This window comes from Diabrotica virgifera, chromosome 4, assembly GCF_917563875.1.
Source record: "Diabrotica virgifera virgifera chromosome 4, PGI_DIABVI_V3a".
Lineage (NCBI taxonomy): Eukaryota > Metazoa > Arthropoda > Insecta > Coleoptera > Chrysomelidae > Diabrotica > Diabrotica virgifera.
In genome coordinates this window covers 16,066,850-16,138,938 of record NC_065446.1, presented here as the reverse complement: position 1 = coordinate 16,138,938, position 72,089 = coordinate 16,066,850, and the positions used below count along the sequence as shown (strand labels likewise).

At 31.9% G+C, this 72,089-nt stretch overlaps 1 protein-coding gene across 1 annotated transcript; it reads right to left on the bottom strand.

Moving 5' to 3' along the window:
- Positions 1-54,953: 54,953 nt before the first annotated feature.
- Positions 54,954-64,425, bottom strand: LOC114339733 (histone H2A-like). Its single transcript, XM_050648968.1, has 2 exons — positions 63,980-64,425; positions 54,954-55,000 (listed from the first exon to the last, which is right to left on the bottom strand). The coding sequence occupies exons 1-2, from the start codon at positions 64,374-64,376 to the stop codon at positions 54,954-54,956; spliced, it is 444 nt and encodes a 147-aa protein (XP_050504925.1). The 5' UTR covers positions 64,377-64,425.
- Between the last annotated feature and the right edge of the window lie 7,664 nt (positions 64,426-72,089).

The window sequence follows — 72,089 nt, the reverse complement described above, 5'->3', positions numbered from 1 at the left end:
ACTAAAAATAAACAAGAAAAAACTAAATTTATGATTGTCTCAAAAACAGAACATGGAAATGAAAGGTTAATGATAGAGCAAACCCAAATAGAAAAAGTTAAGACATACAAATATCTGGGAACCTGGGTTGATGACAAAAATGACCAAAGCAAAGAAATTAAAGTCCGAATTGAAACTGCAAGGCAAGCATTTATAAAAATGAAGACACTGCTTACAAACAAAGACCTTCAGTTGCCTCTCAGATTGAGGGCTCTAAGATGCTATATATTTTCTATATTGCTATACGGAATGGAAGCTTGGACATTGAAGAGACAACACATAAGAAGAATAGAAGCGTTCGAAATGTGGTGTTACAGAAGAATATTGAAAATTCAGTGGGTTCAAAGGATTACCAATGTTGAAGTGCTACGACGTTTAAATAAGGAGTTAGAAATTATGAAAAGTATAAAAACTAGAAAACTGGAATATTTGGGTCACATTACCAGAGGAGAAAAATATGAGTTGCTGAGAATTATTATGCAAGGAAGGATCCAAGGAAGAAGAGGCATAGGAAGAAGACGCATCTCCTGGCTGAGGAACCTTAGAGAATGGTTTAACTGTAGTTCATTACAACTATTCAGAGCAGCAGCAAACAAAGTGACCATAGCCATTATGATATCCAACCTCCGATAGGAGAGGGAACTTTAAGAAGAAGAAGAAGGAAAAAGTAATACGATAATAATTATAGACATACATTTGTATCTGACTGAAAATGAGACTAAAAGTAGCTTGATGAAACTATGTCCTCCAGAGACCTGACATCAAATTGGTTCTAAATGAACTGATCGTAAAATGTGGGGGGAGTTGGAGGGTATGATAAATCTGACAAAGTATGTTGTGATATTGGACCATGAAAGATGTGTAGTATATTGTTATGATAGGAGAGTTATCTAATCGATAAGCTATGAGATAAGACTAAGAAGAAGAGGTTGGCTGGAAAGAGAATCAATTATGAGAGATGTGGTGGTATATGTGGTGGTAGGAGCTAAAATTTTTTTTGGAAAAGTAAAGCTGGTGTGAAATAATGAGAATGTGGGAGGATAAAGTACGAATGAATTATTGAAGAGTTAAAGTAAGATGCTGCTTATCGACAATTGGGAGTGAAATAGATGTAGGTGGTAGTCATGAATGATGAAGCAAAGAAAAGAGAAAATTGTATCAGATGTGGTTTATGAAAAAAGTTGACGGTGTAGGGGTTGAAAATCTCGGTTAAATGACACAAGGCCATTGACACAATTAAGACTTATTTTCTTCTCTTTAACTATTTCTTAGAAAATATTTTATTTTCCTATTTGAATACTTAGTTAATGGATTATTTCAAAGATAAATTTTTTCGTCTTTTTTCGAACAACTTTAACTCCAATATATGTAAATTTAATACTGTTTTTATCTTAAATATTAAAATAATCTTTAAACGTTGTGGCTGAAGTAATAATACAACTAGGTTATATTGACAGTTCTTAATGTCATTTTGGGTTGCTCTTGAATTCAGTTGTAAGTTGGCCATTAAAATGCAATATGTGAGGTTTTCTCCAAAAAAATTCCAACCACGTGGGAAGAGTCCTGTGTTTCCCTGGGCAACATCCATAAAATCGTTTACATTTAAAGGGTTTTTACCCGATACATTTTGGTGGCTCAGGAATGCAATTTTTGTAAGTAACACCTCTTGATTTTAAAACCTCTGTCAATTTTTAACTTTCCTCTCAATTAATTAGGCTATACTTAATTTTAGGGCTTTTAGAACACTGATGATGAATTTCAAAATCCGAAAACGTTTTGTATTATTGTGACCCTTATTTAGGGTATTTTAAAATATACATTTTACAAAAAACCTGGTATTTTTGTGATTTATGGTATACAGCCAGCTGCAAGAAGTTTATTTTCCTCGTGAATTTCACTATTTTTCTATTTTTGAGTTACCAATAAACAAGTTTTTTGTAATTCTGTTTATAATAATATATAAATAGTCTGGGCTGATTATCGGAGAATAGGCCATTTTTGAGAAAAGTTATTTACCAGCAATTTTAATGCTGGAATCGAAGCTTATGATTCTATATATTAATAATATAGGTATGCAAAGTCCGCAGATAATGTGCTACTTTGTTTATAAACAAAATTGGGCCCGAAAATCGTGTTTTTTTCAATTATTGGTCTATAACTCCAAAGATTTTAACTTTACAACAAAAACACTTAAATAAAAATTCACCGCAATTAAATTCTGCATAGAGATATGTTTTTTCCGATGTGCTCCGACGAAAATTTTCCTCGAAAAATCCGGGTTTTCCCAAAAAAACCTTTATTTTTTAAGTAAAGTTTTAGATAAGTAATTATCTACCAATAATTAAATAATTTGGTGAATTACAAGGCTTCTTGATTTGGATTATAGTTCCAGAAGCTGATGAAAATTAAACGAATATTTTAGCAACAATTTAATTGGTTATTAATAATTTACGATCGCAATAATAACCAAAATAATTATGATACACTGATCAAACTTTGAAATCTTATAAAGATGAGATGCCTATTTAACATTTTGTCGACAAAATATAAATTTTTATTTTTTTTGCATAATCTTTAAATGTTAAAATAAATAGTTATAAACAAATTAACGTTTATCAGAAATTTTTTATTATATTCTAATTTTAAAACATAGTTAAAATGCGTATTTCAAATATCTTGAAAATAAATGTTTTAAAACTTTTTTACAACCATTTGCAAAAAGTTATGAAACAGAAAATAGACATACAATTACTGCGTTGTTTATAATTTTTTTTAAATTCTTTAAAAGCGTATAAGTGAGTTTAAAGTACAAGCTAATTACTTACAAAAAATATCAATTATAAGTTTAATGGTTATATTTTAATTATCACCGGAGGGACCGCAGACGTTCGGATACAATTAGCGTCTTTTTGCAAAGACAATGACGTCGTCTTTGCAAAGTAACAAGACACTTACTCAACACACACACTACACGTTACACCTCAGTTAGTGATAAGTTATACAATCACGTGGCTAAAGGTTCTAGTTCTAAACCAAGGCCAGAATCAGAGAAAAAAAATATATTAATTAAAGATTATAAATATTTTTTTTTCTAATTTACACGCGCGAAAGTAGACTAATACAGTACCGTAGCTATGTATTATGTATTTACCCGTACACATACACAACTCGCGCGAGTTTAAAGCGTGTCAGTCGCTTCGAGTGAACATCTCCGACTTTGTATCAAGCCTACTTTCGCGCTAAAAATTACAAAAAGAAGTATTTTTAATCTTTGATTAAAATCGAACCATTGAACTAATATTTGATATTCTTTGTGAGCAATTAGATTCTACCACAGACTCACTTTTAAGCTTTGAAACAATTAAAACAAATTATAAACAACGGAGCAATCGTATATTTATTTTGCTGTTTCATAACTTTTTTGCAAATAATTGGAAAATTTTTTTGAAGCATTCATTTTCAAGACCTTTGAAATACGCATTTTAAGTATTTTTAAAATTAGAATATAATAAGGAATTTCTGAGAAATGTTAATTTGTTTGTAACTATTTTTTTTAAACATTTAAAGATTATGCAAAAAAATAAAAAAATTATATTTTGTCGACAAAATATTAAATAGACATCACATGTTTATAATCTTTCAAAGTTTGATCAATGCCTTATGATTATTTTGGTTTTTATTGCTACAGTAAATTGTTAATTAACAATTGAATTGTTGCTAAAATGTTCGTTTAATTTTCACCGCCTTCTGTAGTTATAATCTATATCAAGGAAGCTTTTATTTCACCAAGTTATTTAATTATTGAAAAATAATTACTTGCCCAAAAAATTTATTTGAAAATTCGATATTTTGTTGGAACAAACCCACATCTTCCGAGGTAAATTTTCTTCGGAACACATCGGGAAAAACATTCTTCTATGTAGAATTAAATTGGGGTGAATTTTTATTGGAGTGTTTTTGGTGTAGAGTTAAAATCTTCGGAGTTATAGACCAATAATTGAAAAAAACACGATTTGTCGGCGCCATTTTGTTTATAAAAAAAGTAGCACACTATCTGTGGACTTTACATATCTATATTATTAATATATAGGATCATACTATTCGTTTTCAGCAATAAAATTGCTGGTAAATAACCTTTATTTGTACTTTACAAATTAGACCAGGGTATTATAACTATTTTTTTTTAATTTAAAGATTATGCAAAAAACGAAAAAATTATATTTTGTCTATAAAATATTAAATAAGCATCTCATCTTTATAATCTTTATAAGTTTGATCAATGTATCATGATTATTTTGGTTATTAGTGCGATCGTAAATTGCTAATTAACAATTGAATTGTTGCTAAAATATTCGTTTCATTTTCACCGGCTGCTGGAATTACAATCTACACCAGAAGAGCTTTGATGTCACTAAGTTATTTAATTATTGATTAATAATTACTTACCTAAAACTTTATTTGAAAATTAGAGTTTTTGTAGGGAAAACCCGCATTTTCCGAGGAAAATTTTCGTCGGAGCAAATCAGGAAAAACATATCTTTATGCAGAATTTAATTGCGGTGAATTTTTATTTGAGTGTTTTTGTTGTAAAGTTAAAATCTTCGGAGTTATAGGGCACTAATTGCAAAAAAATACGATTTGTCGGCGCCATTTTGTTTATAAAAAAAGTAGCACACTATCTGCGGACTTTGCATACCTATATTATTAATATATAGGATCTTATAAGTCGATTCCAGCAATAAAATTGCTGGTAAATAACTTTTCCATGAATTTTGCTAATTAGCCCAGAGTAAAAGGATTTTTTAAGAACCTCCACCATTTTTTTTAATATTATGCAGGCGTTCATAAATTATTTTCTTGAAAAAATGTTTGTTTTATTTGGAGCAGTATTCTATTTTTTATCAGTGTGAAGAATCATTCCTAAGTTGATGTAAAAAAATACAGTGATAGAAGGCAAAATATTGAAAACAATAGGCAACGGTATAACAGTTGTAGGTAAGATTAAGATCGGAACCGTTGTTAAAAGCCATTTGACGAGGAATATTACAGTTCTTTTTCAAAGTTTGATGGAAATAATGGAATAGTTTCTAGTCTATGGATATAACTATGGAAAGCTGCATATTTATGTGACATAGGGTGATTAGAGGATAAATGTTTGGCATGATCAGTCTGTGTTGGTTTCCTACAGATACTGAAATTGAAATGGTCGTCTAATATGGTAATGGTGAGTTCAAGAAAGTTAATTGATTGAGAAGATTCTAGTTCCATGGTGAACTTGATGTTTGGGTGGATTTGATTGACTTTAGAAAGCAATAGATCAACTCAATTAGAATTCCCGGAAATCAAAAATAAACAATTGTCCACATATCGAAACCAATGGAGTATTTCCGGATTTTTCATGATATGAGAGGATTCTATATGATCCATGAAAATATCAGCTGAGGGAGGGGATAAACAGCTACCTATGGCTAGGCCATCAGGTTGTCTGTAAAATTTATTATTAAAAACGAAGAAGTCTTGAGATAGACAAAATTGTAGTAATTGGATGATGGAATTAGTAGTAGACGTAGTAATAGAGTTGGCTCTTAGAAGAGAATGTACCAGACTTATAGATTCCTGTTTAGGGACAGAAGTGAAAAGGTTGCTAACATCAAGTGAAAGCATAGTAATATTGGGACCCAGATTTATTTGTTGGAGATTGTTGACTAGATGACTGGTCTTTTTGACTGAGAAGCGAGGGGTGAAATTCGTCAAGTTGTTAATGAAATTTAATATAAATTTTGATATTATAGAGACTGGTGTGTTTATGAAGCTAACAAATGGACGGATGGGGTTGCCCTCTTTATGTATCTTACGTATCTACATGGATCGTAGTGGTGTGTACAGATTACAATGTTCTGATTGCGACGCTACATATATAGGTAGAACCTGTAGATCCCTATCTTCTCACTCCTTAGAGCACACCAAAAGAGAGAACACTTCCACTTTTTCACAACTTCTCGTACAAAACAAACATACCCTTAATATCCCAGAAGATGTTTCAATATTACATAATATTTCACAAAAAAACTTCCTAAAATTGGACCTGTATGAAGAGTTAGAAATAGTTAAAAAGAAGCAAAGAAGTCCTAATTGTGTCAATCGCCATGTGACATTTAACCAAGATTTCCAACCCCTTCACCGTCAACTGTTTTCATAAACCACATTTGATACAATTTTATCTTTTCTTTGCTTTCAGACTTTTCATACCCTCGAAATAAAACTAGCACTTTCGATAGCGAATAATTAGAAAACTGTTAATTTTATCAAAGAAATGTATAGAATATTTTCTGCTTAAATTTAATTTTTTTATCAACTTTTGCGGTCAAAATATAATAAAAAATTTCCACCGAGAAGGGGTGGCAACCACCCAGGGCCGGCCCGTCGGGGTAGGCAAGGTAGGCGCCGCCTACCCTCTTCAAATGTAGTACAATAATATAAATTATTAATATAAATTACTTATTTCAAAATTGTAATTTATAAATTTTGACACAATATCTACAATAAAATAGCAAAAATTATCCAAATTATTTTTAAAAATATCCAAAAAATTTTCTCCGTAGTTATAATTATTGTACGCTCCTTGTAGTATCAGTAGTACTGTATAGATTCTATATTCTCCTTGGTCAGGTACTCGGGAACGTAGCCTGAAATAGAACGACGCCAACACCGAATTGACGTGCGATCTCTCTCTGTTTACGCGAGCAGGCCTGCTGCAGGTCTGCTCGTAGCGACCGTATTCTACGATTTTGAACGGGCGGATAGGCACAGAGTTTTATAGCCGGACCTACAAAATTTTATCAGTTGCTTCTCTTGTGTCTTGTGAAACTGTTTTAAAATAATTGTTTTTTGATTTTGGCTGTTATTAGTAGGTTAGGTATTGAATAAAACTAGGTAGGACAATTTAAATTTGTTTATGAAAACTGAATAATGTGTTATTAGATTATATAGATAATTAAAAATTTAAAGCGAGGTTAATTGTTAACTTATCAATTTATTCGAATAGTAAATTATTATTTGATACATAAATAAAATAAGTAATATATGACGTTGTTGAAACGTAGGTGTGTTAGTTTTATTTTTGGAAAAACTTTAGTCATCGAATATGAATATTTTAAACGATTTAATATGCAGATTGATCGAGACGCCTTTTTCAAGGCGCCAAAATCAAGAAAGATTAGTAATTATTTCAATGGGCCGGCCTTTACAAAATTTAACAATTTTATCCACAGATAAGACAAAAGACAATCAACAATTTTCGAGATCGTTTAAAACAATATGGTATGAAAATCATAAATGGCTAAGCGGAAGTTATTTTAAAAATTCACTTTTCTGTTGGCCTTGTCTGTTGCTCTCAAATTTGAAGCAAAATGTTTGGGTGAGTCAGGGATATTCAGATTTAAAAAATTTATCAGCTAGTGTAAAAAAACATGAATCTTCGAAAGAACATTTAAACAATTGCTTAGATTTAAAACGGTTAGAAAAAAACAAACAAACTACTGACAGTGCTTTCGCTGGACATATTTCTCTATCTAATAAGATATATAAGGAAGAAGTTGAAAAAGATTGAAGAAGTTGAAGAAATTGATGTTACAATTCTTTTAGCAAAACAAGAACTTACATTTCGCGGTCGTGATGAGAGCCATAATTCTCCAAACATGGGTAATTTTAAAGAAATTTTTAATTTAGTAGTTAAACGTGATCAGGAAATCCAGGATCATGTTAAAAAATAGAAGGGGTGTCCACGGGTTTGTCAAAAACAATACAAAATGATTTAATAGATTGTCTTACCGATTACGTAAAAAATGAAATTTCAACAGAAATTAATGAAAGTCAATTTTTTTCTATACTAGCTGACGATGCTACTGATATAACCGAAAAATCACAGTGTACTTTAACAATCCGTTTTGTTAACAAAGTTGGTCAGGTAACAGAAAGATTTTTAGGGTTTTTTGATGTTAGCGATAATAGATCTGCAGACGCTCTATATAGTTTAATTTCAAACGTGCTTGAGCCATATGATTACAAAAATAAATTAATTGCTCAATTTTACGATGGTGCAAGTGTAATGGCTGGCTCTTTAAACGGATTACAATCAAAAATTAAAGTAGATGCTTCAAACGCAATTTTTACACATTGTTGCGCTCATAGATTACATTTAGTATTGCAAGACGGCTCAAAATGTATTACAAACTGTAGGATATTTTTTGTCGCCTACCCGAAGTATATGTGTAGCCTACCCGCATACTGAGGTCACGAGCCGCCACTGCAACCACCCCCATGGTAAAAGCGCCTTTCACGATCATATAGATTTTAATCCTTGGACTATCCACTACTTATTCTCAAATTTTCAAGCAAATCGATCTATTCTGTAAAAATTGCGAGGTGAAAAGCTTCGGTTCCTCGACTATTAAATGTATTAACGGATTTAAACTAAAGTTTTTTAACATCATCTAAAGAATATACATCTACCCATATTCCCTGCTTTTAAAACTCTTTTCTCGATTTAATGTTCCTTTTTTAGCGTTTGAACCTACTTAACATTCCAGTCCCTCTGGCAAAGCAAACTTCTGGATCTAACGTTAGAATACATTAAGATATTTTTAACGATAATACAGGTAGCTAGGTTTAAAATTACCGTAATCCCCTTGTTCTGAAACTATTTTCCCTATAGAGTTGGAATCGGAAAGAAGCAGCTTCGTCACAAGTAGCAGCCGTATTATTCCTGCGAAGAAAATTATCTTTCTTCGGGCAAAAGTAATACATATTCATCACTCATGCAATTGTACAAAACAAACGATGTCCTGCGTCGGCGTTACGTACTACTGGGAAAGAGATGGGATTACAATGTATAAATCGCTAATTGGGACCTGTTATATTACAGCTCAATAGTTATTTTATCGTGATGGTAAAGTGTGTACGTAATTTAATATTACTAAAAAGCATGCAGTGTGTCGCAAATGTAATTAATTCATTAAAAATATAAAACACTATATCTCGTTGAGTTTATTGGAAAATTATGAAAGTGGTAAATTTTAAACGCGCGAAGTGTTCATATTTGATAAAATTAGAGTTTTGTTAATCAGAAGCCAAATGAATCATACAGGGTGAGTTATAACTAGAGTTTGCATTAAAAAGCAAAAAGAGTAGATATGAAATATGCACAAAAACGCATAAAATTAAAAAACACTATAAAATAAAAACAACATTTATTTTTTTCTTCATCCGGCATCAGTTACTATATCAGATTTCCTCTCACGGTTTCAGAATATTGCACACAACTTTTTCCTTGGTAAATTACACATCCTGTAGTTCCTCCTAGTCTCCTAATTATCCTTCCTCTACAACAGTGATTCCCAAAGTGGTCCAGGTGGACCCCCAGGGGTCCACGAGGGACTCAACGGGGTCTACGTTGGCGTGAAATAAAAATGGGGATTCACAAGTTGTAAGTGGGGTTCCACGAAAATTTTATAGTGATTTGGTATTTATTTTAAACAAATTTCCATAGTTTTCGTAAAATATCAAGGGAAATCGATGGAAAAAATAATGTTTTATTAGTAGAGACACAAAAATGTCATTATAACGCATTATAATAAGTTATTTTGATTAAAAATTTTATTTTTGTGTAGAAAACCTTAAAATGCCGTTTTTCATACTTTGCTCTATTGCCAAAAAAACATGTCCTTCGATTTGATTGAAAATTTGCCCACAGATAGCCAAAACACAGGACTTTTAACTGGTTAAAATTTTTCTTATAGTTTTACAATATAAAAAAACGTGTGGAATAGTATCAGAGTCAAAAATATAGGCGAATTTAAGTACAATTAACTGGGTAAATATCGACCGTACGAAAAAAATGGTTAAAAAAATTGTAATATTTATTGTAAACACGATTTATTTTGAACAATTTCAGTTCCTTAAATTTTTGTCGAAAAGTTGAAAATGGCGGAGGTATTGAACAAAAACCACTCAGGTCTTATACTCGCGCCTTTACCGCATACATACTACCTGAAATATAGATTTTAGAAAAAAAAATGAAAGAGATTAAAATTGTATAAAATTGAATTCTGTTAATTTTTGTATAGGTACATTTTTATTATAAAACTAATAATAAACGAGATAATTCAATAATTATGCTCCAATTGTCACTATTTCCCTCCATAACTCGGGAAATATCGACGGCACAAAAAATTTATAATAAAAGAAATTACTTATAGGAAATCATATTTTCAACAATTTCAGTCCTTGCGCTTGTTGTCGGAAAGTTAAAAATGGCGGAGATATTGAGCAAAAACGGTTCTCCTTTAAAATCAAGATGGCGGTTAAGGCAACGCCAGAATTCATTCGCGATTTTAAATTTACACTACTATTGACCCCCTAAAGCTTAGAAAAATAGAAATTTGCTTGGGTAGCTCGACATAAAAGATCAAATGCTAACTCGACTGGACTATATAATTTTTACTCTGATATTAGTGCATGTAACTTTTCTTGTATTGTAAAACTATACAAATTCTTTTAACAACTTAAGGTCCTGTGTTTTGACTATCTCTGCGCAAATTTTCAGCTAAATAGAAGAACACGTATTTTGGGAATGGAAGTAAATGTTAAAAACAGTATTCTACAGGTTTTCTACCCTAAAATTTGATCAAAAACATGTTTTAAATAAAGAAACTTGTTATAATGCCTAATAATCACATTTTTAAGTCCCTTCTATTAAAACATTATTTTTTCCATTGATACTTTACGATAAAAAATGCAGAGTTTAAATAAATTCCAAATCACTGTAAAATCGCTTGGAATGATATTTTGAGAAAAAAAAAGAAGAAAAAGACTGTTAGACCTTCATTAATGTCTTATTTTTTCCACCCATGTTCTTCCCACCCCCAGGCAATTTTCTAGACCCGCCACTGACGTGCACAGCTACAAAATACCACTTCTGCTGGGGGTCCACCGAAACCAGTAAATTTTTTAAAGTGGTCTACGAGAAAAAGTAGTTTGGGAACCACTGCTCTACAATCTAATAAACTCATCTCCTCAATTGGTGGTTCAGTTGACTTAGTATTATTGTCCGATTGTTAAGTCGGTGCTCTTCACGCGAAATATTCTCTCATCGCTCGACCAATAAAGTATCATCGTACAAAGCAATATTTTATTTTGTATTTGGAATATGAATAGTGCGAAGAGAATTTTATAACTTGCCCTGTTGGAGGAGGTACAGAAGAAGAATACAGGTACTCGTATAAATTCGAAATTTATTTTAAAATATTAAATCAAACGCATTAACCCTTGCAGGACCAAGCTTTTAGTAGAAACAGGAGGGTCAATAAATGTCCACACATAAATTAATCAAAAACGTGCTTCTTTATTTAAACTAATTTAAAAATAACACTTTTGTATTATTCCTAGACGTCCATGGAACAACTAAAAGATATAAATTTATAATTTACCCGGAGTCTTCGGCTTCAGTGGAATTTGCATCATCGTAAGATACAGAAACATTTTTGACTTCTTGCTGTGCTTACCGCATACATACTTGCATTTTTAACAAACTATGGGTGTTTTTGTCCACTTAATGGCCTTTTTTCTATTAGATTTTGCTAATTTGACACATGAAGGATATCGTCCCTTTCCATTTTGAGATGGTGTTGAAGGTATTCAAGGGGATTATTAATAGTCCACTGTCGAGTTTTTATAAAATATGAGGAAATGAATTAAATTATAGAAATGCCAGTAATGCCATCTTATAATATAGGGCAGTAGTACGCCGATAGTTACTAATTATTTGAGATTTTTAGGAACAAAGGTATTTAGAAAATCGGATGTAATGCAATGTTGTGGATACTTTTTAACCCTCCTTGGTCCTTCTAGGGCTAACAGTCACGTTGTGTATAAAGCTAATAATTATAAAGTGGAAGAACGTCATGTTTTTAAAGGAATTGGCTTTATCGTTGATGAAACCACATCTACTAAGTCTTTTGACAATCCCGAACTTACCTTTGAGCCTTCGAAATTATACGAGTATAGCAAGAATTGTCAAAATATTGTTACCAAGCTTCTCGCAACCTGATCCCTCAGATATTCAGTTTTGTAGATTTTGCCCTCGCCGCAAAAATAGAAGAATTTTAATGTGTCCAGAGCATTCTTCTTATAATGGAAGTACATTGCCACAAATTACGAAGATACGGAGATTGATTAAAATGCTAGGTTTAATTCGGATCATTTAATTGTTGTACCGTTCTTATCATTAATTGACAAAAAAAAAGTTTAAAATCCATTTTGAAAATTTTATTTCGTAAGAAAAGGCAAAACGCGCGACCACTCACGTGAGAACCAACCTAGCGACCAATGCCGGGAAAAACATTATTTTAAACGTTACTAAAGTAAAATTAACTTAGAAACTAAAATTACTCTTTAAATAAGCACAACTGTTTTTGTGTCATCTTATTGATTTAAGACTGTTTGACAATCCTTAATTGCCATGCTAAATCATTAGAGTAGGTAACAAACATGGTTTTAAATTTTGAAATTTATTATCCCACTTATATATCTGCGCAGACGATACTATAGGGGCTAGTAGCCATACCAATCAGTGTCAGTGGGTAACCAACTGCGCACGCGTAGAACTCTATCAAAACTTCGCGTATGTAGCAATCCCTACAGTATCGTCTGCGTATGTGTACGCTTCCGTAATATATACTCCGCCGATCTAATTCTTCCTGAAGATCTGAGGCGTATTTGCCTACACCTATAGTACTCTCTGTGCAGGTGTACATTTCAATGATATTATCTACTGCGCATATCTACAAACTCTGATAGCTTACAGTACTTCCCGTACAAGTTCACACGCTACTGTAACTAATACACTTGGGCGCAAACCACTGAAAAATTCTATGAATGCATCGGTCCCTTCCGTGACTTCTGTGCAGATTGATAATATTTTGAAAGCTTCTGCGCATATCTAGTTTCTCACAAAATTAGTATTTGTAGAAGGCACATTATTTCGAAGTTTGTGATTTTGAAAAATGAACTAAAAATTTACTAGGTGTCTGCATTTTAAAGTTTCTAACTGAATAGGTTGAGAAGTAATGAGCTATTTGTCTCGAGTCGGTCATTCAGAATAACGTCACTATTTTTTAATGTATTTATTTCCATATATTCTAATAAAGATAGCTTAAATCCTTTATTTTGAATATAAAGAATTTGAAACTGTTCAATAAAAGAATGATTATGATCTAGAAGGTGAAGTGCGTACATAGATTCTGATTTTCTGTTGTTGAAAGCCCTTTTGTGTTTTGCTATCCATTTGTCACAATGTATCCATTTGTAACATTCTGCCAGTTTAAACAATGTAAATTTTTGTTTGTGCACAGTCTCCACATGCATAAAACAGTAAACGCCACTCTGTAATTGCTTTTTCTTTTGGCTCTTTATTGTTCTTAATATATTTGTCTAAGTTGTTGTTAGTTATGAAAACCGGTGTTATTCCTTTCTTTTTATGTATGACGGATAAAATCCCTAGTTACTTATAAAAATGAATAAGATAACAAATTAACAATCATATACATTGAGGGCCTAATTGTTACAGAAACAATTGTTATAAATAAGTAATAAAAGAATAATAAATATGAAGTAAAAGACAGACTGTAACAAAAAGAGGATGTGATGTGGCAGAACAGATATAGCTTCAAAGGGTAGTTACTTAGTTATGGAAGTTTCCTCAAACTAGGCTAGCTGGAAATTGAAAAGACCAAACAGTAGGGCTCAGGGGATGATCAGGCCGTATTTGCACGCCAGAAATAAGACGGTACCTAATGAAGTACTGGAGTGTTAGAAACTAAATTAAAATAAGGAAAGAAATGAAAAGGAACTACTGACCGAGAAGATATTACTGAGAATGTATAAGGGCGCCAGGGAAAAATTGAATATATTCTTCTCCACGTGACCTATATTGCTGTACCTAACTAATACCATTAAAATGGTAGGATAATAAAACATATAAGTATGTACAACCAACAAATTTAACGAAAAAAAACCTATAACCCCTATATACAATTTTATACAAACTAGCTAACCACCGGACGTACTAGGCTAGTACGCTCCTGTCTATTACACAGATATTACAGTATAAGAAGGAAATGTATTGAATTTATTATACCAAGGCAGTTAATTGATCTAAATATATATGTACAAAAACTTATTATTAAGGAGTATTACAACATTGGTTGACAATCCCGCATCTGATCGGAATGACAAACCGGACAATACTTATGCAATAAATATTATTAAAGAGGTAATGTAATAACCCTAGATAGTGTGCACATTATCTTACCAGATAGGTTATGATCTCTGGACTATTTTAAATACAAGATAAAATAATGAAAATAACATAAAATTTGTTGAAAAGAAAAATATTGAATATGATAAAGTGAATTGATTTTAGAAAAATGAATTTATATGATTATTAAGGTTATTTATGTTATTAAAGAATGTTAAAGTTGAAAAGAATTATGTAAAAAATTGAAGATGTAAATTTTAATAATAAAAACCTGTCGTTTCTACAAAAAGTAGGCCTGTGGCTTCTCCAAACTCCGGTGAAGTTGGTGCGGGAGAGCCAAGTAAGGTATCTTCCGGTTTTCCCTACCTTAGGGGAGTACTTCTCACCAGCCAGAAGGTCCGACGATGAGGTGCGACAAGGAGGTACTTCCTAGCACCGGGAAAACTATCTATCTCCACAAAACAAAAAAACTAAAATCCATCCAATGCCAAAAGAACCCAAAATGATTGTCTATTCCATATCCAAAAAAATGACTTAATCTTGGTCTCCACCAGTGGCTAAAAACAAAAACTTGATCAGCTGATTGCCTTGACCACAAAAGAAACAGGGCCTCTGCAAAAAGTTGTACCACCTTATCAGAACTTGACAGAGAAAAAATCTAAGAAAAAAATGAAGTTTGATGTACTTGCTTGAAATGTCATTGACCTTGATTATCCTTGACTGGAAAGAGCCTTTTTAAAGGAATATAAGGAAGTATTTGAACAAGTAAATATGAATCTGGTAATCAAGATTACTTTAAGGAGTTATATAAAGGAGAGAATGAGAATGGTCATTGATTCCAAACTGATTTTGAACTGGAAGTATATAGTTAGAAAGAATTCTTTTCTCTGTAGAAAAATAAGTGCGATGGTATTGAAATATTGCAAATCTGATTATTGAAGAATAGCAATTCATTTAAAGATAATATATTAAGGTATTGAAAATGAATAACAGGGTTATTTTTTTTTATTTAAGGAAAAACATCATTTCTTTAATACATACCCATTACTCTTCAAAAAAAAGTATTGGAAAACAAAAACTCTTCTTTCTCAAAACACTTAAAAACCAAGAACAAAACAACTCCTTCTCATGTAAACTTATATTCTATTCAAACATTTCAACTAAAATTTTATATTCTTTGTAATGGCCACTGGTGTGATGGTTGTGCTTTCAACAACAGCCGAGATTGAAGTGACGAATAGCCCCTTCTGCAATAACAATCACGTCAGCCGGAAGCCGTATCGACACACAAACCAACTTCTAGGTTCCGAATTCCCCAAAAGTTACCAATTTTGTCGTCGATCAACTGCAACTTTCAATACAATTGTCTGTAAAGTTGATTGCATACCTAGTTCCTACTGGAATAAATATTTTAGTAACGATGGTAATAACTAATCGTTACAAGACGTGCTCGCAACCATTTTTGTTTATCAAGTCACATTTTATCGTATCACTGCTAATACAATAATTTAGTTACATTTCTGACCTTTCCAACCGTTTCTTCCATTGTACGACCACTGCTCCTGAAATTGGAACATCAAGGAGCATTGACCTTAACAATTGGGTTACTATTGCACAACCAGAGTTAACACCAATCTCAAATATTAACTCCTTTTGATCCAAACTTTGTCAGCCTTACACTCACCAACACATAAATAAATAGAAATTGTAAAGGTAAATTAGGTAATTATCTCAGGTTTTAGGGTTTATTATAGTGAAAATCACGATAATCGAACAAATTATGTATTTTCGTCTTTACGGTACAAACTCTGAATGCTAACTAAACTAAAACATAATCTGAAAATAGGGTCTTTGGGTCTTTCTTAACATCTGCAAAAACATTAAAGATAAAACACACCACTCCAAGGACACATATTAAGTCATTAGCCCCACACAAGTATCGGTTCCCGGAAAGGCATATGTGCCGCTGGTTCTTTACCGACCGACGTATTCATTACATAGACGGCGCCCAAGGGGCTGATTTTTTACAGTCTCCCCCCTTGGCCTCGGACTCGTTAGAGGAGGGGCCAACAGAAGATGCAGTTTTCTTCCTGGTGCGTCCTCGTCTTCGCCTTGGTACTACAGGCGTTGGAGCTTCCTTCACGATTATCGGAGGTAACCGTTCCGATATCACTGCAGTTTTTCCCAGATCAACTTCCACGACTTTCACTTGCTGATACTCCGATCACAAGTCATATAACGGATACGAGCCACTAGTTACAGCGTTTAAACATTGGTAGTCTACGCAAAGTCTTGTACCGGCATCCTTTTTCGGCACTAAGACAACCGGCGCGGCCAAAGCACTTCCGTATTCTTCGACGATGTCTACCTCCAAGGGTCTATCCAACTCGGTCCCAAGCACTTCTCTCTTGGCAGGTGACACCTGGTAAAATGGTAGTGAATTTGGTGCGTTATTTCCCGTATTAGCATAGCCGGCAGGCTTTCGCCCCATTCTGAAGGTATTCGTCCATCTTCTTTCGTTGGGCCGAGCTTGTTTATAATCTAGAGCTATATCTACGGAAGAGAAATCTATTGCGGATGCTTCCATATGACTACACTCTGGGCAGTTAGTTCTAATAAATACTGGATTACCACAACCGATAACTGGGTGTTTATTTAGGCTATTGTGCGGCGAATTCGAAATAATTGCTCCGATGGTAGCACTGTCCGTACGCGAAAACTCGCAATTTCTTTCGAAGTTGTAGGTCGATCGATGGGGTGTCGATCACGTAATTGTCTACACTCATCCTCAGAATGACCGGGAACACTACAATAGCTACATCGCGGCCGTTTTCGTACGATTCTCGATTGTGGGTGGCTTCGTTCTTGTTAGAACAAGGTCTCTCGAATACATCTTCAACTTTTCGTGCTGCCGTAAGCAGCTCCGTAAAAGTGGAAACGGAATCCCTTGAAATCTTTTCTCGAATCCCCTTGTTTTTTAAACCATACACCATTAAATGAGATCCACTTTTAATCTATTTCAAAAACAAAATAACAAACATACAGTCGGAAAAATGAAAGAATACCCATGAACGATCTCATCAATCACTGATTTTGTATTTGCTGTCTTTTTCTATAACAAACGTTTGTTATTTATAGAAAAAGAAAGCAAATACAAAATAAGTGATTGATGTGATCGTTCATGGGTATTTTTTCATTTTTCCGACTGTAGATTTGTTGGCTGTCTCTCGTCACTTATCTCACTACCGTCAAGAACTTTTCCATATGCTTGTTAACCTATACAACATTTTCCGTCTATCCCATCATACCCCCATTAGCATAATTTGAGCAATAAATCATGTTATTGAAGAGTAGAAGGAGCCCCTTGTAGCGGAATCATTTAGTTACTTGTAACTGTTGACCTGATAACGTTCTGCATATTGTAGAGAGCGAAACCGGTCATCGGAGAAAAACAATAAATGATTGCGAGTCCTTCTGTCTTTTACTTCATTCATTCAAAATGAACTCACATATGCAACCCATTCAACATTTGAATAATGAATATATCTAAATTTTGTAAAACAATAATTTAACTAATATAGTTATGAAAGTAGAGTACCAATTTTTTTTAATTCTTAGTCAACCAAATAATATGTTGTGGTATGTTGCAAAATTCTCGCAATACAGTATGTATCGTTTTCAATGAAACATTAGACAATTAAGTGGCCATATACCGGCGATACTCATCTCTAAACATGCGAAAATCACAGAGGTAGGAGAAGCATCGTGTTGCTAGGCAACCGGAAGTCGTCTCCATAACGACGCCCACCAAAAAACATTCGCAACAAAGGAGCGGGATTAATAGCCTCACAGATAATGTTCTGCCGGTGTTTCAAATGGCAAAATAAGTGTGTGTTGTTTGTGCAACGGCAGTAGCTCTTTTCGGGACATACGATGTGTTCCGAACACACCATCTCTTTGGCTTAATAGCCGACAGGAGAGTTTCGAGCACCTGCGCGTACTTTCACTTCCGATTGAGACTAAAGTAGATATTTATCTTAGCATGTAGTGTCATTGTATCCACTATCCAATTTTGTTAAATTGTTTGTGTTTTGCTCATTGTACATAACTTTTGTAAGCTCTTCAGTGAAGTGCTTATATATACGAATTCGAGGGTCCCTGTTAGTATTAACAGGATATACGAAATTAAAACTATAAAATACAATAATTCCTTTTGTCTTTTTCGACGTGTATTAAGGCCTGCTTTATTTTATTTAAGTTATATTATCATATTTTAATTTACATAATATGATAAATTTTTGGATTTCAAGTATTAACAGTGCCGAATTAAGAATCTTGAGGCCCCTAGGCAACCAAAGCTATGAGGCCCCTTAAGAAAAAGTTACCTTTTTTATGGTTTGAGATTTTTGGTATCTCTAATAATTTTTAAGTTATTTTGAAAAAAGCATTTTTTCAAAATTAAAAATTCTACTCTAAAACCAATTTGTTTAAAAAATAAGCACTTTGAATATATGAAACTTACAGATCTGATCATATAAACAGAGGCGGTTGCCACCCCTTTTCAAGGAGTGAGAATTATTTTATTAAAAATAACCTCATATATGGACAGAGGGATAAATTTTTAGCAAAAAATACGTTATATCAAGTCATCAAAATAAATCAATGCTTTTTGAGTTACTAAAGATCAAAGATTTTAATTGTTAACTTTATATAACAAATGTTATTTTTAATAACATAATTTTCAACGCCCAGGGTAAAATTTTACTTTCGTTTCTTGGCGTATCCTCTATCCTCTAACTTCTCTCCAATTTGAATATCAAATAAGAGTATCAAATAAAACTAATAATTCTTAATATATAATTTGTCTTATTTTAGTTTTAAGATGGTTTGTTCTCAGTTTACTTTAAAACTAATCAGTTTTATGAAGAACTTCCGGACTGTTTGGTTTCATTAGATTCTAGTTTGTGACCTTTTAGTTTTATTGCAGTTTTAAATATTCTCCTAATATGACTAATAAACCTATTATTAAAACTACTTGATCTCAAGACTATTATATCAGTAAATCATATGCCTTAAAACTATCTCTTTTAGTTTTCTTTAAAGTTGCTTTCTTAAAAGCAATTATTAGGCTATATTAAAACCGAACGCTCTTAACTGAATCAATTTGGTAATCGTAAAGACTAACCTATGCTTCTTGTTAGAAACAATAAAACTAAATTCATCCCCTCTTCTTTCATGTTCGAATTGGTCGGCCATTTGTTTAGAGCGAAACAGTGGCGTAGTGCGTTGTAAAAAGTGCAAGTACAGTTAGTATGGAAGAAATAAGTCGAATGTACTTAAAATATTAACGAAGTGGTCATTACGGCTTATTTTTCAAAGAATACAACACACAAAACACTACGACGCCTCGATTTTAAGGTTATAGTCACGTTAAAACCGAGTGGCATTATTGACAGCAGCATTAAAACTAAACGGTTTTAATTCCAAGGCAACCTTGCTTTTATGTAGGATATATGCTCTTGGAGAGGTATAAAATAAAATCATTTGATCTTAACAATTCTCTGTCGAGAGGCTAAATAGTTCTATTTGGTTTTCGGCCATATTTCCACACAATTATATTTATACTTAACTTAATGTTCTAATTTCAAGACTGATTTGTCAACTACTGTTATTGTCTTTGTTCTAGGATAAGTTGTATTTGTCAATTTCAAAATGTTCTAGCTCTCAATTGTTGAATGAGAGCAAGTAAGTTTATTCTTTATTATTGTTTGTTATGTATTTACCAATTTTGTATCTACTAGATCTTATTTTTCTAATTTGTGTGACATTTTAATTGTAAAAAATTTTAATTGTATCATGTACTAATGGACTTCGGTCCGTAAATGAATAATAAATAAATAAATAAATAAATATTGCTTTCTGAAGATGCTGAAAGCCATGAGAGATTACAATATAAAGCTTATATAGAAATTATAAATAAGCGACTTAAAGACATAAATCCGATTTATTTTAACATTAAAACATTAAAATTGTAGATAAAATTATTTTTTTTTTCATATTTATATTATTCGGATATAAACTTTTTTATTATTATTATTATTTTTTAATCGCCAAAAGTCAGAAATTTTAGGGCGCTTGAGTTATTTAGACCTATTTTTGTTAACACTATCAATAAAGTTGGGTGCGCAAGTGTTTTTCTACCTTGACGGTCCGAAATAACCAAGTACTTTTTATTATTTTATGGTTACAAATACGTATCTACGTATCATATCACATGTAAAAATTTGTTGGCCTATATAGAGTATATGGGTTTAAAGAATCATTTAATATGGTAAATTCTCTTTAAAAGTCTCCATTTAAGAAACCTTTTTAAGTTTGCTCTAAAACTGCCTGCATTTAAAGTGTCTTTTACCATGGTTTTAAAAGCACCTTTACAGCAGCTTTAAAACCAGCTGCTTAAGAAAACAAAGTTTTAAGAAGGTTTTATTTTTGGTTTTATTGACCTCTTTTAGCGCTGTCGGCCCTTTTGTGCTGAAAGCGGTTTTATTGCAACCTTAAGGTTTACTTAAAAACCAATTGGTTTTAATTTTAGTTTTAATCTACAGTTTTAAAGCATCCTTAAAAGACTTAATAAACTCGTTCGGTTCTACTTGGGTACCTTGTGAATGCAACAATTTCTACGTGGGAGGAACCGCAAGACCACTTAGCGTCAGGATTAACGAACATGAAACATTTATCAAATACAGGTATTTTATCAAATCGCAGATATTCAAACATGCCTGTGACAACGAACACAGATCACAGTAGAAAGATGCATCAATACCAATTAATGAAACAGAAATGAAAAATTGAAAAATTAAAGAAGCAGGTCTCATCTTATTAAATGAAGAAAAATGTTTAGCAAATACATCAGCTTAAAGAACAAGTGGACAACAAGAACATACCAACTTTTCATTCACAGTCATTTGTTTCAAGCTTCTGTCATGTGTCACGTAATATTAATATATCTACGTCATACGTCAGACGCAAATGCGAAGAAGATCTCGCAGATACCCAATTTTGTTTTAGAAATGCTATAGGAAACAGGGAGGCAATTTTTGCGCTTAACATCCTATTACAAAAATGCCGTGACCAAAGAAAAGGTGTATTTGCATGTTTTGTGGACTTCGAAAAGACATTGGTAAAGTAAAGCATGTAAAATTAATGCAAATACCAAAAATATCGGAATAGATGACAAGGATATTCGCGTCATTAAAAATTTGTACTGGAATCAAACTGCTATCGTAAAAATTGGAGATAAGTACACCGATGAAATCTCCATACAACAAGGAGTCAGACAAGGTTGCATTTTGTCTCCAACATTGTTCAATGATTACTCGGAGCAGTTATTTAAAACGGCACTTGAGAGACAGCCATATGGAACAAAAATCAACGGGGAACTACTTAATGTGATTAGATATGCAGACGACACAGTAATACTGTCAGATAATATTGAAGGTCTCCAAATTCTGCTTGATCGTATTCACGAGGTAGCAGAGGAAATGGGCATTAAAATAAACTCAAACAAAACCAAATTTTTAGTGCTTAGTCGTGACCCACATCCCGATGCAAAGCTTCAATTAAACGGAGTCCAAGTTGAGAAAGTTCACAAAATGACATATTTGGGAACTGTGATAACGGACCAACTAGATCCAGACATAAAAATATATAGTCCGTTCTTTAACGGTAAAATATTGCAAAACCTCTAAATTTTAAAGAACCGCTTGGATTGACATACACATAGCTAACAAGTCAAAGAAAAAAAGTGATATTGTGCCGATATGTGCTTTTGCCTTGGGGGTGGTTTTCACCCCCTCTTGAAGGTGAAAAAATATTCGTCCAAAGAAAGTCAGGAAATGGGTAAACTGGCTAATTTTAAGTAACTTTTGTTCTATGGAGTTTTTTCACTAAGTCAATACTTTTCGAGTTATTTGGCAGTGAATATGTTCATTTTTTCAACAAAATAACCACGCTTTTAGACGGTTTTTCTCAAATAACTCAAATAGTAAGTATTTTGTCGAAAAAACATCCTGAGCAAAAATATATCCTATAAAAATTTTAAAAAGATGGTGTATATATAGTGTGACCAACTCCAATTCAGTCGAATTCGGGACAAGGCTAAAAAAATATACCTAAAATCCGGGACTTTTCAATGAAAATCGGGCTATTTTTTTTTAATATATCTACAACTTTAATATCATCATTTTATTGATTATTTAACACGTTCGGTGCCCATCTTGAGCAAACGCCACTTGGCTGGTACCACGTGCTTAATAGCTCGTCGTGGGCACTAAACGAGTTAACATTTTTATGTTGACAAATTTTTTTTTGATGGGATGGGTTGTAATGATGATTACATTTTTGTTAGTTTTTGATATTTCGACTTCCACTCCGGAAATCGTTCTCAAAAAAGGACAAAATTAACTGATGTTGGATTTCCATGTAAATAGAACCTTAGATTAATATAAAAATATAATCGTCTTTTCAGAAGATGATAATTAAAATACAGAAACGGGACGGACAAGTCCAGAGTTTGAGTTTTCGTAGAACTATAATACCACGATATAAAATGTGGACGTTTTGGATGTGGACACGCTAGAAATTGTGGACTTTTTTTTCGTTCCACCAATTCAATTTGATGTGAATTCTTAGAAGAATAACGTATTCAAAATTTCAAAATAGAATTTTACCAAAACGTTGAAAATTCGGATGGCCCGGATGCCTTGTCCGGGACGCCGGGACACGACTTCGTAATTCGGGCCATGTCCCGGATTTTTCGGGCTAGTTGGTCACACTATGTATATATCACGTATCTACACCTAGTAGAAGCAGAGTTATAGCTAATGAAAAATAGGTTCATATTCGTCAAATTCCAAATGGAATATTTTAACGTGAAATAACCAAAAATTAAGCACATTTCGGGGAACAACTCATTACAACTTATTTAAAGTGTTTAAAAAAAGCTTCATTTTTGTTTTATAAAAAAAATTTCTAGCATCAAAATTAAACAAGTTACGCTCAAAATAAAGTTAGTCCCTTTTGGTTTTGGTAAAAAAATCGAGTAAATCACCCCCTAATTAGTATCTTAAATGAACTTAATCGTTAGGACTTCACAAGTTTCTTGACTCGCGTATATATTGTTTATATGATCTGTAAGTTTCATCGGTTCAAAGTCCTTATTATTGAAAGGGCTGTAGTTAAAAGGGGTTGAACGAGTCACTGATCACGAATGTATGCAAATTTAGAAACACCAAATCTTGATCAATTTTTGTCTAACAGAAAAACAAAAAAATACATGATATTCAAAAAAGAAAATCTGACTTTTTTTGTTTTTCGAGATTTTTGGTATCTCTAACAATTTTTAAGTTATTTTGAAAAAAAGCATATTTTGGAAAATTTAAATTTTTAAAAATTTTACTTTGAAACCAAATTTTTTCAAAAATAAGCACTTTGAATTTATGAAACTTACAGATCATATAAACACAACATAAGTAAAATAATTTGTGGAGCGGCAACGATTAATTTCATTTAAGTTGCTAATTAGGGGGTGGTCTTCCCGATTTTTTTTGCAAAATCAAAAGGGACCAACATTATTTTGAGCGTAACTTGCTTAAATTTAATGCTAGAAACTTTTTGTAAAAACAGAAATAAAGCTTTTTTAAACACTTTAAAAAAGTTATAATGGTTTTTTCCCAAAAAGTGCTTAATTTTTTGGATATTTCACGTCGAAATATTCTATTTGAAATTTGGTGAATATGAATCTATCTCTCATTGGCTATAACTCTGGTTCTACGAGATCCAGAGACCTAACGCGTACACCATTTTTTTATTTTTTTATAGGCTATATTTTTGCTACGAACGTTTTTTTCGACAAAATACTTACTTTTTGAGTTATTTGCGAAAAACCGTCTAAAAATGTGGTTATTTTGTTGAAAAATGAACATATTCACTCGCAAATAACTCGAAAAGTGTTGACTTGACGAAAAAGCTCTATAGAACAAAAGTTACTTAAAATTAGTAAGTTTATCCATTTCCGGACTTATTTTGGACATATATTTTTTCACCCCCAACAGGGGGTGAAAGTCACCCCCAGGGCAAAAGCACACATCGGCACAATATCACTTTTTTTCTTTGACATGTAAGCTATACGTATGCCAAATTTCATGTCAATCCAAGCGGTTCTTTAAAATTTAGAGCAAAAACCGTGAAAGAATGGACTAATAACGTAGAATAGCAATGACTAAAACTACTTTTATGAAAATGAAGTCATTCCTTTGCAATAATCATCTCAGTTTAGAACTAAGACAAACAAGGGTTAAGTGCTATGTTTGGCCCGTACTTTTGTATAGTGCAGAAGTGTGGACGCTAAAAGTATCGATCATGAACAGAATTGAAGAATTGGAAATGTGGATTCGTAGACGGATGCTGAAGATACCCTGGACAGCAAAAAAAACTAATGAAGAAGTACTAAGGAAGGTCAACAAAGATAGAGAACTGCTAAAGACTGTTAAACATCGAAAAATGTCTTATCTGGGACACATAGTGAGGGGAAGTCGATATAAAATATTACAACTGATCCCTAAAGGCAAAATAGAGAGCCGTAGAGATGTAGGAAGAAAACAGGTTTCTTAGTTAGAAAACATTCGTGAATGGACTCAGATATCAAATGCAGGACAATTATTTCATATTGCAGAAGAGCGAGAAGCCTTCGCAATGGTGATCGTCAACAACGAATAATTCTGATATGGCACGTGAAGAAGAAGACCTCATACGTTATTGGTATATACCAATGATACAAACCAAAGACCTATGACGGAGATATATTAATATCATGTGACACATGGCAGAAGCTAGAAACCAATAATGGCAATCGACGAAAAGCCCCATAGAGGATGGGAAAATGTCAAACACAAGCCTTTATTATACATTATACATATGCAACACACAATGCACAAAAACCTTTGTTCCAACAATTGATAATTTATGAATATCCACAAACATAGAATTACATATATCGTTAATTGGGAAGAATAGTATGATAAGTCAAAATAGTTCATTTTTAGTTTATATCAACAAACTGCTCAGAATCAGAATAAATGGATCTATTATGGAGAAAAGTATTATAAGTGCAGTTTAAACGACAAGCACTAGAGAGCTCTGTGACCAACTATGGCATCTCCCACTTCCACACAACCGCTCTGGAGAAGACACGGGTAACTCAGTTGTCTACAGTTCGTGTTAAGTTAAGGTCATTTTTATTTAATCAATACTATTATAAGTCAAAATATTAACACTGCTTGGGTCTTATTAGTGAATATTTTTGGAGCAAGAGAATTATATTTCAAAATATCATACTCGTCTTTAACAGGTAAGCATTTATTTTTATTATAATTTTGGTCAGTATAATGATTACAAATAATATGATACTTTTGAATAAAATAAGTACACCTGTGGGCATTTTATCTTTATTTCATGTTGAGTTAACATAGTTTTGAATATAGGTAATTTTGCCCTAAGTATAACGTGATATTTTTATTCAATATCGTCTTCAACATAATTTAACTCAAATCCAAGAAATTATCTCGTTTTATTATTCTATTCCTTAAAATACTTTTTTTCTTACTAGATACTTAAACTAGGATTTTCGTTTCTTTTAAAACTCTTTGCAGCACGAGATTTGATAGATTTATTCAATTGCACGTGTTAAATGACTTCACTTTTCAAGAAACAACAAACTGATGAACATTCGAGTGTAAGCTGATATCTAAAGTGTGGGAATTTCACCAATTAAAGATAACATTACTTAATAATAGGAACAGAGGCAATAAGTACCTAATACAAACCTCTTGCGTAGGTTTAACTTGATAACAATAGATTAGTAAGTGGTTCAAATTTCCATCCAGTGTACACAAAAGAGTTAATAAATATGTGCGTTGATTGCACAATTTTTTATGGACCTAATAACTATATGTATTTTGTTCTAGAAAATGAGTGCGAATCGAAGTCGTATTCTACTAGACCTCGCTAGGTAAATTTGTGAAAAAGATGAAAGTAATACCAGACATTAAAGTACGGGTTTGTATTCTCATCAGCCATTTGTGTCTAATGAAAGTGAAAACCATAATATTCCCATATTCAATGATTCTGTCACCAGCAAGTTACAAGAAACTACTTTTACAAATGAAAGTTCTAAAATTGCTTCTCCTTTAGCTGAAAAATAATACGGACAATATTTTTATATGACTGTTGATTTTGAAAACAAAGAAAACCAAAAAAGTCCAACTATCGACGAAAGTGAAAACCATAATATTCCCATAGTCAATGATTCTGTCACCAACAAATTACAATGTACTACTGTTATAAATGAAAGTTCTAAAATTGCTTCTCCTTTAGCTGAAAAAAAAAATGTACAATATTTTCATATGGCTGTTGATTTTGAAAACAAAGAAAACCAAAAAAGTCCAACTATCGACGAAACCACAGGTACTGAAGATGAAATAGAACCAACGTTTGTCAATAATGACGTTACAATTGGTAGGGAGCGTGAAAAGGACAGTAGCAGCTCTTCGTCTTCCATATCAACCAGTTCTTCTGGTATTTCAGTCTTTGATAACACCTCGGGCAACCCAAATTATTCTTCCAGTAGCTGTTCATCATCCTCTGATGATTCTTCAAAGCAAACGACGACTTCCATCAGCACGTGACGTTACTCTAAAACAAGCTTACAAGAAGAAAGTGGGAATAAGTGAAAAAAAGAAAGCTGGTCTGCTCTCTTTTCTTAAAAAGAAAAAAAAATGTAGCGGTTATGCCACAATACTATAGGGATTTTTACGCTAACTTGTAGAAACTTTCATTTTTTTTTAATGGGGGCCCTAATTTTTTATTTGTTTATATTGGTATTGTACTATAACTGCGATTTTTTTCATTCATTGTTGTTTAAACTCTAATAAAACATTTAAACTGTTCCGTTTTATTGTCCCTAATAACCTTATAATTGTGAAATAGTACAAAATTTTTATAGAGAAAAGTATTATAACTCAAAATGGGGATGAAAAATATGAGTTGGGGTGGTATATGGATTGGATGTAAAACCCATATTGTCAGTTAATACTGTAAGTTTTAATTATTCTGATAAAAAGGATATTTAATATTGTATTGCTTAAGTAATCCGATCTCGTAACCCATCTCAATCTTTAATTGTCTTTTCTGTAAACCTAATGTTTTTGAAATATCATACTATTCTTCCCAACCAACGATATACACATATGAACACACATATACACATATCACACAAACACACAAAATAATCAGAATTTGATGTATCAAATGGTATAAAACATACACCCTTACATCTCTTCAGCCAAAGCTGGCTGTTACCTATAACAACTTAGGTAATCGGACCTCAGTGTATTGACTTTGATGTGACATAACCTCAAACAACATCTAGCGGTTGTACATAAACTTTTAACACATTTTCATTAATCTTTTGAGAATTATTTCCATATCTAAGATGGAATCATCATCTATCAAATTGTATTCATTTTATACTAGGTATGTCCAAAAATATGAATTTCGCTCAAGGGTAAAATAGTTTTATATTTTACAATATCAAAAATTTTTATTACAAAAAGTTGTTTAAAATTCAAAACTATGTTTTAATCTGCAACATAATTTTATTAAAATAATTATGATAACTAGGGAGCGGATTTTATGCTAAATGCATATTGCATGCATATTTCGCATTTTTGAGAAGTTTACTAAATTTTGCATATTTAAACATTTAAGTCCAAAAAAAATTTAAAATTTTTTAATTCAACACAAAATATTTCCCCGCACAGGCTGTCGTATGTATATATGAAGGGCTTAATGTGAAACAATGACAAGCCACACATGATTTCAAGACAAGTTAGTTTTATTCTTGGTTAAAGTAATAGTATAAGAAGCCACTAAAAAATTATCTCAGCCCTTCGTTAATACATGGCCCGATAAATATATGGTCACACTATTGCAAATGTCTAGCTTGTCTCTAGTATCTACTCGACACAATGACAAACCACATCAAAATGGAGAATATGGGCGGAAGCAATTCGGATAATTATTGAGTTCTGATGATTCTAGCAAGAAAAATAGTAAAGTTGACTTGACATTCGATGACAGTGACCGTAACCCTAACTATGTACAATCTAGAAGTGACTCAAGTAATGAAAATACAGCGATATGTAATTTTTTCCTAAATGTGGCTTGTCACATTATTACCATTAAAGATTAATGTAGTGGCTTATGACGTGGATTGTTATATTATTGCATTTGGTTGTAGGATAATGAACAAGGTCCGTCAATAAAAAGGACAAAACCAAACACACCCGACAAAAATTCCAACAAGTTGATGGAGACAAAGAAATAAACACTGTTTAACACGTATAGGGTTGAAACCACCATGAACTCAGTCAATAATAGAAAATTTTGAATCTACATATTATCTAAAATTTGGGTATTTATTATTAATGGAATAATGTAACATGCCTCATATTTTTTTTTAAATAAATGCTGTTTTCTCTCGAGTTTCAAGTAAAATCCATCGAAATATCTAAACTAAAACAATAAAAGTTGTTACTGGATTTTTTAATATTATTTTTAACATTCAAAGTCAAATATCTCATTTTTACCTTTTTGAGGCTTGTCATTGTTTCACATTAAGCCCTTCATATATATTCATTCGAGAACTACCTGAAGAGAGACGGCTCATTCACTGCCTTTCATTTTTTCTTAGAAAATACCCGATCTTTACACAAAGTACTTACTAGTGCTTATCGTACGCCGTTATAAAATGATTGTGGGTTGTAGTGATGAAGGATGGTTTACCCGGAAATTCGAATTTTATTTACTTTTATTATATTTAGTAGGTACCTATAATTCTGGTAATTCTTTTAAATCCTCTATTGTTAAGACAATTTACAACTTTAACCATAGTTTTACGATTTTCTAACGGAAATTAACAAGTTATTTTAAATACTCCTTAATTACTTCTATTGATGTTGAAAGGAGTTTTTCAAGTTATAAAAATATTTTATCTGATCAAAGAATATATTTCCTCGTAAAGAATTTGGAAAAACACATTGTGGTGAATTATAATCGAAGATAATTTATAGTGATATTGTTGTTTTATTTTAAATAGGTAACTATTGGTAGCAGTTTTTGTAAAAACTGTGAATAAATTGCATATATAAAAAAAATATTTTATTTGAAAGATAATAAATAAGATTGCCACCCCCCTATAAAAGAACCCCCTTGAATAGAATAGAACAAATAGAACAGAAAATTTGTGGTTTCTTGAAATGCGCATTTTTTGAATTTTTGTGCATATTTTGCGCATATTTCGTAATTTTTTACCGACGATATACGCGCATGTTTCATCAAAATTGATCGCATATAAATCCGCTAAGACGCAATCATAAATAGAAACTTTTATGCGAGGTATGTAAAAAATATGAATTTCGCTCAAGAATAAAGTACCTTTGCAGTTCACAATATTTCAATTAGAAGGACGTAATTGCATATTCAAACATAGTTTTTAATTTAGAACAAATTTTTATAATAGCAATTTTCGATATTGTGAAATATAAAGGTAATTTATTTAGCGAAATTCATACCTCGTATAAAATTAATAAAATTTGAGATCTGATGGTCGCGTCTTAGATTTTATACCATGCAGAGCATTTTATGAAGAATAACTTCTTTTCGTAAAATTGATAATAAAAAGTTTTCAATAGGTTCCAGTTACGCAGACATACTGTATAAGAGCTCAAACTTTTTTTAACATCTAGTATTTTTTAAGCTTGTTATTAAATGTATTTTATGTAAGTTGTACAGAAAAAAAGTTTTGATGACTTTGTATAAACATTTTTTCTAATATTTTTCGGTTTTTGTATTATATATTTTTATCTTTCTTAATTTTCTTAACAAGAAGTTGTTTATTTAATTTTTAAAGTAAAATAATTTAGTGCATTTTACATTTTACATCTTAAGCTTAAAAAACACCTATAAAATTGTAATATAGCCCTTTAAACTGTAAGTAATATCCTCTTAAAAGTGATCGTAATTCTGTAAAACTACGAAGTTTTACAATCATTTTTTGAGACGTCGGCGTCGTATCATTTGAATTAAATCTTTTAGATTTTTTTTGAATGAAACATCGTTTAGTAAGAAAAGTAAGTTAAACAAATTTGAGAATTTTATAAATAATTTTTAAACAAAATTCATCTACGCCTCACTTTCCGCCCACACCGTACTTATGCCCATTTTTTTCTTTTTATTATAACTGTAAGATAGCTTTAATGCTCTTCTTTCATTTCCAATTTGTAAAATTTAATTTGACGAATTAGTTAAAAAATTATATTAAATTAACTAAACCGGGCGCTGCTCCGAACGCTGCTATGCTATACACTGTGCCAATGTTCGTGAGAGATAAGTAGGAGCTAAATAAAAAATGATGGAAGATATAGATTTAATTTTAGTAAAATCTTAAGGATTTTTGTGTAAAATTTTCTGAATTTTTCAATGGTCAAATCAGTTTTGCTCTAAAATTTATTTGCACAGGAGATTTTTTTTTCTTCAATTTTTGTTATTAATGCTATACAGCCAGCTACAGGAAATTTTTCCTTATGGATTCTAAAGTTTATATTTTCGTAGGTATTAAAAAAAACCACTAATTTCGCCGTTCATTTGTTTAATATAAAATTAAGCACCCACGTTTGGAGTAGAACTTTTTGATATGTTGTTTATTAAACATTTCTTAATAAAATTACAAAAAGTTTTATCTTGTTTGATTTTTTTCGTAAGTAAAAACTTCGTTGACTACCCTATATTAAACAAGCCGTAGCTTCAGAATTTTTAAATCAAAATAAAATTATGAAATTAATACCTATATATTTTTTATTTATTTCATACTCCGATTTTATTTAAGCGTAGAATAAATACAGTTTTAATTTCCATTTTTCCAAACTACATAAAACATACACTGCATGTTTTTTTACTGTATTATTTTTAATCCCATTTACTACTCACTCGCCATTCCCAAAGCTTTTAACTAAAAAGTATTGACAAAACAAAAACCTACACATACTACATGTGAAGAGGAATTATCAAAAAAATATATACCTAAATGTACATCCTGTTTGGAAGTATTTTAAAAAAAATTATCAATTTTAAAATAGTACAAAAAACAATACTAAGTAGTATAATAAATAAATATTTTTCTACGAATAAAAATCTAAATAAATAATATTATTTATGATTAATTTTTTAAATCCGACCAAAATAGCAATCAGAAACCAGGAACAAGTTATTTATAAAAAGATTGTTAAGGAGTGTTACTGTAGAGAGAACAATTATTATTAACTTTTAAGACGAAGTAATAGTATTGTTTTCACCAATTTTTCTGTCCGTCTTATAACCCAAGGATGGTACTAAAGGGGAGAAATTTTACCTAGGGTTTTAGAAAAGCGACCATAAGTACTGTTTTAAAGTCACCGGAATAGTACAAGTGATATATTATTCGACGCACCTTCGCAAGACGAGAACAAATATACAGTGAGGACGTTAGAGTTGGAATAAATTCATTATCTCGAGAATGGGTGTGTTCGGAGAGAAATCCTGACACAGGTCGATTTTTATTTCTAAATTACGACTTTTTAACATATACATCATACTAGTGACGTCATCCATCTGGGCGTGATGACGTAATCGATGATTTATTTAAATGAGAGTAGGGGTTGTGTGATAGCTCATTTGAAAGATTATTCAACTCTTCATTCAGTAATATAAAGAATAACTTAACTGTTTATACAGGGTGGCCAAAAAATATTTTTTTGATTAAATTAATTGACACAAAAAGAAGAATGTAAGGAATTTATTTAATTCAAAATACAGTTTACTGCTGTCAGAAAAAAGGTAAAAATGTTTATTTCACAAATAAACATTGCTTTTCGCTTAAATTCAATGTTCAAACTGCTAAGAGACAGGTGGGTGGCAGCTTTATACTGAATTTAAACAAAAACAATATTTATTTGGTAAATAAACATTTCTCTCTTGTTTTTGGCAGCACTAAAATGTATTTTGAATTAAATGAATTACATACATTCTTCTTTTTGTCTCAATTAATTTAATTCAAAATTAGTTTTTTTGGACACGCTGTAGAAATAATTATGTTAACAAACTAAGTTATCAATCGAAGCAGCGCAGAAAACGACAATAAATATCGCCTCCGTACCACCAGATTGGCAACAGGTGGAATACTTTCTTTGGTTACACCTCCTGAGACTTTCAAAATTTATAAGTCATACAGGGTGCCGAGGAAATTAAGATGAGAGAATTTTAAATAATTCACAAATCATCTACTCAGCGTGGCAAAGCTCCAACAAGAAAGATTCCTTAATACTCAAACAAAAGAGTAAACGAATTAAAAACAAATTATTTAAAATTCTCTCATCTTAATTTCCTCGGCACCCTGTATGACTTATAAATTTTGAAAGTCTCAGGAGGTGTAACCAAAGAAAGTATTCCACCTGTTGTCAATCTGGTGGTACGGAGGCGATATTTATTGTCGTTTTCTGCGCTACCTCGATTGATAACTTAGTTTGTTTTTGGGTAGATGGCCCTAGTTCATCCGTGACATTTCTTTCTTTGCAATTCGGGAAGGCCCAGGCTATGGTAAGTGGTTAAAGCGGAGAGAAGAGGATATGGGTTTACTGATGAGGGGAAAAAGATCTCCGAAACCGGTATAGACTCTTCCTGCACTCTCTGCTTTAACCAGAGTATTATGCAGCTGCTGCATTTTCGTTTTGCAAAGAAATTGAGAATGTTTATACATTTCTAATTCGTTTACTCTTTTTTTTTGAGTATTAAGGAATCTTTCTTGTTGGAGCTTTGCCACGCTGAGTAGATGAGTTGTGAATTATTTAAAATTCTCTCATCTTAATTTCCTCGGCACCCTGTATGACTTATAAATTTTGAAAGTCTCAGGAGGTCTAACCAAAGAAAGTATTCCACCTGTTGTCAATCTGGTGGTACGGAGGCGATATTTATTGTCGTTTTCTGCGCTACTTCGATTGATAACTTAGTTTGTTTTTCGGTAGGTGGCCCTAGTTCATCCGTGACATTTCTTTCTTTGCAATTCGGGAAGGCCCAGGCTATGGTAAGTGGTTAAAGAGGAGAGAAGAGGATATTATGAGTTTACTGATGAGGGGAAAAAGATCTCCCAAACCGGTATAGACTCTCCCTGCACTCTCCCTGCACTCTCCGCTTTAACCAGAGTATTATGCAGCTGCTGCATTTTCGTTTTGCAAAGAAATTGAGAATGTTTATACATTTTTAATTATGTTAACGTTTATATTAATGAATAGATAATTAAATAGCCTTTCAAATGAGCTGCCACACAACCCCTACTCTCACTTAAAAAAATCATGTCATCACGCCCAGATGGATGACGTCACTAGTATGATATATAATATGCCGGAAGGTCATAATTTAAAAATAAAAATCGACCTGTCTCAGGATTTCTCTCCAAATTCGCCCATTCTCGAGATACGGAATTTATTCCAACTCAAACGTCCTCACTGTATACTTCCGGTTTCATGACTGTCTGTCCGTCCGTCCGCAAATAGAACTCCTTTGTTATAAATACAAATAGTGGCAAATGAGGTGTCGAATGAAAACTTATAACCCAAGGATGGTATTAAAGATGAGAAATTTGACATCGGACTTCCGATTTTAGAGTTGCTACCGTAGTACTGTTTTAAAGTCACCGAAATAGTTTAAGCGGTATATCATTCGACGTGCCTTAGCAAGATGAAAAAAAAAATGTAAAATTTTGTTTTTATATCATTTCTGGTTAAAAAGTTCTAATCAGAAGTGTCATATTATGTCTCAGAAGATGTATCAGAAGTCGCAGAAATAGTACATGTAACACATCAATCGAAGCACATTGAAAAGTCGAGTTTGAATCTTTAGTTCCGGTTTTGAAGTAATTTCTGTTTAAACAATGATGACCCAAAGTTTAGTAAAAATGACTCAAAATTAGTAAAATCGTATAGGTATCAATAGACAAAAAGTTACACGAAAAGTTCAAATATTGACTTCCACTTTACTTTCGATTTCTTTGGGTGAAAAACTAGGACTTAGAAAGTCCAATTAGTTGTATTATTCAACGAACATGTAATGATGGCTATTGCTCACGATGATGAAGTTTTGCGACAAAAGCGGAAGGCGAGTTTCGTAATTCATTAGAGCGAGTAATAGTCATGACATGCGAGTAGAATACTATTTTTTTTCTACGATCTTTTTTATTTTAATTAGTTAAAAAATATAATTATTAATTACTCGAGATTAAAATAATAATTTAAAAAATAAATTTTGTTTACTAATAGTACAGGACTGAATAATTGGTTGCCTACCATTAGCAAATGCTGTCTTATGTATTGTAAAAATACAACAAGAAATAGTCAATTGAAGTTATACATATTTGTTTCCGAAATATTCTAAGCATTTTGTACCTACTTCGCACAAATGCAATAAATAGTAAATGGATATTGTCGGTAGAGGTATTATAATATAATGTTGTGTGTGTCTGTGTGTGTGTAAGATCCTGACATCAGACAAAATCTATTTGCCACAATTAAATGTTTTCATGTTGTCTATTTCTTTAAAGTATACCTCTATTTTTGCATTATTTTTAAAATTAATGATTCCAATGTACATTTTATATTCAATTATATATAATAAAATAATATAATTATACAATATGTTATAAAATATTCAACACAATATATACCTTTATAAAATAAACACAATTTAATTATATAAGTTATAAATTCCAATAAACACAGCAAATACGCTAATGTCACTGTCATTGATAATGATAAATGTCAAAATTCATAATAAACAAGGTATAAAAGTAAGAAATAACATTTTTATAACAATATATTATATTGACCCATTGTTACAGTTAAAAATCCTTTAACAAATTTTCGGAGTTAATTATTGATATAAATTACAATAATTATTGTATTTAATAAACAATTTTAAGTAACGACAAGTTTAAGTACGACCAATATTAAAAGTGGCATGCCTCACTTCAACCTAACTTCAGCCCGTGAGTAATGACCCGTTAGTTATGATCTATTACTCATGGGTAAAGTAATGGATGTTATTATCTATTCAAAAATAGTGAACAATAAGCATGTTATTAAACGGTCGTAGAAAAAATATCTTACTATATTTACAAAATTTGTTTAATGTTATTATTTAGTGTTATATTACTCCATACTGAAGTAAAAACTTCTTTTGTATATTGGTATAAAAAGTTTTATTAAAAAACATAAAAGTCCTCCAAAAGGATTTGCAAAACGTTTTCAATCTGAATCAGATCATCCTCAGTGCCTAGAACGAAGTATTTCCACGTTAAAATGAATGCAAAAGGTTTAAAATTGTGACTAGGTTAAAGAAAAATGTGGCAATACTTACGTTCTGCTTCACAATAGAAACTAGCAACTTATTTAAAAAGGTTACATCGATATAAATGGTTTACATAACAATTAAGTGATATTTGTAGCGACTCCAAGTCGATGTTACAAGATGAAATGTGCTAGGAGTGCTCAAAGGGCAACATGGTTCCCTGCTCGTTAAGAACTCGTGGTTCTTGCCAGTTCAATGGACACAGACCAACTAAAGTGAAGGAGATGACAATCCAATTATCAGACCGAAGTGACATGACAAGACAGGTAGTCAATTTTTGGTTATGAATTTCAAATTGTTATTGTTGTTTAAAAAATTTTTGGATTATATATTAGTAACTGTATAAAATTGAAATTTAAATTAAAATATTTAGATTTTATTGTAAAAGTATATAAGGAAACTCTCTACTCTCTGTTACAGAAGTTTCCTTATATACTTTTACAATAAAATCTAAATATTTTAATTTAAATTTCAATTTTATACAGTTACTAATATATAATCCAAAAATTTTTTAAACAACAATAACAATTTGAAATTCATAACCAAAAATTGACTACCTGTCTTGTCATGTCACTTCGGTCTGATAATTGGATTGTCATCTCCTTCACTTTAGTTGGTCTGTGTCCATTGAACTGGCAAGAACCACGAGTTCTTAACGAGCAGGGAACCATGTTGCCCTTTGAGCACTCCTAGCACATTTCATCTTGTAACATCGACTTGGAGTCGCTACAAATATCACTTAATTGTTATGTAAACCATTTATATCGATGTTACCTTTTTAAATAAGTTGCTAGTTTCTATTGTGAAGCAGAACGTAAGTATTGCCACATTTTTCTTTAACCTAGTCACAATTTTAAACCTTTTGCATTCATTTTAACGTGGAAATACTTCGTTCTAGGCACTGAGGATGATCTGATTCAGATTGAAAACGTTTTGCAAATCCTTTTGGAGGACTTTTATGTTTTTTAATAAAACTTTTTATACCAATATACAAAAGAAGTTTTTACTTCAGTATGGTTTTTTAACTATGGTATACAGCCAGCTACGGGGACTTTCCCATTGATTTTGTTATATTACTGTTAAATTAAAAGAATAATAATTACACTTTACACATTTTTGTAATACTATATTGTGTACACTGTACAAAAATATAAAATGTAAGATAAAAGCCTCGCAATATAGAAAATACTTGACGCTACAGCCTAAAGATATCTTATCTCTAATAATTTCTACCCAACGTAGCTTTCGTTGTCTCATAAAAACCAATGAAGATTATCTATCTTAAGTACTTAAGTTATATTTTCGGTTATATTCTAAACCTCGGTAGTTTAACCCTGCTTTTTATCTTAATATCTTCAGCGATGCTCCCCACTGAATTATGTAATAACAACTGTAATAATTAAGAAAATTTCAGTTAAGCCGTGTATCATACGGTGCCAGCTATCAAGAAATGTCACCAGGAGGTCCCCTCTTCGTAGAGGCAAGATCCACGTTCTGGCATTGTCTCTAAAGGAGATCGTCCTGCGAGTTATGGCATTCACTGTCCGGACATTAATTTACGGGGTCGAATATCCGACCACGGGTTTGTTTTGCTTGCTTGAAGTGTCGTTGTTCTTTGTTCTTGCAGTCCCGGATTCAGCATAGTCAATGTAAGTGTTTTATATTGACTATTGACATATCATAAAACATATAACATTTTTAAAATACATTCAGTAAAAATCGAAATTAAATATTTTAATATACTATTGTGTTTTCAATTTATCAATCAAAGGCAAAATGAAAATTAAATTAAATTTTTTTTAAATAACGCGGGCACATAAATTTGATACACCCTGTATATTGATCTGTAAATATTTATTAGAACTTAGTTTGGATGTAAGTGGATTACCATGGATGTAACCATTAAAGACTTTTGTGAATAATTAAATTGAAAAGGACGATGTATTTAGATTTAAAATGGAAAAGGATTGTTTATTACGGGAACTATAGAATCCACAGGTAGAAGTAATTATCATTTTCTAGAAAATTGGTTTAAAAAGAAAGTTTGGAATTTTAATATCTTTGTTTCACCCCGAGTAAATGTTGTAGAGTTTCCCCGAAAGTAATGAAGATGGTCGGAATAATTTTGAAAGAATGACTGTTTGTTTATAGAATGGAAAAGAGAAATGCTTCTGATTCTTGGCAATTTGGAAGGGGAAAAGTGGTTTGAATGACTGAGTGAGTTTGAAAAGGAAGGCATTATGTTATTGGCATCGCTGAGGAGCAGTTCGACGTTTTCGTGGATAGATAGTTAGCAAGTACCAGTGGCTTTTTGATAGTGGAGGATAGTGCTGAAAAGTGGAACGAGAGACAGATCAAATTGAGACGAAATACCTATTTGATTCTGTATTATTGTGAGAAGGAGAGCAGAGAATTTTTGGAGTTTGTGTGAATCGAGTACTGGTCAAAAGAGGCTTTTGGCTCATTGGAGAATTGGTGCTGGTATGCTGATAGTTTTGAAGCTGGAGAACGGAGAGGGTTTTGATGAGTAGCTTTTAACATAGTCCACGAGGGAGAGCTGTTTTGGGTCACGAGAAGACATCAGAGTGAGTGAAGCAAAAGGTCAGTCAACTTATGTGAAAGATATTGTTATGTTCGGAAACTAAAATTTTGAGTAAAAAGCGTAGGAATTAAAATTCCAATATTTCAGAAAGTAAATAGGGAGTATAGCTAATCTTGCGAATACATAATTTGGTTTTGTTTATTTTGTTGTACCAAAGTCATCGGGAACAAACCGATAAAATGTTTTTTTTTAACTAGAATAAATTTAAATGGTAGAGATTTCATTCGGACATCTGTGTCCACAGGTTTTAGATTTGATAGATTTTTAGAGTATCGATTTTGATAAATAAAAGACAATTCTGTATGTTTATTTTATATTTTGCTTTATTTCTTTTCCCTATTTTATCCCGATTAGGATCAACTAAGAGATACTGAAACCACGAGAGTAGATAATTATAACGTAAGATAATTTTGACATTTTTTAATATTATAAAAAGGCACCCTGAGATTTTTTATTCATTTTTTATGTATGATTTGCGACAATTAAATAATTAATCAAATAAATAATAATTAATATAAAATTAATAAGAAGCAGATTATAACAATACATATCCCAGAGAAAAATCGTACTGAGTTCCAAGAATATACGGCCTTCCTAAAATCTATAAACCCAATGACTCCCAAGACCAATCAATACATTCAAAAAAACATTTTTTTCTGTTTTGTCACAGCAGTAGAATATATTTTGAATTAAATAAATTACATACATTCTTCCTTTTGTACCTATTAATTAAAATAAAAAAAAATTTTCTTGGACACCCTGTATAAATAATGTTATGATTACATTACTGAATAGAGAATTGAATAACCTTTCAAATGAGCTAGCACACAATTCCTATTCCCTATTTAAAAATAAGCGGTGGGGGAAGTGGAAGGGAGGGGGTTGACAAATGACAGATGTATGTACCGTAAAAATGTGTCGCCCATAGATCAAAAATCGACCTGTTTCGTCATTTCCTTAAAATCTAATAAATACTGCCAAATATCGAGGTGGATTCTTTTCTTTGGCCCACTCTGTATAATATAATATATGTTATCGGCCAAACCCGATTCCAGAACAAACTAGTTTTGGCCTAGGCCAAACTAGTTTTCTCCTGAACGCGTTAGGATAAAATAGTTTATTCTGATATTAATATGAACACTGCAGGATAAACTAGTTCGGCCTAGGATAAACAATATTATACCTTCAAAGCCAAAATAAATAGATAAACTGAATAAAATACTATGTAATTGGAAAATATTATTTTTTATTAAAACGAAAATGAGTTGTTGTTCAAACTAATGAACAATTATTACTACAAACAATCGTATTATAAAAAATAATCAGTGTTTTTTATAGAAACAATAATTATACCTTAATTATAAAAATTATTATTTACACTGGCGGGAAAAAAATTTAGGTCACTAGATGAATTATACACGTTTGATGCCTCGAATTTCCTAAACCTGTTGTCCGATTTGAGTGATTTTTTTAGTACCTTGTAGCTTCATTATTTAAGAATCTCAAAGTATTAACATCGTTGCTAAACAGGTAAATGTCATTTTATACCGGCTGTAACAATCATACTGTGTTTTTTCCTTAAAGTTCGGAAAATTTTGTGGAATATTATAGTATAGATAAATATTAAAATTAAAACTAAATTGTAGCCTTAAACTTTCTTAACATTTTTTTATTCAGTTGCATATGTTAGATAATAAAAAAGTTAGGTACTTTAACAACTAGCGATGTTTTTCATCAATACAGGGTGTTTCTAAATAAGTGCGACAAACTTTATGCGGTTTGACATGAAAAAATAATGACTGTTTGCTTTATAAAGATATGTCCACAAATGCTGCGTTTCCGAGATACGGGATGTTAAAATTTTTCTTACAAACTGACAGCTTATTTGTTGCTTTAAATCCGGTAGAGATATGCAAATGAAATTTGGTAGGTTTTAAGAGGTAGTTATTGCGCATTTTTTCACATACAAATAATAATTTTATATTCACCATTGGCGTGCATACGGGTATAAATATTTTAAATACATCCCGTATGCACGCCAACTGTGAATATAAAATACTTAATTTGATGTCAAAAACTGCTCAATAACTACCTCTTAAAACCTACCAAATTTCAATTGCATATCTCAACCTGTTTTAGAGCAACAAATAAACCGTCAGTTTGTAAGAAAAAATTCAACATCCCATATCTTGGAAATGAAGCATTTGTGGACATAATATGTTTATAAAGCAAACGGTCATTATTTTTTCATTCAGAATCACCCCTTAAAGTTTGTCGCACTCATTTAGAAACACCCTGTATTGATGAAGAACGTGGCTAGTACCTAACTTTTTATTATCCAACATAAGCAAATGACTCAAAAAATAAAATATTAAGAAAGCCTAAGGTTACAGTTGAGTTTGTAGCCTGTTAGGACAAACTAGTTTGTCCTAGGCCAAACTAGTTTATCCTGAAATTGGGTTTGGCCGGTAACATATACATAAAATAAGAACACAGGGGAATAAATATATTGACAGAGTGGCGAAAACAGGATATTATAATAGGTTGAGTAAGTCGCCAATTGATCGAAGAACCACTAAAGTATCTGAAAAATACTGGTATAACTATTTAGAAGTTTCCAAATGTTGAACAGATATTTTACCTATTAAGAAGAATGAAGAAGAACACTTTCTATGGAAATAGTTCTCAAAATACAATTACTTTGAGGAAGGCTTCCAAAGTGGAAATCTAAAGGTCAAAATAAACGTACCTACTCCCTACTGAATTTCTGGTTAATTCCCAATAAATTTTGTAAATAATATAAACTAGAAAAATACGGCAATATGAAAATTCAGGCATTGTTTTGTATATTGTACAAATGTGGACTGAGACTCTTATTACGAAAATACCCTTTATTCAAAAGGAACAATATTCAACCTAATTTAAAATAAACCACGACAGTGAAATATTCTACGTTCCCTCTTTTCCTTTGGCATAACAACATTATTCTAATTGTGGTTTTATTTTATGGAATATATTACGAAGTAGAATGGGGAAAACAAAATAATGCCTGTCTATTAGTTCATTCCCTCTTGCCTGCTAGTTTTCCCTTTGCATAAGTGAGTGTCTCCAATCGGCACTCATCCATCAGACATATTCAAGGCAATACTTAATTTGCGTAGCTGAATCCGATATCCGAGATAAGAGCTTTTTAGAGGAGTTGAGAATGAAAAGTAGGAAGATTCTCATTGTGTTATTTTGTAACTAGTCAATTAAATAGTTCTCTGATTTACAAAAAAATAGATAGAGATATATTTTAAGCAACTCCTGAATATATCTTAAATAGCATTGAAGAAAAAGTACATCCTGGTCTTATTTATTTATTTTGCTCAACAGGCCATGTAGTCCCTGGGCGTAAAAAACACAATTACATTTTTTACTATACATAATATCTACAATATACAATATTAATTTGTCTATTAAAAAATACATATATTGTTATGATCTACTTTTTATTACTTTTATATCAATTAATCTTTATTTGATTACTCCAATTATTTATTTAATCAATTATCCAATTGTCACACATCATTCAAATAAATTAGGAAAGAATCTCAGGGTGCCTTTTTATAATACAAAAAAAATATCTAAATTATCTTATGTTATACTTATCTTCTCTCGTGGTTTCAGTATCCCTTAGTTGGTTCTAATCGGGAAAAAATATTAGGAAAAGGAATTAAATAGAAATATAAAATAAGCATACAGAATTGTCTTTTATTATCAAAATCAATACTCTAAAAAATGATCAAATTAAAACCTGTGGACACAGCTGTCCGAATAAAATTTTTACCACTTAAATTTATTCTAGTTCAAATAACAATTTATCGGTTTGTTCCCGATGACTTTGACAAGGCAAGCTAAACAAACGAATTTAGGTATTCGCAAAATTACTTATACTTCCTATTTAAGTTTTGAAATATTGGAATCTTAATTCATATACTTTTACTCAAAATTTTAGTTTCCGAACATAAAAATATCTTTCACATAAATTGACTGACCTTTTGCTTCACTTACTCTGACGTCTTCTCTTGACCCAAAACAGCTCTCCCTTGTTGACTATGTTAGGCTACCCATCAAAGCCCTCTCCGTTCTTAAGTTTCAATCTAGCAGCACACCAGCACCAATTCTCCAAAATTATCTCCTCTCCTTCTCACAATAATAGAGAATCAAAGAGGTATTTCGTCTCAATTTGATCTGTCTCTCGTTCCACTTTTCAGCTATATCCTCCACTATCAAACAACCACTGGTACTTGCTTTCTAACTATCCACGAAAACGTTTACTGCTCTTCAGCGATGCCAATCACATAATAATTTTTCCTTTTTCTAACTGTCTGAACTTTCAAGCTTCTCTTTCCCCATTCCAAATTTCCTAGCCAATCAGAAACATTTATCTCTCCACCTTCCTCTCTTTTCATTAGAAAACAAGCAGTCATTCTTTCAAAAATATTCCTACCATCATAATTATTTTCGGGGAATTATACAGCATTTACTCGGGGTTAAACAAAAAGAGATTAAAATTCCAAACTTTCTTTTAAACTATTTTTCTAGAAACTAATAATTACCTCTCCCTGTAGATTTTACCTTTCCCGTAATAAACAATCTTTTTACATTATAATCCTAAATAAATCTTCCTTTCACTTTAATTATTCACAAAAGTCTTTAGTTCTTCATCGAAAAACTCATTAAAGGAGAAATCCACTTACATGCAAACTAACTTCTAATAAATATTTACAAATCAATATACAGGGTGTATCAAATTTATGTGCTCGCGTTATATAAAAAAATATAATTTTTATTCTATCTTTGATTGATAAATTGATACACAATAACATATAGCTCTCATTTTAAAATTCATGGCACATTCTTCTGTTACAATTCCTCTTGCGCTCTTCTTACCACTCCTCTCCATTTTCTTCTGTCTAATACTTTGTTTCTCCAGTTATCTATTTTTAGTTTACGTAAATTTGCTTGGACGCTGTCAAAGCATCTTTTACGGGATGTTCCTTTCCTTTTTTTCCTACTGGTTTCATGTTCAATATCATCCTGGTCATTCTATGGTTTTCCAATCTTTGCACATGTCCCAGCCATCTTATTCTATGCGCCTTTATTATTGCGGTGACTTTTGGTTCCGTATACAGCTCTTCCAACTCTTTATTTGTCCTTCTTCTCCATCCCATTTGTGTTTTTATGCCTACGTAAATTGATCGGAGAATTTTTCTCTCCCATCTTTCTAATCTTTATTCATCTTCCTTTCTTATAACTCATAATTCAGCTCCATATACATACAACCGTAGTTCTAATCACTGTCTTGTAAATTCTTTCATTTGTTTTTCTTAAAACAAACTTAGATTTCATTAGGGATCTCAGCATTCCGTATTTCTAGTTGCCTTTTGTAATTCTGGATTCTATTTGTTTATCTTCATGTCCATTTCCCTTTACTTTTACACCAAGGTAAGTGTCTTCACTTCCACTTTCAGTGGAAACTTCACTTCCAGTCTGTCAAAACTGTATATGTAATCTTTCTCCCCTTGTATTTTTATAAATTTTTCATTGTCTGGCTGTGTATCCCCCATTATCATGTATTTAATTTTCTTTTCATTTATCTTTAGACCAAATCTATTTGCTTCATTTTCTATCTTTGTCACAATTCTTCTCAATTCTTTCTTTGATTTTGCTAATATTGTTAGATCATCCGCAAAAGCAATACATTGATGTTCATTTTTAAATATGATTTCTTTCATTTTTGTGCTGCAATTCCTCATTATTACTTCAAGAACAAGATTAAACAACGTGTTTGACATCGGGTCAACTTGCCTGAGTCCATGTTTGATTTTAATCCCCTTCTTAAGCCTTTTGTAATAAGAAATGGATTTGTGATGGTTATCTACTTTAATATCAATTTTTTCTATAGCATTGTAACGATATGCCTTGAGCCTGGCGTTAAGCAGATCAACACCAGGGAACCGTATGCGCTTCGATACCAACGCAACCCCACTACGTGCCACCTCTCCGATGGAACCAAGGATTGATGGCTACCGAGAGTGTATTTAAGAGGAGAATCGAGAATCATGAAGGTAGTTCCAGTCAAGGTACTAAATTGAAAGGAACTCAAGCAGCGGCTGCCAGCAGGTGGCCGACCAGCGGCAGTTATGCGATGGAATTAATCGGAACTCTGTCTAGGTAGAAGTGCTCTGTAATGAAGAAGCGTTCCGCCAGAACTCTAACCGCAGAAGACGGTAGCTGCCATATCCGACCTGGAGCCAAGGTATGCAGGGGTACGCAGAAAAGTTAAACAAGTTAGAAGCGTTAAGAGAATTGGAGAAAGTACACATGGAACACTCTTTCAGGGACCAAAAGAAACATTTCGATCTAAGACGAAGAGACTTGCGGCCACATCCAAGAGATCGGGTCATGAAAATGGAACACCATATATCATCGGCTAGTGCAGCTTTCACCAGCAAACTAGCGCCAAAGTACCCAGGACTATACATAGTGACATCTGTGATATCACCAGTAATAATAAAACTGAAATTAGTAGATAGTAGTTATGACGGCGCATGTAAAAGATTTAAATCCGTGGAAGGGGCGAGAAATCTCTACAAAAATCCAATCTCCGCCAAAATCAAACGGTTAAAACGAAAACGACAAGAAAAGGCGATAGACTACCCCAGCTGATTAGAATAATATTGTGTGTGTTCGTCTTATCCTAATCTTAGATATGAACTCTGAAAGTTTAGAATGAAAGCAAACAAAATAGTATTTATAACTAATTATGTTTATTGATCAAAAAGGTATAATAAAAATATGACTTATTAAATGGATTAACAAATATAATCAAACTCTTGCCAAAAACTTACAATTTCTGGATTATACTTATGGCTTTTGGTATCTGGTTCGATGGTAACTTCTTGATGTCGACAGGTACTGCTGTTGGTTCTACAACGGGCTCTGGGGTTGTAGGTGTTCAGGGCCACCAGGCCTACAGGTGTTGGTTGTTGCAGTCCAGATGAAGTGGTTGCAGTCTGCATAACATGTCCTTCGTTCTTGTATCGCCGGCGATTAAGGATTCTTGAAACTCCCAGAGGGAGGACAATGATCTTTATCCCAAAAACTATAAGAGTAAAAACACATGTCAAACATAAAAAAAACCAAAAACGAGCCTTTGCCAAATAATCGTAAAAAGTAGTTATTGGCAAAGGAATAAAATAAAATTAATACTGACGGGACTAGTTAAATAATTTGATTTACACGTGCATATATGAAAATTAGAAATAAATAGGTATTTAAAACTGAAATAATATCAGAACATATGCTTTGACATTGGAGGTTAGGTTAGATACGTAAAAATGATTATAAAAAGCTGTTAGATGTAGAAATGTAATTAAAATATGATAATATGTATTCTTACCCCAAGAGAATATGGTCTGATGAAATAAATGGCGCCTTATGGGCTCATTTTTTTAAATAAATTAATTTTGCCCCTCCATTACTAATTGACACTCTCATTGATATGACAGCGCAAAGTATGAGTAGATGGGCAACCATATTCCGTATTGAAAGACAGATATCTACAGAGTAAGAATATATGAAATGAAGTAAGTTTGGTATGATGATTTAGATTTTAGATGAAAATAGAGATAGGAAATAAAGGATAATAAAAGAGGGCGCCAACGAGTTTTTAACGAAGAAAACTGGTAAAGCAAATAGAAGAAAATTATTGTTAATGAAATATTAAAGAAAATAAAGTAAAATAATTATTTAAAAATAAAATATCAAAGTTGTGACATTTGTAACGTTACACGGTATTTAAGCGGCAACACTAGCAAGCAGAATTCAGTTCGTCCACATCAACCTCTGAAGACATCCTAGAAATACCCGAACAGATGACCCTTCTGCGAACGCCAAAGAGACCCAGGCTGCCCGTGACACCATGAAAAGACGCGGAATAAATCTTTAAAAGGTTCCATGAACTACTCGGTATGCCACCATCCCCTTCGAGGAAGCGGAGTGCCCTAGGATCATCCCCGGTATCCCCGGATACACCAACAAGATCCGAAGCTCAATCCGTATCCACTCCAGGAGAGCCTCAACCCGAAAAATACTCCGACCTGGTAGAGATCATCCCAAAACACCTAGTTGAGAAGGGGACCAGAAGGTAACGGATTACATGTAACAACGGAAGGAGGATCATGATTAATACACCGCGAAGGGTAGATGGCATCACACGGCTGTAGACGAGACACACAAAAAAGGAGGATTGTTCCTTTTTTCCAAAGAGAAGGTGGTGTAACAATATGCCTTCAGCCTGGCGTTAAATTGATCAATAGCAGATAACCGTACGCGTTTAACTACCAGCGCAACCCCACTAATTTCCACTTCTACTCCGAGGAATAAAAGTAGGACAGCTGAGAGTGTATTTAAAAAGAGAATCGAAGAAGAATAATCAGTCTTGCTGATTATTCTTGCTGTAGTGCTGTCAGTGAAGAGAGGAGAAAAGCTCTGATTGCTCTTGTTTTTTTAATTTAGTCCAAATATATATTATAAAATCAAGATCTGCCAGCACGAAAGGACCTCGCAGAAATCTTATTGGACATGGCTCTCTGTCAAATGCTCTGAAACTTTCTGTACTGGTAGTCCTTGATGTGTAGAACAAAAGACTCGATGGATGAGTAGCTCCAAAAAATCATGGTTTTAAGATATATAGCACAGTCGGGATAGCATTTTACCTTGCATTACGAGTTGCCCCAAATTTTATTTTTCTAATCTTTAGGGAGGGTCAATAGTAGTATAAATTTAAAATCTCGAATGAATTTGACCGTTGCGTTAGCCGCCATCTTGATTTTAAACGACAACGGTTTTTGTTCAATATCTCCGCCATTTTCAACTTTTCGACAAAAAATGTAGAAACTGAAATTGTTGAAAATGCGATTTTTTATAATTTTGGTTCTTATAATTTTTTTCGTTCGGTCGATATTTTCCGAGTTGTGGGAAAAAATAGTGACAGTTAAACCATAATTATTGATTTATTGAATTATCTCGTTTATTATTGGTTTTACAAAAAAGTTGAGCCTATACAAAAGTGAAGAGAATTAAATTTTGTACAATTTTAATCTGTTTAATTTTTTTGATGAAATCAATATTTAAGGTAGTACGTATGCGGTAAAGGCGTGAGCGTAAACCTGATTGATTTTATAGCAATTGTTTTTGTTCAATTTCTTCGCAATTTTCAACTTTTCGACTAAAGGTGTAAGGACTGAAATTGAATTAAGATTTACTACAATTTTTCGAGAGAACCAGTGACGGGTCTACGGGGGGGATTTCCCCCAACAGGGCCCAAAATTTAAAAAATTCAACCAATCAAACCCGCTGGTTAATAAAACTAAGTGAGCTTAATGCATATAAGTTATTTTTTATGTCTTTTATATACTTAGTTTGGTTGGTGTTTCATTGGAAGTTTCAAAAATTGTATAAAATATAATTCTCTTTATTTTTGTTTATGTACAATTATGTCGTAAAGTTAATAATAAATGAGACAATTCAATAATTATGCTTCCTACCCGTTTCCACTATTTCCCCCTTAACTCGGCGATTATTGATCGCATAAAAAAATTGTGTAAAAGAAATTGTAGGAAATGGCGTCTCCAACAATTTTAGTTCTTATCATTTTTGTCGAAAAGTTGAAAATGGCGGAGATATTAAGAGGAAACAGTAGCGATCAACAGGTAGCGAAAACGCGCTCCAAGATTGCGGCTGTAATTTTGAATATTTTTTCGAGTTATTTGGCACACGTATTCGTAATATAATAAAGAATGGCGGTACAGAGCCCAATTTGAAAAATATTTTAATATGTGGAAATTACTCTGTAATTAAATACAATATTAAAAAAACGAGCATGTACCGCCATTAAGAAGAATAAAAAAAATTCACTTTCTTCAAATAATAAACTTTTTTATCCGATGCCTAGATTTTGTGTCATTTTGGAACTACTAATGAAATAAAAAATTTTAGTAGTTCCAAAATGACACAGAATCTAGGTATCGGATAAAAAATTTATTTGAAGAAAGTGTATTTTTTTGTTCTTCTTAATGGCGGTACAGGCTCGTTTTTTTAATATTGTATATAATTACAGAGTATATCTTCTAGACCGTTTTAAATGTATAATAAATACATGTCTCTTTGTCGCTCTCATTAAAGGCCCATACCGACCATGAGAAATTGCTCAATCGGTATATGCCAAAAAATTTTAATTTTAAAATAAAGTCGACTTGATTCGTAGTTTATCTCCAGAGTCTCCCATTCTCGAGAAAACGAATTTATTCCAACTCAAACGTCCTTACTGTACCTAAACTTCAGAGGCTTATATCTTAAAACCATGATTTTTTTGGAGCTACGCGCACATTGACTCTTTTGTTCTACACTACAAGGACTACCAGAACCCAAAGTTTCAGAGAATTTGACAGAGAGCCATTTCCCATAAGGTTTCTGAGTGGTCCTTTACTCTGGTTTTATATTTCAATGCATTGATCTTTGAATATTTGAATAAATTGGAGATATAACAAATATCTGAATCTGAATTTAAATAAAGTCACTGGTTTTTGGTATTTTAAGTTTCAGACAGATCTATTTTCGTTTCTCCCATCACTAGAGAGGAGACCACGCAGCCACTCACTCTCTCTTCGCTTAATAATAACGACCCTCCGCGTGTCCCGGAGCGTAATCCAAATTAAAGTCCATTCTGCCCGAATCTGGGTCGACGTCATTACTTATCGTAGACCGTTCTGTGTCGTTGTCGCACAAAACAATAACGATCCTATCTCTCTTATCAGAACCATAATTGAGACCGTATCGAATTGTTTTGTTTGTTTCATTTACGTATATATGACGAAGTTGAAATAGTACACTTAAGGGCACATTGTGCCTAAACTAGACCTCAATACGATAAATTGAACGTGCTGCAGTTCCATTTTGGAACATCGATTTAAGCTCCGAAATTTAAGCTTTTGTTCACACATATATTTACCTCTAATTACAAATATTTAGCATAATATATGGTAAGTTATTCAAGCAATTAATGGCGGAACAACATACATTATAATTAAAGTTAAAAATTATACATAATTTGATATAAATTAGGTGTGATAAATTTAAAAATATTATCCAAATTTATATTATTAGAGATAATTAATAGAGAAAAATTAGTCCAAGAAAATAAAAAAAAAAATTAGTCCAAGTTCTAAAGACAAAAAACATAGACAAAAGGGACTTACGAATAATAACAAACCTTTACTGGAATCAAAGAGCACAAATTGTAATAGATAACGAACCCAGTCCAGAAATTGAAATCAGGAGAGGAGTTCGGCAGGGATGTATTATGTCTTCATTACTCTTTAATGCATATAGTGAAGCCATTTTTGAAGAAGCATTGCTATCTCAAAGTGAAGGAATAATAATTAACGGAAGATCTATTAACAACATAAGATATGCAGATGACACCGTGATTATAGCAAGCTCTGCTGAACAACTCCAACTACTACTGAACAAAACAAACAATTTCTGTAAAGAATATGGACTAAAAATGAATATAAAAAAGACCAAATATATGATAATAACTAAGAAAACAAACATACAAACAAGCATACATTTGGGAAATGTGCCGACAGAAAGGGTTGATAAATACAAATACCTAGGAACCTGGATTTCAGACAAAAATGATCAAACAACAGAAATAAGGACCAGGATAGAAATAGCAAGAAATGCGTTTGTAAAAATGAAAACAGTTCTCTGCAACAAAGACCTTAACTTAGAACTGAGAGCAAGAGCTTTGAGGTGCTACGTGTTCTCGATACTACAATATGGACTTGAAAGCTGGACATTAAAGCAAGAACACATAAATAAGCTACAGTCATTTGAAATGTGGTGTTACAGAAGAATGCTTAGAATAGCATGGACACAGAGGAAAACGAACACGGAAGTACTGCGAGAAATGGGTAAAGAATGCGAAATAATAAACATAATAAAAATAAGAAAGTTACAATATCTGGGACACGTAATGAGGGGACCGCGATATGAAATGCTAAGACTGATAATACAGGGAAAGATAAGAGGCGGAAGGAGTATAGGAAGAAGGAGAGTGTCATGGTTAAAGAATTTAAGGGACTGGTTTAGATGCAGTTCTATAGAACTCTTTAGAGCAGCGGTGGATAGAGTAAAGATAGTGATGATGATATCCAACCTCCGATTAGGAGACGGCACTTGAAGAAGAAGAAGAGATAATCATTTTTAGACAAAGCAATAAAGCACTAAAATCGGCCTTACCTCCGAAAAAAAAGGACAAGACGGATCTTAATAATTCTTTTTGCATTCGATTCGTGAATGCGCCAGGAAACTTTGTGACCCGGAGCCATGATATAATATTGAAAAACTGCTTTCTTAAAGTGCATCTCAAACAGACAAAAAAAAATTCAGAACTCGTCAATTATCGGCGGAAATAAGTTAAATTTTGTTACTCGGGGTTTTTGGAGTCGCTGAAAACGAATATGACGTCAAAAGTGATCTCCGGAGTACCTGGTGCCCAGGGTACCTACTGTTTACCTCGTCTTGTGAAGTTTTCGGCAATTTCATTAAAACTTAATCAAAAATCATTACTCGGAGGGTTTTTGGGGCCGCTAACGACGAATATGACATCGTAAGTGATTTTTGGAGTGCCTGGTGCCCAGGGTACCTACTGTTTACCTCGTCTTGTGGAGTTTGAATGAAGTAGTGGAGTAATGAAATAAAAAATATTAGTAGTTCCAAAATGACACAAAATCTAGGCATCGGATAAAAAAGTTTATTTGAAGAAAGTGTATTTTTTTGTTCTTCTTAATGGCGGTACAGGCTCGTTTTTTTAATATTGTATTTAATTACAGAGTAATTTCCACATATTAATATATTTTTCGAATTGGGCTCTGTACCGCCATTCTTTATTATATTACGAATAAGTGTGCCAAATATCTCGAAAAAATATTCAAAATTACAGCCGCAATCTTGGAACGCGTTTTTGCTACCTGTTGATCGCTACTGTTTCCTCTTAAGGCCATGCAGCCTCTCAACACTTCGACCTATAGAAATCTTTTGTGCAGACCTTAATCTATTTAAACTTTAGGATACCAATACATCTGATGAAGTGGATTAACCTCCTAGGTGACCCTTTGACTGACCCCTTCCAGGAATTTTCTATGTTTGAAGAACAGTGCTATATGTTCTATCGTTTCTTTTTTCGTTGTCATAGAAACGACAGTTCTCACTATTTGATTTGCCCATTTTTTTGAGATGATATCTCAGAGGGCAATGACCAGTGAGAAGATCAATAACCATTTTCAGAGATAACTTCAACGTATGTTGTACGTGAGTCACCCTGTATATATCAAAAATATCAAATTAATTTAATTTCGAAATACATTGAACCAATATGTTTCCAAATTTCCATAAAATTTTAATTGCACAAAATAACTTTAATTAAAATTTTGATTAATATTAATACAATAATATATTGTGTAAAATTGATAATAATTTTTACAACATAAATTAACACGTAACTATGGTTTAGTTGATACAAAAACAGCAATTACAGTGAACAAATTGATTCCCAAAATAATTTAATATCAAACAAATAGCGGAATCTAGCCGCTATACTGAAAATGTAAAACTAATAAATGAATAATTACATAAAAAGCTACAAATATAATATTTAATAAAAAATGTACACAAAAAAGCTTTTATTCGCATATACTAATTAGAAACTAAATATTCAAAACACATTTCAATATTATACAGGACATTTGCAAATTTAAATACCAAAATGAAAATTACTTTATACAGGCTGGTATAAATAAAAGCTGTTTCATATACAGGGTGCGCCAAACCTCTGGTCTTTTTTGATTACGGCTAAACTATGAGATATACAGAAAAATGTCTATAACAAAACTAATGTGTATCAAAGAGGTCTATAATTTAAAATTATTTTCAATTATACAGGGTGAGTCCGAACGACGGTATGAACCAAAGTTTTATTTTTTTAAATGGAACACCCTGTATATTAAATCATTTTTGAATATATTATTTAAAAATATGAAAAATTTGTATAAGGTCTTATAGGCCTAAAGTTAATAATTTTCGAAATATTTACATTTTTATTGAGAAAAATGGTAATATTTATAGGGTTGTGGATTATGTTTCGAAGGAAATAAAAATTTAGGTGATAGGTCAAAGTTTTTAAAATATAGTGTTATTTTTAAATAATTTAATATTTTTTACTTTTAGCCATAAAATATACAGTGTGATCACTATTTGCAAATACAAAATTTTCTCATTTTTTTTAAATGGGACACCCTGTATATTAGTTTTGCGTTTTGTAGTAAATATTACAACCTTTCTTTTGGTATAGAGTTGTATGTACCTAGCATGTTTCGTTTTGTAGATATTTTAAAAAAACTATAGATATTATGTTTTTGCGGATTTTTTATTTAAAATTTTTTTTGCAAAAAAAGTAATTATAATCTGGTTTTAGAAACATACACTAAAATATAAAATATGAAAATAGAAACGTAATTAAAGATTAAAATAAATCGCATGCTAGTACAATTCAATTGAATTTAATAACTTTAAATTATTTTACAAAAAATATTTTACCATATTAATGAATACATAAATTAGTTACTAAATTAAATAAACAACCAAATTTTAAATCAATCGTAGTAATTCTTCTACCGCAGCAACTTTCCTGTACCAAATTAATTGTTAGTTATATTGTATTTACGAGTAAGATCAGTTAATAACTTTTTAATTTACCTACACCTTGAGAACGTATAAAGTATGCTTTGAAACAAATGAACGTGAACGTTATGGAAGTATATTAAGAAGTAAAAGTATCTATGTACCTACTCGTGTCACAAAAGCTGTTAATAATTTCTAATGGTTTCGCCCAAAACAAATGTCATATCCAAAAATTTTTCTGTTAAAAAATTAAAATTTAAAATATAAAAAATTGTTACAAAAATTTCAACTACAAAAGTATTACCAGCTTTTGTGACACCAGTAAATACTATTTATATTAATAAATAATTTGGCTGATACATTTAACAGTCATTTGTTTCAAAGCATACTTTATAATAATTTTTATATTCTCAAGATGTATGTAAGTAAATTTAAAAGGTAAATTAAAAGTTTAACTAAATACAATTTAACTAACAATTCATTTGGTACAGGAAAGTTGCTGTAGTAGAAAAATTACTACAGTTGATTTAAAATTTGGTTGTTTATTTAATTTAGTAACTAATTTATGCATTCATTAATATGGTAAAATATTTTTTGTAAAATAATTTAAAGGTATTAAATTCAATTGAATTGTACTAGCATACGATTTATTTTAATCTTTAATTACGTTTTTATTTGCATATTTTATATTTTAGTGTATGTTTCTAAAACCAGATTATAATTATTTTTTTTTGCAAAAAAATTTTTAAATAAAAAATCCGCAAAAACGTAAAATCTATAGTTTTTTTAAAATATCTACAAAACGAAACATGCTAGGTACATACAACCTTATACCAAAAGAAAGGATGTAATATTTACTACAAAACGCAAAACTAATATACAGGATGTCCCATTTAAAAAAAAATGAGAAAATTTTGTATTTGCAAATAGTGATCACACTGTATATTTTATGGCTAAAAGTAAAAAATATTAAATTATTTAAAAATAACACTATATTTTAAAAACTTTGACCTATCACCTAAATTTTTTTTTCCTTGGAAACATAATCCACAACCCTATAAATATTACCATTTTTCTCAATAAAAATGTAAATATTTCGAAAATTATTAACTTTAGGCCTATAAGACCTTATACAAATTTTTCATATTTTTAAATAATATATTCAAAAATGATTTAATATACAGGGTGTTCCATTTAAAAAAATACAACTTTGGTTCATACCGTCGTTCTGACTCACCCTGTATAATTGAAAATAATTTTAAATTATAGACCTCCTTGATACACATTAGTTTTGTTATAAACATTTTTTTGCATATCTCATAGTTTAGCCGTAATCAAAGAAGACCAGAGGTTTGGCGCACCCTGTATGTACGCCAGTCAATGATATGGAAAAATAGGATATTACCTCCGAATTCTATCCTACGGCATGGATTTTAATGAAATTTTGGAAATAGCCCCTACTTACCCCTAGTTCAAAGGCTAACCTATGCCGATGTGCGCTTATTATTTTTTAGGGGAGAAAACTACACCTTATTGACAAAATTGAATAAAACAAGTTGTAACGTAAATCAAAGTACTTTTTAGGCTTTAATAGCGTTTTATGAAGATAAAGGTCTTTTTATATTATAAGACATTATGGTTGGTTGGGTAAATAAATTAACCCTTATAAACCACTACACCACTATCAAAATTGATAATAAAACCTGTAAAAAAAGTGATTTATTAATATGTTTAATTCATTTAATATATAATTTAAAACAATTTTATATCGGCATTTTTGGTCAATGTTATTTCTTTGTTTCATTTTTCAACCCTTAAAACAACTCATATCTTTTTAAAATAAAAAAATTAAAAATACCTTTGGACATACGATTTATCTATCTCTTTACTTAAATGCCATTGATAGTTTTTGGGATATTTTGCATCTCTTAAAACTTCTTCTAATGATGAAAAATACACAAGTAGAGAAAGAAATGATCTTTGCGGAAAAAAAAATAAAATAACATTTATACAAAATATGTACCCCTAGAAACTTATTTAAAAAAATTGGACATTTAAAGAAAAACTGCCATGTCACTACTTAATCTAATCTACATCACTGTCGTAGCTGTAGTTCGTTCCTTCCTCATTTTTGTCAAAGTTTGGATCACTGTTTTGGCATTTAACACGTACACATCCTCCACATGTAGTATTACAAAAAACCCGATTTTTCTGCAGGTATATGAAGCGCTGCCCCCCTTTTTGCAGTTCCAAAAATATATTTCTAATCGGCGCAGGTGATTTATTTATTTTTAAGGGTTGAAAATATCCCTTAGCATATCCCATCCCCAATCAATGGAACTGTGAGTATTATCTCCTAGCCAAATTTGAATTTGGTAATAAACTCTCCATCTATTGTAGGTACCCTAAAATGGGGTGTAGTTGACCGTTTTTCAAATTCAACTAAAGATATTTTCTAGATAACAAAATAAAATGTATCATCTTTTTTGCATAACATGTGTATAGGTCTTAAGTCTAATTTTAGTAGAAAAAAACAGCATTTTAGTGGGGACTTTTTCAATTTTTTAATTTCATTTTTCATTTCCAACAATCGTTTTTTTAATTCGAAAGTTTGTCTCGAATAAAAGTTGCTTATTTTTACGTAAAGAATCCAAATCTGCAATAAAATTTGGGGGTCCCATTTAAGATTTTAAAGTAACCCCCCACCGCACCTCCGTGGTGGGTCGCGTTTGGTACCATTCGATAGATTTTTCAAAAACCCTTGAAAGTGTATTTTGCAGTTTTTCCATCTGATGTTTATTTTGCGAAATATCGCGGGATTTGTATTTAAAATTTTAAATTTACCCCCCACTCCTCTCCGTGGGTGGTCATGTTTAGTACCATTCGATAGATATTTGAAAAATATTGAAGAGGTATTTAATTGATGGATTCGACCGTTACTTGATGGAAGTTAATTTTATCTAACAATAAAACGCTCAAAACGTTTGTTTTCTATACTTCCACAAAATTTATTACAACTATGTGACTACAGCTGTTTCGGCAGAGTGCCTTTCTCAAGTGATTTAGTTTACAATGGTTTGCTTTAACTGAAGAGGTTGAGGAGTGGGGAGAGTGAACACAACACAAACTAGCAGCCTACCGTAGCATGATACATAGACTGACAGAAATTCCCATGTCAAAAAGTAACTTCGAGATAGAACTGAACATCATTAAACAAATAGCAGTATACAATGGCTATAACGAAAAAACAAATAACAAAATTTTAAACGAAAAACTCCATAAGAAAGCCCTAAAATTAGTCTATCCACCACCATAGAAAGAACCCAGTACTTTCTGCTCTATCAGATATACTGGCAAGATAACAACAAAAATAGCAAGTTACGTAAAAAAGAAAGGAATAATACCAGCTTTCAGAACTAACAACAACTTAAGCAAATATATTAAGAACAATAAGAGCCGAAAGAGAAAACAACTACAGAGTGGTGTTTACAAACTAACTTGTGATAAGTGTCCGGAAACTTACATCGGTCAAACTGGCAGAACTTTTGGCAAACGGATAGCAGAACACAAAAGGGCTTTCAACAATAGAAAAACAGACACTTTTGCATACGCACTTCACCTTCTAGATCATAATCATTCTTTTAATGAACAATTTCAAATTTTGCATATTCAAAATGAAGGTCTTAAACTATCTTTATTAGAATCTATGGAAATTAATAAATTGAAAATTACAGATATAATTTTGAATGACCAACTCGAGACAAACAGTTCTCCACTCCTCAACCTCTTCAGTTAAAGACTTTAAATAGGCAAACCATTGTAAATTAAATCACTTGAGAAAGGCACTCTGCCGAAACAACTGTAGTCACATAGTTGTAATAAATTTTGTGGAAGTATAGAAAACAAACGTTTTCAGCGTTTTATTGTTAGAAGACGCATTTTTTACTTTTTCGATCTGACGTTCATTTCGCGAAATATGTGCTTTTTTTGTGAAACTTTTTGACTCACCCATTTCCTAACGCCCCGCTCAAATCGTCAGATTTTAGAAATATACACTCTTTTGCATATACTTAACTTACCTTATCTTAATTTGACAATTTCGAGTATTTTTAAAGGTAGATTTTTTTTTCGGACCCCCTTAACGAGCTTCCCTGTGCTAAAAGCCAATATATGGTAGAGACACATCTGCAGGGTACCAGGTTATTCTCTATATGATAATCTGACGCGCTCGAGTAACTGCAAAAATCCCCGCTTGAACTCCCCTACATACCCGTAAAATTGACAATTTTTCTGTAATTTCTGGCGAAGTCGCCGGCTTAGGAAATAATGAGTTTATTCCATGTGGCTTTTACACACTGTATATGTGTCAATGACCAGAGCAGTGTTGGACGTATAGATACTTAGCTAAAAAAGAGCACTTTTTGGTATTTTACCTATTTTTCTTGTCATTTCATTATTATTATTGACCATCTATTTTTTGTGGCATCTCCTTCTTTTACTCTTTACTTTTTAATGGAAATATTTCTATAAAAATTAAAAATGCCATTTACATAAAATGGAAATGTACGATTACTTTTAAGCCGGTAAACTGCTAAAGCTTTGCGTTTTTTGAAAGTTTACTTTAAAGCATTGTCTAAGACAATGCGTGCTACCCCACTTTATGTTGCTACCGAACAAGCTACGTTTTTGCGAATAGGAAGAAAACAAAAGATCTGCGTTAAATAAAAGGAGAAACGCCAAAACCGACGGTGATATGAATGGGCAGGTGGCCCGCCCGCTAACTAAAAACCGGAAGTCATTCCTTAGGGAATCTTCTCCGGAGGCGGTAATGTGTGCCGCTTCCGCCATGACGAAATGCCAGAGCCGAGGAACTGTCGAAATAACGAGTTTTGCCAACTTCTAAAGCTAACCACAGATATCTAGAATTTCGAGTAAACGATTCACTGTTTCTGCTTCTCCTATGCATACATAACATGTTACGTTTTTTGAATTTTAAACATTAGGTTACGATAAAATATAACATCATTTTTAGATTTAAAATTTATTTTTCTCCGTCCGTGCTAAAAGAGCCACTTTCACGCACGCATTTCGTTTCCGAAAGTTGCACTTTCCCGCACGGAGTTCTTGAAAGTAAATTTTCCCGCACGGCGTACGGAAAGTAAAATACCTTGTAATATGGCAATATAATATATTATAATTCATGCAATAAACTAATATTTAGATATTATTTACTAATTTATTTCAAATTTATCTTATTGTGTTAATGTTTTAATGAAATTAGCGCGATTATTTCATTCATAGGAGATTCTGACCAATAGAAAGCTACAGAAATCTAAATTAAATCGATAATTTTTTAATGATTTTATTTTCCAATCGTATAGTAAGATATTTGATCACGTGTTTAATTCTGTCCAATCAAATTAAAATTTTACTGAAAACTATCTACTGTAGAAAATTACGGATAGAATTTTTTTAAGTAGATTGTTTCTGTTTAATGGCAACCAGTTTCCTAGTTTTGACAACTGTCACATTTAAGAAAATATACATAATATACTTATTAAAAAATCATCTTACGAATATCACAAGACAGTAAGAATAAATAAGAAAATAATGCTTCATTTTTACTCAAATTTGTTGTCATTGGGCAATAGCCACTCGAGCCCTGCGGGCTCTCGTTTATATTGCCAGACAAAAAATTTTCGAAAAACTGTCGCATTATTTTCAATTTATTCTCACTCTCTTGTGATATTATCCCCGATAATTTTTGATAATTTCCCGTCGTCAAGTATATTACGTCAGATGCCCTTCGTTGCTACGAAAAAATACATTCAGTGACATTAATGACAATGAATGTTTTAAAAATTATAAAAATGATGACTTTCAACCGTCAAATTAATATTTATAACAACTACTGTTTGTTTAATTGTACTAATTTGTACTTACATAAATAAATAACAATAAAATTTTGGTTTTGAACAGTTTTATTGTGCATTGAGCGTAAATTTTTAATAAAAGCGACAGTTTGAAGTCCCCGCGCACCAACAAGATAAAAATGACATTTTGAGTTAGTATATCTTTTAAGTTACGTATGAGTTCAAATAAACAACGTAAAAAAATATTGGTGTTTTTGTAAATTCAATCATATTATGCGACGGTGATAGATATTTGCTGATAATTTATTAGTAAATATTGACGAAAATTTAATTTGACGTAAGAAAATGGTAGACAAGATTTAAAAATCAATTTTGTTTCATTTATTTATTATTTTGTTTTACATTGAATATACCGGTTCTCGTCCGATCACTGAAGTCAAGCAGTATCGGGCGCGGTTAATACTTTGATGGGTGACCACTTGTAAACACCGTATTAATTAGGTTATGGAATGGAGACCGATTCGTCGGGAAAAATGATAATAGACGAACACGAAATTCGAACTACCTGGTATAATTATATAAATGGACTGTATAATGATGATAGACCCGAAGAACTGGAGATTTTAGATGAAGGTGAAGGACCAGAAATACTAAAATCAGAAATACTACATGCTATAAAATTGGCAAAAAACAAGAAAGCCGTTGGTCCCGACAACATACCTACAGAAATGTTAAAGCTCATAAATGAGGAAAACATTGGAATACTAGTCAAACTTTTCAATGATGTTTATTCGACTGGTGATATCCCTGAAGATTGGTTAAAGACCTAATTCATAACCTTACCAGAAAAACAACTTCCGAAAAACTGTAGCGATTATAGAATGATAAGCCTTATGAGCCACACTTTGAAAATCTTTCTACGTATCATCCACAGTAGAATCAGAGATAAATGTGAAGAAGACCAGGATGAAACACAATTTGGCTTCAGAAATGGACTGGGAACCCGGGACGCACTTTTGCACTAAATGTGTTATTGCAGAAATGCCAATATCAAAGGAACGTCGTCTTTGCTGTATTTATTGACTATGAGAAGGCCTTTGATTGAGTACAACATCACAAATTAATTAAAATATTAAAGGATAAAGGAGTTGATAGTCAAGATGTACGAATCATAGAAAAATTATACTTTTTTTAAATATTTATAATGGGAAATAAGCCACAATATTATTAAAAAATGATTTTTATTTATTTATTTAATAAAAATTATTTTTTAATAATATTGTGGCTTATTTCCCATTATAAATAGTTCAAATTGTAAAAATGCCACAAGAAAATAGCTTCAGAACAACATTAAAAATTATACTGGCGTCAAACAGCGACAGCTTGCATAAATAGAAAATCAACAGAAATATGCAAAATACAAAGAGGTGTATACTGTCATATAAGAGGTGTCAGACAGGGTTGTATACTGTCCCCACTGTTATTCAATTTATATTCAGATAGAATATTTAAGGAAGCGCTGCATAATTTGGAATGGGGTGTGAAAGTTAATGGAATTCTGATAAATACAATTGGATATGCAGACGATACAGTTATTTTAAGTGATGATATGAATGGATTACAACACCTTTTAAATGCCATTGACACAGTGGGAAGAGAGTTTGGCCTAAATATAAACTAGTCAAAAACAAAATACATGGTATTTAGCCGTTTGGCCCATCAAGATTCACGGTTATATGTTAATGGTCATATAATTCAAAGAGTACCCAGTTTTAAATATCCTGGTTGCCATATTACTGAACAACTAGATCCAGATAAAGAGATAAAATGTAGAATCGAGATAGCGCGCACGACATTTTTAAAAATGAGGTCATTCTTCCGTAATGATACCTTGCAACTTCAACTTCGAAAGCGCATGATTAAATGCTACATTTGGTCAGTCCTCTTGTATGGTGTCGAAGCATGGACATTAAAAATATCCACCATTAACCGTTTGGAGGCCTTTGAAATGTGGCTGCACAGACGTATACTGAAAATATCATGGATGGCTATGCTGACAAATGTGGCAGTCCTTAAGAGAGCAAATGCTACCTGCGAGCTGCTTGATAACATCAAATATAGAAAGATGGACTATTTTGGACACGTAGTAAGTGGAGACCGGTATAATATTCTTCAACTTATTATGATGGGTAAAATCGAAGGACGCAGAGGAATTGGTAGAAAGCAGGCCCCTTGGTTGAAGAATATCCGGGAGTGGACAGGAATAAAGAAAGCAGTACACCTACTTAGAATAGCTCGAGACAGAGACAGTTTCGCCATGTTAATCGCCAACGTCAAGGGGACTTGATAGGATACGTTAAGAAGAAGAACGGAGACCATGACACTTAGTTATAAATTTCCCAATAGGCCTAGAACAACTCAAAGAGCTTTTGAGAGACTTATGATAAATGTAAGCTTAAAAAAAGTAAAAGATGGTTTTGCTTGTTTTCAATTCAGAGGGATGAACAAGCTCTGGACAGCTCTTTCTGCCATCGCAGGCTTCCTCGACAGGGATAGCCTGCACAGCTCTAAATAGAAAACCAGCTAGCTCATCTATTTAAGGGAAACTTTGTAACATTCTTGTTTTCTTTGAGAAAAATTCCTCACTTGTGGTCAAAATTTTTCTGATGGGTGAGAGGACTGTGTGACGTTACAAACGTCACACCTTTGATATTTTATTTTTAAATAATTATTTTATCTTATTTCCTTTAATATTTCATTAATAATTATCTTCTTCTATTTGGTTTACCCATTTCCCCTTTAAAAATCGGTTGGCGTCCGTTCTATAATAGGCAACCCTATTTACATTGTATCATCTCTTGTGTTCCATGTTCGTTATTTCAAATTTCGTCCAAGGTTCGTTGTCATGTCATTTTTATGACAGTGACAACCCCCATATTTTATTCTCCAAAATAGTGGTGGTAATGTTTTAAAAGGCAGAGCAGCTTCAAAAATAAATCATTTTATTTCAACAAATCATCTTCCTCTTGGGGTGAGTTACATATAGTTTTTTTAAATAATTTCTTACAGTCATTATATTTCATACATACCTAGTTTCTTATAACATTTTTTCTAATATTTTCATCTAACCTTTAAAAATGTTCAACCATGTGTTTGGTTTCTATATTTCTTTTCATCTCTTAATATGCACGTTTAGTAATCAAAATTTTAACTATTCTCCTCATCTAAATTCCATGTAATTTAACCTTGCCATTTACTATTTCTGAATACTATTTGGCAAAGGTACAATTTGGTTTTCTTCTTGATGATTGATATGTGTCTTTATCTTATAGATTTTGGGAATAACTCCACTTTCCTCCCTTCGGGAGCCTCAAGCCAACTACATCACCGGTGATGCTACTCATAGGGCTATACAACAACGAAAGACAACCATGACATCCAGACTGCAATGACCAGCATCTCTACCTGCAGGGGCCTAGGGCCGAAGATCCGCCCAGACCTACAAGAAGTCTACAGCAGTACCATACGACATCAAGAAGATACCCTCAGCTACCAAAAGCCATAAGTATAATCCAGAATTGTTAGTTTTTGGCAAGAATTTGAATACATTTGTTAATGCAATTTACTAAGTCATTTTATTTATTATATCTTTATGAACAATAAACATGATTAGTTAAAAATATTGTTTTGTTTGCTTCCATTCCAATTTTCATAGTTCATACCTAAGGTTAGGACAAGACGAACACACACCTGAGTGACTTAGCTAAGGGTGTGACGATGGCTATCTTGGTTGATTGGAGTAATATTTTCGCTTATTCGTTACAACTTCAAAGATCATTGAAATCCCCATTGGGACGCAATCCAGCGACATCTCTTAAACAAACTGAAAAGTCTCAGATGCAGAATTCACCATTAAAATAAAAATTAAAATCGTAAATAGTTATTTAAATCTGAAACTTTTCTTGTTGATACATCCGTAATCTGCGACTTTTACAATTTATAAGACAGCAGACGACGAATATAGAAAACAAAAGGGATTCTACTATATACAGTCACATTCTGTTTTCATTTGTCTAGGAAAAGGACAGAAAGAGACTTCCTAGTACTCAAATCTGGGTAAAGATAAAAAAGTAAAATATGGTTTTGCTTGCTTTCGATTCAGAGGGATGCACAATCGCTGGACAGCTGTTTCTACCATTGCAGGCTTCCTCAACAGCGCTAGCGTGCACACCTCTGAATCAAAAATCAGCTAGCCCATCTAAGGGAAATTTCAAAGATCATTAAAATCCCCATTGTGACGCAATCCAGCGGCAAGTTATACAAGCCGTCATACTTTAAACATGTCAACAGGTCAAATCCACATCTCAGATGTTACCTGGGGCAGATTAGTCAAGTATTTAAACATCCTAGGTCAGCAGTTCTCAACCTTTTTGAGTGATGTACCACCTACAGTTATTTTTATTATTTTTGGTACCACCTATATTTTTAAATTGTATTATCAATACTTACTAAGTACTACTATTTTAATTTTTTCTGTGTTTTGTGTACCACCGCCAATAATGATATGTACCACCAGTGGTACATGTACCACAGATTGAGAACCTCTGTCCTAGATGAATGTAACATTTTAAACCAATGTTCCCTTGACGGAAAACTTTTACTGGGCTTTGACCCATATATTTTTGTTAAGCAATGCCTTGGTGGTTAGCATGTACATTGCACGTAAACACTGATGATGACTGGTAAACCGGTTGAAAACTAGTTATGTTGTGATTTTGATGTGGCCCTTTTGAGGGATTTTAAATATACCTTTTATACAGGATTTTACTCTTGTTAATATTTGAAGCTTTTTTTCGGTATTCTTAGGTAAAAGTATATTAGGCAATACTCCACCTTGGGCGATGGTAACTCCTGACAGTAATTTGTTCAATTCCTCGTCATTTCTTATGGCCAATTGTAAATGTCTAGGAATTATACGGGTCTTCTTGTTATCTCTAGCTGCATTTCCTGCCAATTCCAAAACTTCAGCAGCTAAATATTCCATAACAGCTGCCAAGTATACAGGAGCTCCAGCACCAACTCTTTCGGCATAATTTCCTTTTCTCAATAAACGATGAATACGACCTACAGGAAATTGTAAACCAGCACGATTTGATCGGGACTTTGCTTTTCCCTTAACTTTGCCTCCCTTACCACGTCCAGACATGTTTTAGATTTCTACTTGCGTTGTTCTACCTTGAAGATCAAGTGAATACTGATTTCTTCTTTGGGCCGCTCTAAATTTGCTTGCTGTAACCTGGGTTAAAGATAGTGTTTCGGCGCAGGAAGTCATGAATGGAAGCACACATTGGTTGAATGTCTTCTTTTTCAAATAATTTGGCATGTTGTTCTTGAAGATATCTAATAGAGCTCCCTATGCGGCCCATGTTACGGTGATTCTTCTTTGTAGTTCGGCCGTTTAATTGTCTCTGGCAATTTGGATTTTATGCCCTAAGTATTTATATTTATGGACCATTGCTATTTCGTTGAAGTCGGCTTTTTGATTTTCGCTTGATATCAGGTTTATCATGTATTGTCTCTTTCCAAAATTTATGTTTAAACCAACTTTCTTACAGGTGACATCTAACTCAGTAACCATAATGTTACCTTTCGTTACATTTTAAAAAATGCAGTAATTAATTTAAATCTTAGATAAAGAAATGATATTATGTACACTCTGAAATTAAACAAAATTTTAATGAATAGAAAGAGCGTTGAAAGTTTTTGTTTGATTTTAACTTGGCCAATATTTCATTTGCATACAGACAGCTAGAATAAAGTTTAAAACTTTCAAAGAGAACTCTACATTAATTAATTAATTTTTCATTTACCGTAGGCTCTGGACAGATCTGGGCAAGAGAATTTCTTCTCCGTAGTTTAATATTAAATTAATTTCATGCTTAACGGATTTAATGTATTTTTGCTTTGCAGTTTTATTTGTGTTAAGTTAACGAATAAAGAAAATGTAAAAAAATACATTTGCTTACTTTTGTTTCTAATTAATAAAAATCTAAAAGAACTGCATATTTTATAAAAACAAATAGAAATAATAAAGAAAAATTGTTCATTTGAAAAATTTGTAGGTACGTCATTTTCACTTATTCAATTTTTTTTACATTCATGTTTCTTCTTCTTCTTCTTCTTCTTCTTCTTCAGCCTTTTCCCATTATATGTCCGACATTTTCGTCTTCCACAGCACTCTATTCTCCGAATCACCATCTCTGCACTCAACGAAAAAGGTACGTAATATTAATAAAAATGTTAATTCGAGAACAAAATTCTTGGTTTTATTGGAACAAAAAAAGCGATGTTTATCAATTCATTATGTTCGTTAGTTGATCCAATATATTACGTTTATTGAATGGATCAACATCCATTTATTAATATTACGAACACTGTTCACTGAGACAACGAACACTATTCATTGAAACAACAACGTCGTTAATTGACCGACGAAGACTGTTCGTTGTGTCAATAACAGTGTTATTTCTTTTAACGTATTTCGTTTATTTCTACAATTAGTTCCGTTTATTCTTACAATTAATTCATTTCATTCCCACAATAAATACGGTTATTCTTACAAGCAAGTCTATACATCCCTACTATGAACGTATTTTATATTGATATTTACTGAATGTATTAGCTAAATGTATCATATTAATTGATTGATATTAATTTTGCAAATCCCCTTTTTTGTGTAATCCCCTGTGTGATTTCTCATATAATTTCACTTATACACTGCGCTGGAAAAAGTGTTGTCCCCTTATTAACTTATTTATTTTTAGCACATAAGCAAATCGCTCGAACAGGTCGATTTTTAAAATAATCAAAGTATATTTTAACATAAATGTTTAGAACTTTACGCGATCCCTCTTTAGAGCCACAACTTTGGTTTTTTTTTAATGGGAAAGTACATCATATGACAACTCATCTAAAAGCGTTTGAAATAGTGATTTCAAAAATGTGTAACACTTTAATCGTTTTGGAGAGCGCAGGTGCAAAATTTCTATCAAATTCTTTTTAAACGCATTCATTTTTTTTGGAATCCTGAGAAAACTAATAAGTATTTTTGAAAAATTTAAACGCAGAATAAAAGATTACATTATTACCGAGGGCATAAAGTCCCTTAGAATGAACAAAAAGTTTCTTTTGAATGGTATATTTGAAATTAAAATCATACTAAATTTTCTTTTTTCGCCCCTGTGACTTATTAAAATATTCATTATATAAGTTTTCAGGGACTTGAGACCCTCAACAATACTGCAATATTTAGTCTGCGTTTAAATTTTTCAAAAATACTAATTAGCTTTCTCAGGATTCGAAAAAAATGAATACGATAATAGACACACGAAAACTTGTGCATGTCCAAGCTTGTCCAAGTGAATGTAGTCCAGTACGGACTACATGCACTTGGAAACGAAATGAAATTATTCGGCACTTCGGCAGAGCTAACAGCATTGTTTAACAAAGAACGATAAGGAAAAGCCGTTATATTTCAAATGGTCAAGCAAGACATTTATTGTTTCAACAACTTCGTTTATTGTTACCATGAACGCATTAATTGTGGTTATTAAACGTAGTAGTAGATTGATTAATGCATTCGTTGTCACAACAATCAGTTTACATATATGGACTAATCAAATATTACCCTATATTAGCAACATTTGTACATTGTTTTAATGAAATCTGTACGTTGTCACAATGAACCAAGGCAATTACTTATCAACTACGAAATCAAAAAAGTGCTGTGCTGCCACAATTAGCATTATTTATTAAATATATGAAACTAACTTATTGTCTGAATAAATTGAATGTTATTGATTAATGTACTCTAGTTATTTTCACAATTATTTTTCAATCATTGTGACAATAACCAAATATAATGATCAATGTCTAAAAGTTCGTTGAAACAAAAAATTAAATTGTTGATACAACGAAATACTATTCAATACGCACTGTTAATCAATATTACGAACTAAATTTTTTTGAGTGTGAGGTCTCTATCGATCATACTATTTCTTATGTGAGTTTTCCATCTCACAGCAGGTTTTTCACTCCGTCTTCTTCCTGGCGGGTCCCACTACAATATTGTTTTCGACCACCTGTGCTCTGGCATTCTTTCTACACGCCCGTACCACTGCAGGACCCTGTTTTTCAACTTTTTTGTTATTGAGCATTCTACTTTCACTTTGTTTCATATTTCCTCTGTTCTTATTCTATTTTTTTCTGGTGATTTGTAGATTTGTAAACATCTTCTCAGAAATTCCAATTCAACTGTTCGTATTTTATTTTGTATTGTTGTTGTCATTGGCCATACTTCCGCTTCATGTAGGGTAATATTCAGCATTATGTTCTGAAAGATCCTTTTTTGTTTCCTTTGTTTAGAGTATTGCTCCATATTACTTCAGAGTGTAGAGTGGCAGATAAGAAAATAATCGAATAATGTGATCTTGGAGAAGAATACTGCGGATTGGACAGCCAATAAAACAAATACATTTGCTGCTGTAGAGATTAGCAACCCACAACGTCTCTCCATTTCAACATCAACATTCTACATACATTGGGTATGTATACCTACGTGCTGATAATATGGAGAAACTAGTAGTTCAATGCTTGTTCTGAAGAAATCATATAAGAAGCTTTGGTAAACGAGACAGTCGGAATAAAAGAGAATGGAAGTTTAATTAGTAACATCAGGTTATGAATGATGAATCGACTTCATTAATTACGAATTTCTAGTAGCGGTCATATGCGCCGGTTTTGAGTAGGAATAAGGTCAACGGTTATTTTATCGCATAACTTTGTTGTCTTTAATTTTTAAGCATTTTTGACACTAGATTATTAAATGATGAGGTATTCTAGTAGCAAAAGTTACTCTTGCTTAAAGTTGGTAAAATACACAGTTGTTTCTTGAAAATTTTTCTCATTTTTTTTAAATGCAAGAGACGAAAAATTTACAAATCGATTTTTTTTTGAAAACGGTGTGTTCTAAGGACTTAAAGCAAGAGTACCGTTTAGCACTAAAATATCTCACAACTTAATAATCCAAAGTTAAAACGTTTAAAATTTAAAGAGAAAAAAGTTATGCGATCAAATACCCGTTGCCCTACCCAAAACGGATGTCTATGACCCGTACTAGAAACTCGTATTGGATGGAATCAATTTATCTCTGGAAGATAAATATGCGTACCAATTTTCGTTTTCTAAATAGAAGCGTTTTGGAAGTATTTAAGAAAAACTAATTACAAGACGCCATTTTCAAAGAGCTCTAGCTTCCTTAGGAAGTATTTCCGAACTAGGTGAATTTTGTTAAATTGTCTTAAAATTACCTGAGGAATCTCCTGTCTTCGTTTGTCGGTAGAGTTTCTGGACACGCTGTATAAACAAAATTACAAAAGAATTTTCCGATTCAACATTTGTTGTTGAGTTTTGTAGAAAAAATGATATTTTGAGGCCATTAAGTAATTTAGCTAAAATTGCATTTTGTCCAATATTTTTATTATTAAAAAACAATTATTTTTAGCATGTTTTGTTATAGTTTGCTATCAAACCTCTCGTAGCATTTTTCCATGAAATGCTTTTATATTAAATTAGTTTTGCACTGCTTACACGAAGAGTCATTCAATAAGAGGATTGAAAATTCGAGGAGACCGAGAATACATTAGCAAAATGCATAAATTTTCGCCAGGAAGCGCTTGTAAACATCTTTTTAATAAAATATCTTCAAAGGAAACCTACTTAAAAATGACATTCCTTCAGATTGTCCGACAACAATGTGATATAAGTGACAATAGATTAATCTTGGAAGGTGTCGAGAGCAGAATACGCCAAAGAACAGAGCCGCGCTTGAAAATTTTTAATAGGAGGGAGAGAATATACAGTGCTCAAAAATAACTGATAAGGATCGAAGTAGTATTTTACGCTAAAAATAGTCGATATTTGTAAAAATTTAATATAATTAAAATATTATTAATACCCCGACTTTGTTTTCAATGTTAAACGAAATAAAATAAATTTTGTTATTGTGGTCAACCGTTAGTTTTATCTACTGAATCCAAATCTGAAAACGGCATTTCGATATCTCAAACCATCTTCGAGATAACAAACCACAAAATCAACTTGCATTTAGGGTCAGCAATTTAGGGTCTTGGAGCAATTTTTATAATAGCGGGATAATTCTACAATCGAGACACTGCTAAAAATGCATTAAACCTAATGTATGTAAAAATGCAAATAAACATTTCATAATACATATTTCAAACTAGCACGTGACTTCGACAGACATCAGCTATACGCTGTGAGCGTCGCTGGTGTCGCTCCTAGCGGACTACTAATTCAACTTTCACCGGTAATTTTTAAATTTATTATTATTTAATTGTTATCGCTTAATATTTACAACGCAAAAAGTAATTAAATTGTAATCGATTTTTTTAAGATTTTGCTAATCATTTTGACGTTCTATTGACAAAATATGAATTTCTTACTTCGGATACTTTCACAATTACCGTGTAGATGGCGCTAAGATTAATAGATTAATAGATTAATAGAACATTAAAAAAACTTAAATTCAGTATTTAAAACGTAAGTATATTTAAGGTAAAAATATATACCACAGCTTTGACCAACAGATATTTTTTATAATTAATATTTTTAATTTTAATTTTAAATTAATCACTTTGACATTCATGTCAAATTTCCTGTAAAGGTTTACAGACTAGTCACTACTGGCGCTCGCGAATTTGTAAATATCCCCTCTACGTACGAGCTCACAGCCTATAAACGCTTGTGATCAGGACCCCAAATTGTTGTCCCGAGATGCAAGTCTTTGTTTCGTTTGACACTTACACGTCAAGTTGAAATGTCAAATAAATAAATTGTATTTATTAATCTTCATGTAGGTAATGTTAAATGACAGATTACTATTTTTTTATTTGAGCTGTCTACTCAATGTATGTATTATTTTATGTAAATATTATATACAGGGTGTCACTTAAAATGGACACATAATAATAGAAAACTTTTTAATTTTTAATTTTACAAAAAAAAGTCATTCTTCAGAAAAAGTTCTGCATGGCCTATTATCTACGATTCAACCATCAGATATAAAATTTTATCTATATTAAACGAGGTATGTCAAAAAATATGAATTTCGTTAAAGAGTAAAGTATATATATTTAGTTCATAATATTGAAAATTGTTATTGTGAAAAGTTGTTTGGAATAAAAAATTATTTTCTATTCTATAGTCCAGAGAAATAAGATTTTTCTCGTGACACATCGCCCTCCAGGCCGAAACCAAATTTTTTGAGTAGTATGGACATCTATATTATTAACCTATATGTTTCCTGCAGCCAATTTTGATGATATACATAGTTATAAACAAATGACGATCAAAAAACGCTAAATTTTCGCTTTTTTCGTCTATTACCAAAAAGTTAAGCACTTTAAACAAATTTGAGTGTAAGAAACTCATAAATCGTATAAAAAACTTCAATATGGCGTTCGCTGAATATGTACATCCTTATTGGTTGCTTAGAAAATTGCAAAATAAATCATAAATTTTGAGTTTTTAAAAATATTCATAACTTATGTAAAAATTAACTTAGAACCTTCTTATTACACGGAATGCTGATACTTCTTGTACTTAAATTATATTTTAAATTTCAAAGCAATTGGTCAAATAGTTTAAAAGTTATTTAATTTGTTTATCCCAAATTCATTTTTTTTGCAACACTACAAGTCAGAAAATTATGAGGCTACAATCATACTTCGGATAGTTTATGAAAGAAGAACATTTATGCTATTACTATTATTAAAAATAAATGACAAAAAATAATTTTAAACAATGTAAAATTATTTTGAAAAAACATGTCGATTTTTTGCTTACTTATAAACAAGTAGAATAACTTTTTAACCATTACCTGTAGAAAAATTATTTTTTCATATTTAGAAAGACTGAATTTTTATACACATTTAGAAAGAAAAACAACTGTCCTAGGATAATCAGGGACAAAGTTAGCCCCCCCATTTATTTAATTCACATGTTTTTGCAAAATAATTTTGCAATATTTATAATTATTTTTTGTAATTTTTTTTAATTAAATTAATACTGTAAATTTCCTTCTTCCACAAACTGTCCAAAGTATTACTGTAGCTTCATCATTTTCTGACTTACAGTGTTGCAAAAAAAATAAATTTGGGATAAACAAATTAAATAACTTTTAAACTATTTGACCAATTTCTTCGAAATTTAGGGTATGAATTAAGCACCATAAGTCTCAGCATTCCGTGTAATTAGAAGGTTCTAAGTTAATTTTTACATAAGTTATAAATATTTATAAAAACTCAACATTTATGATTTATTTTGCAATTTTCTAAGCAACCAATAAGGATAGACATATTAATCAAACGCCATATTGAAGTTTTTTATACCGTTTATGAGTTTCTTACTCTCAAATTTGTTTAAAATGCCTATTTTGTTAGTAATAGACGAAAAAAGCGAAAATTTACCGTTTTTTGATCTTCATTTGTTTATAACTATGTATATCATCAAAATCGGCTGCAGGAAATATATAGGTTATTATTATAGATGTCCATATTACTCAAAAAATTTGGTTTCGGCCTGGAGGGGGTTGTGTCACCAACCGGCTATTTTTTTTCCTTATTTCTCTGAACTATCTAATACATTCAAAAATTTATTCTCGATAGAAAGCTCTTCATGGTCTAAGATCTAAGATGCAGTCAGCATATATCAAATTGTATCAATTTTATATGAGGTATGTCAAAAATATGAATTTCGCTTAGGAATAAAGTACCTATATAGTTCACATAATTTAAATTAGAAGGATATAATTGCACATTAAAACATAATTTTTAATTCT

Bases quoted from the DNA above. Each gene is read 5' to 3' on its own strand.
- LOC114339733 (XM_050648968.1), bottom strand. From the start codon at position 64,376: ATGTCTGGACGTGGTAAGGGAGGCAAAGTTAAGGGAAAAGCAAAGTCC. The intron at 55,001-63,979 runs GTATATTTAAAA...CTTTTTTTACAG, and splicing joins AGTAAAATCCTGTATAAAAG to GTTTTATTATCAATTTTGAT.